This window comes from Onychomys torridus, chromosome 18 (genome assembly GCF_903995425.1).
Source record: "Onychomys torridus chromosome 18, mOncTor1.1, whole genome shotgun sequence".
In the NCBI taxonomy this organism is placed as follows: Eukaryota; Metazoa; Chordata; class Mammalia; order Rodentia; family Cricetidae; genus Onychomys; species Onychomys torridus.
Genome location: NC_050460.1, coordinates 2,995,450 through 3,067,538, shown reverse-complemented (window position 1 = coordinate 3,067,538; position 72,089 = coordinate 2,995,450). Strand labels below are relative to the sequence as shown.

Here is a 72,089-nt window from a genome sequence, read left to right as displayed (position 1 = left end):
CAATTTTGAAAAGGAGTGGTCATCTTGAAAAACATGGCAGGCAGAGCTATAACTTATATATGCATGGAACAAAGTATTACTGTACAAATATACACTAGACAGGCCTAAGTTCTCAGAAGTTTAAGCTGAGAATTTCTTTCAAGAGTACAGAGGAGAATTTACAAGACAATGTGCATACCCATACAAAGATATATGAACAGAAAAAAACTTTAGATAACTCTATGATTTCACCTTGAAATTATCTTTAACTCTATCCTTAATCTAGTAAGCCCTACATGATTTCCTCCACCCAGAGGCAATCTGTAAACAATACAAGAAATATATTCCTTTTTTTTGCATTTATTTCACTTTTTGCATTCAAGGTAAATACTCCATCAAAATACTAACTGAACATAAGCTAAGAGAATTTACTGACCATATATATGAAATGCAGTCTTTGAAATAAATGATTTGAGAAAAACCACTAAGGAAAAGAGGCAAATCTTGAAAAGGATACTATGAGGCCAGTCTTGGTTGTTCACACATTTAATCCCAGCACTGAGATAGCAGAGGCAGGCAGATCTCTGAGTTCGAGGCCAGCTGGTCTACATAATAAGTTCCAGGATAGCTATTACCACTTATGAAAAGAAACAAGAAAATATAGTCGACTGAAATAAATAAAATGCACTGAGAGGAATATCCCTGAGGAAGTCTAGACAATTAACTCATGGTTAAAAGAAAAAAAAAAAAAAAAAACAAGCTATATTAACAAGTCTAAGCAACAGGAAGAAGATTAATAAGTGAACACAAATTTCAGGGGCTGTTGGACATAATATGTAAGAGAACAAAAATAAAAGAACAAAAAAAAATTTTGATGAAATGAAAACAGTCTTCTGATGGAGGACTGGAATCTACAAATCAGGAAACTCCAAGTCAGATAAAGTCACAGACTCACAAAAAAAGCATGTAACCAAATGTACTGTAGCTCAAAGATTTAAAAAAAAAAAAAAAAAAATCTAGAATCAAGTGTCCTTAGTAAGATTATCCACAATCTGCCACCAGAAAGCATGGAACCAGGAAACAGTGGGGTTATGTATTTAAATACAGTAGGGAAATCAAAGAAAAAAAATAACAACAACAACTCATTACAGATAATTTTATCTGTCAATTTAACTAGGCTATAGGCTGACAAAACATATCAAAAAAAGAACAGAACAAATGGGCTAATAGGAAACTGCTACTGACTGACACCTGTAGATCAGGATGTCAGTCTTTTCCTACTTGCATAATAAAACTAAAAACACTGGGTCTTGTGTCTCAAGCTGACCATCTTACAAACTAGAACACAGAACATCACATTTCCTGTTTTTTAAGTTTTCATACCAAAACTATACCTTCAACTCTTTTGGGTCCCCAACTTGGCTAATATGCAAATCTTGGGACTTTCTGATGTCCATAATTACAAGAGTTAATTGCTCATAATAAATCCACGAGTCTGAGGGTATAGTTCAGTGTAATGCAACTTAGTACATACACAAGATCTTGTTACACACACATACACAGACACACACACACACACACAAAGACAGACACACAGACACACATACAAACACCCCTTTGCTGTCCTTACCAGGGCATCCTCCAACAAGACAACAATGTGAGTGAGTTGGTAAAGGACCCAGAGACAAACCACTTCAGAGACAGTTTCAGGGAACAGCATCTGTTTTATTGCACACGAGTAACCACTTATGTAGTAGAAACTTATCGATTGTGATTGGTTAGAACATTACTTCAGATTAGATAGTGAATGCTCATACCACCGAGGATCTCTATGGGGAAGAAGCACATTAAAGGAGATGTGGAGAGTGCAGGCCAGCTACTGACTACTCATGCTACTTCAGAATTCAGTGTTCTCCTACCCCCCTCTGTATTTAATTCATATGTATTTTAAAAGAGATGTTGTTCTCATACTCCTACATGTATTTCTTGATAACCACATGCTATGTGTCTTTTCCAGAAGAAATATAATAACTATTCATCATAGATAAGAGAAGGCACCAAGAAACCAAAGAGTGGATTGTATCCAACTCCAACTTAGTGAAATTAATGAATTTTCTGGAGTTGCTTACAGGTTCATAAGTAATTTAAAGGCAATCCATCTACCAGGAAGTCTCTAGAGCAAATGACAGGCAACTACACCTCTTAAGAGTCCCACCCCAGCTGGGCAGTGGTGGCACACGCCTTTAATCCCAGTACTCAGGAGGCAGAGACAGGTGGATCTCTGTGAGTTGGAAGCCAGCATAGTCTACAGAGTGAGTTCCAGGACAGGATCCAAAGCTACAGAGAAACCCTGTCTCGAGGAGAAAAAAAAAAAAAAAAAAAAAAAAAAAATTCCCACCAAATTCAATTGCTTTACTTTTTATGAAACCTCAAGGGCAGGAGGGCCTCAAGAGGATTTCATGAACCTTGTGAACCTCTTCTCCCTCCCTATGAGGTCATGTCAACTGTTGAGGACACAGAGGTCCTTGTACTCATAGAGAAGCACTAAGAGAACCAAGAATGTTAATCACACAGGAGTGTCTTCTCAATGGAAGAGATAAAAATCAAATACCTGCATTCCATCCAGAAAGCTGAGAGTTGCTTTTTTAAGCAATCCTAGTGACTTTTTTGTTATCTGTGGAGGAAGACCTGACCTACCTTTTGTGAAAGAGGCAGATCTCACCAAAATTCCCCAGAATAATTATTCCAGACTCTTCCCTCCCTAGACCCTTACCCATCTCCAGAGGAGATGTCACATATACTTTATGTATGGCTTTCTGACATCTGTGTTATCAGTCAGAGACCACACTAGGCCTTTTGATATAGAACTTACCTTTATGGTCACAAGTACTTTGTAAAAGAATTTATATATAGCCACAACTTAAGCTTTATTGTGCACTTAGAATTGGACTGACTGTTCCCTGGAAACCTTTTTCCAGATTGTACTGTGTTTTAAATATGCTGACAATGAACCCCTTGGCAATAGACTCCCCAAAGTCTGATCCAGGTTGATGAAGTTAATCTGCATCTGGTTTTCATTCTTGTCTCTTTGAGAGGTTGGCTTCCCTTATTGGCCATCTGCAGTGACCACCACCACCACCACCACCACCACCACCACCACCACCCCAAGCCCAACACAGAACTTCATGCACTACCTCACAATGGTAATGATCATATCCAACTAGAAACAGTTACTTTGCACCCTAACATAACTACTAATGTTTTTAAAATCAAGTTAAATTTAAATGTCTAAAAACAAAAAAGAATTTAATATATAGAAAAACTGTGCTTCAAAAATAAGGGAAAAATAAATTACAAATAAAACATAAATTAGCAGAACTACTCCCACAACATTTGTTCTACAGTAAGGCTAAATAAAGGCTTAAGTATAAATGGAAAAGCATAAAAAAGTAACTTTACTATAAGCCTTACAAAGAAATTATTCCCTCCTCTGAAAATATATATATATATATGACATCAAAATCTATGTGACACAATGAAAGCAGTCATACATAATAGCACTATGTGCCTACATCAAAATGCTCAAGAGATCTCAAATTAATAACCTAACAATGCAGCTAAAGGTCCTAGGAGGAACAAAACACCCTTAAAAGTAGGTAGGAAGAAATACTCAAAATCAAGGCTGAAATTCATGAAATAGAAGCAACAACCAAAAATCATATTTAAAAAAAAAATCAATGAAACAAAGAATTGGTTATTTTAAAAAATTAACAAAATTGGCTGGGAGGTAGTGGCACATGCCTTTAATCCCAGCACTCGGGAGGCAGAGCCAGGTGGATCTCTGTGAGTTCACGGCCAGCCTGGGCTACAGAGCAAGATCCAGGACAGGCACCAAAAATACATGGAAAAACCCTGTCTCGAAAAACCAAAAGAAAAAAAGAAAGAAAGAAAAAAATTAACAAAACATTAGACAAACTAACAAAGAGAAACAACCCAAATTAATAAAACAGATGAAAAAGGAGACATTACAATTGACAGTGAGAAAATTCAGAGAATCCTAAGAACATATTTTAACAGTCTGTACCAAATTGGAAATTCTGAAGAAGAAAAAAAAGTGAATTTCTATATATATATAACCTACCAAAGTTAAATAAAGATAAAATAAATAATATAAATTGACCCATAAAAGCCAGTGAAATATATAAGAAGTAATTAAAACTCTCCCAACTCAAAAATGTCCAGTACAGAATTCTATCAGACTTTCAAAGAACTAATACTAATACTTCTGAAACTATTCCAAAAAAGAAAGGAACATCCGCAAATTCGTTTTGCCCAGTTACCAAACCCAGGCAAAGATACCTGAATCCAAAAAGATGAAAGGTTAGTATCTCTGATGAACACACAAAATTCTCAATAAAATACTATGCAGAGGTCCAGGGATGTTCACTATATCTAAATCAATAAATGTAATCTAACATATAAATAGACTAAGGTGCTTAAACCACATGATCATCTCATTAGATGCAGAAAAGGCCTTTGATAAAACCCAACAATTATTCATAATAAGAGCCTGGAGAGAATATGGATACAGGGATATAAATAAAAGCAACAGACAAGAATTTCACAGCCAACATCATCCTAAACGAAGAAAATTTCAAAACATTTCCACTAAAATCAGCAACAGGATAAGTATGTCCATTCTTCCCATTCCTGTTCAACACAGTACTGGAGATCTTAGCTAGACCATTAAGACAAATGAATAAGATAAGGAATAAAAGTAGGAAAGAAAGAAGTCAAAGTATCCTTATTTGCAGATCCCTAAAGAATACATCAGAAAACTTCAATATCTGTATTCTGCAAAGTACTAGGACACAAAATTAGCAAACAAAAGTCAGGAGCCCTCCTATATATAAATGACAAACACACGAAGAAAAAAAAAATCAAGGAAACAACACCATTCATGATTGAAAGAAGGAAGGAAGAGAGGGAGGGAGGGATGGAGAGAAGAAGAGAGGGAGGAGTGAGTGATTTTTGGAGTAAATCTAACAAAAGTAGTGAAAGACTTGTACATTGAAAACTTTAAGGAACTGAAAAAATCTATAAAAAAAATAAAAAATAAAAAAGGCAGAAAGACTTCCTATATTCATGGATTGGCAGAATTAATAGTATGAAAATGACCATCCCACCAAAAGCAATATATAGCTTGAACATTGTTCCAATCAAAATTCCAATGCAGCTGGGCAGCGGTGGTGCGCGCCTTTAATCCCAGCACTTGGAAGGCAGAGCCAGGTGGATCTCTGTGAGTTCGAGGCCAGCCTGGTCTACAGACCAAGATCCAGGACAGGAACCAAAACAACACAGAGAAACCCTGTCTCTTTTTGTTGTTGTTGTTTGGTTGGTTGGATTTTGTTTGTTTTTTGTTTTGTTTTGTTTTGTTTTTGTTTTTGCGAGACAGGGTTTCTGTGTAGCTTTGCGCCTTTCCTGGATCTCACTCTGTAGACCAGGCTGGCCTCGAACTCACAGAAATCCACCTACCTCTTGCCTCCCTAGTGCTGGGATTAAAGGCGTGTGCCACCACTACCCCGCTGAAACCCTATTTCAAAAAAAAAAAAGAAAAAGAAAAAGAAAGAAAAGAAAAAGGAAAAAATTCCAATGCAATTCTTCAGAGAAATTTAAAACACAATCTTAATTTCATATGGAAAAACAAAAGACCCAGTATGGTGGTTTGAATAATGGCCTCCCCATAGGTTCTCCAGCACCATCTCTGCCTGCATGCCACCATGCTTCCCACCATGACAATAAGGAACTAAACCTCTGAAACAGTAAGCCAGCCCCCAAGTAAATGCTTTCTTTTATAAAAGTTGCCATAATCAGTGTCTCTTCACATGATGAAATCAAGCTGATCCAGACCTACTGGCTAGTTTTCACAGTGCTATAAAGTACTATGCAAACTACTGGGGATGGGGAATGGGGGGTGATCTCAGCTGTAAACTCTGTGAGCTACAGCAATTTCTGATTGAATTTAAGTCCTGCTCCACAAAATTAAAACTATACCTGGCACCTTACTGGCCCTAGGGGAGGACCTACTAGTATTACTCTGATAAATGGACATAGTATTAAACCAACTCCTAATGACCTATAGATCATGCATCTCTCAACTCTCATCTGAGAAGCTTCTATTGGCAGTAGACAGCAATTTACAGAGATCCACAACTAGCCAAGGTGCAAAGAATAAGGAACAACATGATGAAAATCTATAAACTACATCACCCACTTTCTAAAGCTACAGAATAAATTTGGAAGAAGAAAATGAAACAATGTAAGAGCCAGGAAGGTGGATGACTACAAGGCAACATCTTCTAAACATATCAGGGCAGCTGTACATATGAACTCCCAGGGAACATGACAACATGTAGAAAACCTGTGGCTGCCCAAGCTAGACCAAATCAGACATACAATTAATTACACCCTAAGCTGTGAAGCCATCAGCAATTGTTAGCTAGAGAAATGAAGAGTCGGTTTTCTCTCAGAATTTAGCCCTAAAAAGTCCACCACAATCCAGTGGAATTTTACATATCCAAAAATATTTGGGGCTGCACAAATTAGTCTTGAAGGGTTTTTTTTTTAAAGGACACAAAGTTGGGTGGAAAGGGATGGGAAGAGTGGATATAGAAAGAGATGCAGGGGTTGAGTATGACCAAAATATGCAGCTTGTCTTGGTTAATGTCCAATTGCTGTGAAAAGACACCATGACTACAGTCACTCTTATAAAGGAAAGCATTTAACTGAGGCTGCCTTAAATTTCAGAGGTTTAGTCCATTATCATCATGGCTGAAACATGGTGGCAAACAGGTAGACATGATGCTGGAGAAGGAGCCCAAGTTTCCGCATCTGGATTTGTAGGCAGCAGGAAGAGAGTGAGTCACTGAGCCTGGCTTGAGCTTCTGAAAACCCAAAGCCCACCCCCAGTGACACACTTCCTTCCACAAGACCACTACTCCAACAAAGCCACACCTCCTAGTGCATTAAAATATGAGTCTATGGGGACCATTCTTTATTCAAACCACCACAAAATTATCAGCTAATTTTTAAAAAGGTATACTTTATGGCAACATCAAAGTAAAAAGAAGAACAGAGCATAGATTGTTCATCATGTCAGTTACATCTGCATCAGTTTCAACAAGAATGTTCAGTAATTTAGTATGTTAATAGTAAACGTTAGTTCATGTTAAGCATAAAGAAGACAATTTAAAAAATACAAAAAGGAAATGAATGGCTATCAAAATAATTTACTACAAAAACTAGTCAGAAATAAAAGATATAGAAGAAACTAAGAAGGTTTAACAAAATATACTATATGTGAATTACAGGATCATAATTAATCCAAGCACTGTGATACATGCCTGTAGTCCTAGCTAACTAGAAGGCTACAGTGGGAGGATCACTTAAGTTCAAGATTAGATTAGGAAATATATCAATAATCAGCCTCAAAATACACATATATAAATAATAACACTAATGAAATTCTACAATAAATTGGTGATCTCAATATTCCATACTTTCAATAATGGACAGAACATCTAGAAAGAAGATCAGGAGGAAAACAAACAAAGGATAACATAATTCACCAAGAACTCACCTATATATGTACACATGTGTGTATACAGAGTGAAAGACAGGAGAGAAAACATGAAATATAACACAAAACTATACATTCACCTCCGGCATGCATAGAAAATTCTCCAAGAAAGACTATTCTAAGAAAGACCATATGTTTACTACAAATTATGTCTCAATAACTTAGAAAGGCTGAACTCACACGTAGTTATTATCTATCTGTTGTGGCTACAAAGAAATAAGCTACCTTCAATAACAGAAGGAAAATTAGAAATAAGATAAATGTGTGGAAATGAAACAAGTCATCCAGTTGGTCAAAGAAGAAATCACAGAGGAAATGAGAAATTAGAGATGAACAGAAATGAGAACACAACATACTGAAGTCATGATATGCAGTTAAGACATTGTTCACTTAAAATGAACAAAATTTCAAATCAATAACTTAGTTTTAAGGACTAAAAGAAGAGCTGGTTTAAGTTAATTCCAAAGGTATCAGAGGAAAGAAAAGGTAAAATTTAAGAAATTAAAGAAGATCAAAAGGAAGAATCAACAAAATCCAAAGCTGGGTCTTCAAAAGGATGAATAAAACTGGCAATCCCTAAGACTGTTTGACAGAAGGGGAGGTGAGGGCAAGGAACTAGAATCACCAGTGAAAATGAAAGCATTACTATCAATCTTACAAAAAATAAGATGGATTGCAAGAGAAAACTATGAATAACTGGTAACAAGCTAGATAACAAATATAAATCAACAAATCCTTAGAAACACACAACTTTTACCTAAACTAACTCATATAGAAGAAAAAAATTCATTAACCCTGTTACAACCAAATTGAATCTATAATTTAACATCTCCAAAAAAGTAAAATCTGGTACAAGTGACATCATTGTTGATTTCTATTAAACTTAGCTCACAGAATCCTGACTAATTTTTTCTGATTTTTTTTCCCAAAATTTAAAAGGATGGAAACATTTCCATAGCTCATTCTATAAAGCCAGCATTGTGGCTGGGAATGAAGCTCAGATAATTATGGTACTTGCCTAGCTTGTGAAAAGCACTGTTTGATTACGAGCACTATATAAATTAGGCTTCATAGCATATATCATAATCCCAGCACTGGGAAGCAGAGGCAGAAAGATCAGAAGTTAAGGCCATCCTCAGGTACATAAACCTCAGGCCTACCTGGGTCTCATGAGACCCTTTCTCAAAAACCTTCAACAAAGGTCTAACTAACTGATAGTATACTAAAAAGATTATATACCATGACCAAGTGGGATTTATCAAAAAGAACACAAAGATATTCAATATAATACATGTTACTAGAAAAAATAACAAACATAACATTATCAACTAATATAGAATACGCATCTGACAATACCCAAATACAGAAGAAAAAAAAAAAAGGTAAGGGGAGTGGAAAACACACACACACACACACACACACACACACACACACACACACACACACACACACTCAGGAAACTAGCAAAAGGAACCATACCATGATAGCTTTCCTTCAAATATCAGAAGAAAAAAAAAAGACAAAGGTGCCCATTTTTACCTGTAGCAGGCTTTCTTTGAAGCCATCAACCAGCTCCCAAATCATGACACAGACACTTATTATTAATTATGAATGCTCGGCCTTAATTTAGGCTTGAAACACTAGCTCTATTAACTTAATTTAACCTGTTTCTATTAATCTACATTTTGCCTTGGGGCTTTTTACCGTTCTTTCATTCTGTATGTCCTACTCCATGTCTGGCTGGCTGGAGGCTGCCTACCTGGCTGGGCCTGGACATCTCACTGTTTTTCTCCCTCATTCCCTTTCTCTCTCCTTCTCCTCTCTTGAGCCTATATTCCTCCTCCAACTTATTCTCTCTGCCCACCAGCCCTGCCTATCCCTCTGCTGTCTAGCTATTAACCGTTCAACTTTTTATTAGACCAATCAGGTGCCTTAGGTAGGCAAAGCAACACGTTTACATCTTTAAACAAATGCAGCATAAACAAATGTAACACACCTTTACATGGTTAAAGTAATATTCCACAACATTTACCACTGTTGTTGGACAAGATACTAGAGTTCAATCACAATCACACACACACACACACACACACACAAATATCATCCAAATTGAAATGGGAGAAGTAAAACTATTTATTGATGAAATGAACTTATACATAGAAATTCACAAATAATTCATAATAAATGAACTACAGCCAAAAATTTCAGCAAAATACAGCAAATGTTAGAAATACAGAAAAATTACCTGTAGTCCCATCGGGAATAAATGACCCCAAATGGAAATCAAGGCACCCATTCTACTTGCAACAGAAACTAAAGAATAACATACCAAGAAATAAATCTAAATGAGGTACAAGAATTGAACACTGAAAAATTAAACTCTTGTTGAAAGAAATGAAAGACCTACGTAAAGACATTGTGGGTGCCTTTCTTTTTTTTTTTTTTTTTTTTTTTTTTTTTTTTTTTAAGACAGGGTTTCACTATGAAGCTGACTGTCCTAGAACTCTCTATGTAGAACAGGCTGGCATCAAACTCATGGAGATCCACATGCCTTTGCCTCCCAAGTACTGGGATTAAAGGCATGTACCCCTATGTCCAGCTTATTGTGAGTGATTTTAATAAACATTACTTGTCCTCTGTGTCTGACCTAACATCCTTATTGCTAACAGGTAAACTCCTTTTGGAAAGTATTCACTTAAGAGTCCACTAACTTCCACTAACCAAACAGCTACGAGAGTTTTCAGACAGCACCTAATGCTCACAGCAGAGATCTCTCCACTTTGCCTTAACCCACCTACCTTATGTTCCCAGCATCAATGAATTTGGAAAGCACCTTAGGTTTATGAGTTTCCTTTGTTCTGTTGTTATAAAAATGTCTTTACATTGTTACCATATTAGAATATGGAATTTGAGATAACTTAAATCTGTGTTCCCCAGCCAGTCACTCATATTTGGCTCCAGAATAACACTACTTATTCCTCTTTGAGATCAGGATTTTGTGTCAACATTAGGAGGAGTTAAGATGTTGGTATTGCCAGGTGGTGGTGGCACATGCCTTTAATCCCAGCACTCGGGAGGCAGAGGCAGGCGGATCTCTGTGAGTTTGAGGCAGCCTGGTCTACAGAGCAAGATTCAGGAAAGGCACAAAGCTACACAGAGAAACCCTGTCTTGAAAAATAAAAAAATAAAAAAAATAAAAAGATGTTGGTATCACCCAAAGTGATGTACAGATTCAATGAAATCACATCAAATTCTAATGACTTTTTGCATAAACTCAAAAAGGGGCTACAATGGTTAAAGGAATGGTAAAATTATTTTAAAACTACATTAACAGTTACACAAAGCCATGAACATCTGGAAACCACTGCATTCTATACTTTCCAATTGAATGGATATTTGTTATGTGAAGCATATTTCAAATTGATAAAAATATATAGTTACTCAGTTGTATATTATTCTTTCTTTTATGAATCAATTAATCTACATATGCCTCCCTTATCTTTGGCACCAGTCTTGACTATTCTTCTGACCTGTAGGCCTGAATTTCTCCTCTTCAACAATATGTATGACAGAAAGAAACCCATCGTTCCAAGATCAAATTCATCTTCCTCCTCCAGAACACCTGGTCTCAGCTAATAGGTGTTGTATTTCCTCTAGTCATCCATGCTAATAAGTCTGGGCTCCTTATCTTGTAACTACCCATTCCACCCTAAAATTAAATAGCCAATTTTTGTCAGCTTTATTTTAACTTGTATTCCTTCCACATAAAAGAACAATACTTTAAAATACCATAAATTTCTCTTACTTGATTCTACTTCTAAAGTGGCCTTTTGTTTCCAAATAGAGATCAAGAAACTCAAACTCTAAATTAAGCCATACTTTCTCATTTTCCAAGCGAAATAAATTCAAACTACCTCTTCTTACATCATTCTTGGGTCCTGTCAGTCACCAAATGAATTCAGCATTCTTGTAGCACATTACAGAGGTCATGTCTGGATGCTTTGTCTTAAAGTTTTTACTATTCAGCCAAATGTCTCATCCGCTAAGACCTAAAGGCTTTTTTATTGTCAAAATATATCTTTCCTCATTTTCAAGATGCCACCAGACTGCAAGATGTTTACCAATTTCAGAAATAGTAAAATGATGGAAATATATATATATATATATATGTATAATATAATTTATTTACTTAAAGTCCCAATTCAGTGTTGATATTTCGTATTTCTTTTTAAGGCCTTTTGTATTGTAACTGTACTTACTGTCAACCTCCTTTAGATTATAAACACTTTAAGGATCAAAATTCTCCCATCTATGATTCTGTAAAAATTCTACTAGACTGCAGGCAAAGTACCAATAAATCTCTTAATCACGAAAGCCTGACAAGCTGAGTCCAATCCTTGGAACCCATATAAAGAGGAAACTACAAAGCTGTCCTCTAACATCCACATCCTATAACACATGGGTACCCAACACACACACACACACACACACACACACACACACACACACACACTCTCTCTCTCTCTCTCTCTCTCTCTCTCTCACTCACACACACACACACACACACACACACACACACACACCAATAGTGATTTTATAAAAGCAGATGCACATATAGAGTCACAGAGACTGTGACAACACAAGACCTGTACAAGCACAAGCCCGACAAAAATCACAGCATGGAGGGAGGGAAGGAGGCATGAACCTCCACACCTAGCCAAAGAGCAACTGATAGCAGCTGGAAGAAGGAAGGTTGGTTTTCTTTAACAGGATGACACTGAGTATATCAACAACACTCCAGGGGAGGTCCTGTGCTCACGAGCAGTTGGTCAATACATACTGGATTCCCTGGTTTGGGTTTGGGATTTTTTTTTTTATCTTTATTTTTAAGAGAGACAACATAAAGCATAAAGTTGGGTAAGTGGAGAGATAGGTTCTGGGGGAGTGTGAATATAATAAAAAGATTTATGAAATTCTCAAAGAATAAATAAAAATATTATTATCATTAGAAAACAGTAACAATCATAATAGTAGTGGTAGTGGTGGTGGTGGCCCTAGGCCAACTCTATCTTAGTAACTAATAAATAATAATAATAGTAATATATTAAATTCCTCTAAGGTTGATGTAACAGAATCTACATTTGAATATATGAAAGACAGAATGGGAAGAGATCAGATAGACTAATGACACCTATCTCACATATCAGAATAAATTAGAAATATACATTAAAACCAATTTGTGAAATGGATCTCATTCAAGTGTAAGATTTTGTATTTTAAAAGATATATTTACTAAACTTAAATGTCACACTGCAAATCTGTCACTCTTCAGTATCAGAAGCTACACTACAAAATTTTTTACATTAGGAAAATTTCTGCATTAGATTTCTATGTTTCTCAAACTCCCATGAAATTACTGCATCCAATCATACTTCAGTAACACTGTTACTTTGCTCCTAAAAAATCAAACTCTTCCAAAACTCGGCCAAGGACACTAAATCACAATTGGTGCTTCCCATTCCTGCTTTAAAAAAGCAGAACTCTGCCTGTTTCTAGGCATGTCATAGTGATTTTCTCTAAGAATATCAGATTAACCAAGAAGGCATGCACAACTTGAAAACAAAATAGCATTTGCCCTGTTCTTTACTTTAAAGTCACATTATTTAATCATTCTAGATTTCCAAATAACATAGGAGAAGGTAGTAAAAATTAGGGCATAGACTGAAAAGCCTGACATTAGGAGGCACTTAAATTAAATGAGTAACTTAAGGCATAAAAAGAAGAAATCATTGAGAGTTTATGCCCATCACTCTTCCAGTGCCTGGGCTATTATATAAGTGTTTTCTAACCTGTAATTCAGTACTCCTAACCTCACTTTTCATACCAATTCAAACAGCTCTCAGTCAGCTTGAGACCAGAAATGATCTGGACTCATCCTTGCTCTCCATTCCCATCCTGCATGCTACAATCCAGATGCTCTAGCCAAGTGACCTGATTCAAGTTTTATATACCTGCTTTAAATCTGTTTAGGCTTGTGTGTCTTTGCTAATGACTGCCTTGTTCCAGCAAAGTCCTTCTGCCCATTTGCCAGCTCTTCAGCTATCCTTCAAAGCATGGCTCAAGTTTCCTGCCCAACTGAAGGAGGCTCACAAACTCCAAAACTGGATTACTCTTTCCTCCCTTGAATTGTAACAAAACCACATACACATTTCCTATCACATACTATTTAAAAAGAAAATAACCTCTTTTAAAAATGATAACTTCCTACAACTTTGAGTATCACCAAACCAAGAGCCAATTTTCATTTTTATAGTTTATCTAACTATAAGTGCCAGTCAGTAAATATATGAAATGCAAATAAGTGCTAATATTCATACCTAGTTTTATATAATTATTTCTTCCCACTGCTTATAATTATAAAGTAAACCAGACTTATGCCTACAACTATACCCACCCCCTCTCTACTCTAGACTGACACCAACAGCTCCTGCTCCTCCGTGTTACTTCCCCTATACACATTAAGGTAGGGAATCCCAACTTGTACCACCAATCCCATGTGCCTTAATGGAGAGCCCTTGCTTGCCCTGACCCTAGATGGGAAACTCACACTCTTCTCCAATTGCAGTCCACCCACCAGAATGAGCTCCCCCCAATCCGAATCCAGACCCAGCCTGGTGAAACAACCAGAGCCATCCCTCTATAAAGCCTCCTCAATTTCCAGGATAGCCAGGGTCCCACATCCAGTGCCCAGGCCTAGTTTGGTAAGCCACACCCACACTACCCCAACCTCCAGACTTATACCAAGAGGCAAACACACAGCACTACAGGCCCCTGTGTCTATTAGACTTCACACCATCTACATCATATCCAATTTTCAGGTCCAACCTGACCCACATAACCTGTGCTCTATCCCATTCTAAGTGTCCATACCAGACACACAACCAACAAAAATAGTCCACATGTCCAGGTCTCATTAGAAAAACATAAATAATATGAAAGAACAAGTCACTACCTACCCACCACCACCACCACCCCCCAAAAAATCCACAAATCCTATGTGGCGATATATCATGAAACCTAATAAACTTGCCTGAGGATCAGAGGACAGAGTCAGCCACTAGATTAGACATAGAAGTCAGGAGTGGTGGCATACTGGGTTACATGAGATTGATCCAGTATAGGAGAGAAACAGAGCCAGGCAGTGGTGGTACACCTTTAATCCCAGGATCTGAGATCTCTGCCTTTGCTTGGGGAGCACATATGCCTTTAATCCCAAGAAGTAATATGGCAGGGCAGCAAAAGGATTATAAGGTGTGAGGATACAGGAATTCTCTCTTTAGGCTGAGGATTTCATAGAGGTAAGAACTTGGCTGGCTGTTCTGCTTCCCTGATCTTTCAGCTTTAACCCTGATATCTGGCTCTGGGCTTTTTAGTAAAAGACCATCTAAGATTTGAACAACAATCCTATAAAAATGTTCTCCAGTGATAATTATCTAGATGAACCCAGGACAAAGAATTTAAAAGAACATTCATAAACTTAATGAAAGAGTCTGAAGGACACAAAGAACCAATGAAATAAAAAGAAAATGAAACTTAAGAGAATAAATGCCTGAGTAATAACCATGAAAACACAAACATAACAATGAATGATATGATGAAGACAATCCAGGATTTGAAAACCAAATTCAATAAAGAATATTGAAGAGAACTCATGATGAAATTAAAGTAGAACAACTCAACACTCCAGTTAGAAAACCCAAGTGGAAGTCTTACAAGTAGAATGGATCAAGTAAACAACAGAACATTAGAACTTGAAGACAAAGTAGAGGAATTAGAATATATATCTATATATCTATATCTATATCTATATCTATATATATATATATATATATATATATATATATAGAGAGAGAGAGAGAGAGAGAGAGAGAGAGAGAGGAGAGAGAGAGTTTAATTAACACAGGAAAGGAACAAGTAAGAACGATAAAACACAATTTAAAAAAAGATCAAATCTCCATATAAGCATAGATGAGGGAGAACCCAACATCAATGGCACAGACCAGATCTTCAAAAAGACAATAAAAGAAAACTTCCCCAAATTACAGATAAGACATACACTTACAGATACAAAAAGCACACACTATACACCAAATAGACAATACCAGAAAATAAACTCCACATAGCATATGGTAACTAAAATACTAAATATATAGAACAAAGAAAAAGTTTTGAAAGTTGCAAAAGAAAATACGAGTCAAATATAATGGAAAATCCGCTACAATAATCACTGATTTCCCAATTTCAAACTTTGATAGTCAGAAGAGTATGAAGTCAAGTTCTAAAAGACCATGACTGCCAACCTTGACTACCCAGCAAAACTATCTGACATAGTTAAAGGAGAAAGAAAAAGCTTCCATAATCCAAAGAGGCTAAAAGAATTCATATCCAGCAGTCCAACCCTAAAGAGAATATAGGAAGTAATACTTTGGATGGAAGAGAGGAATAAGCAGAGGCAAAAGACTATATATAAAAATATATATGAAAAACACAAATGAAACTATAATTACCAAAACACAAAGTATGACTGAGAACACAAAAACCAATAGCAAAATGATGATAATCAATACACCTTTCCATAACTAAATCATCCAATCAAAAGACATAGGCTGGCTGGATGAAGTGAGAAACAAAATCCATCTATTTATTCTCTACAAGAAACTCAGATTTAAAGTTAGTAACCATCTTAAAATGAAAGTATAGAAAAAGTACTCCAATCAAATAAGAACAGGAAGCAGGTAGGAACTACTATCCTACTATCTGACAAAATAAGACTTCAACCTAAAACTAATCAGAAACAATGAAGGACATTTTATTCTAATTAAAGGAACAATTAAACAAGAAGACATTACAATACTAAACATATATACACCAAATTCTCGTGCACCCAATTTTATAAAAATCTTACTACTGCAATTAAAGACACAGATGAACATCTACCTTTAATAGTAGGTGGCTTCAATACCCCATTTTCTCCAATAGATAGGTCATTTGAACAAAAAATACACAGAGAAACCTCAGATATACATCAAGTGGACCTAATGTATATCTATAGAATATTCCACCCAAACACCAGAGAATACATATTCTACTCGAGAGCCCATGGAAGTTTCATTAAAAAAGAACACATCCTGGGACATAAAACAAATCTTAAGAAACTTTTAAAAAAGAACAGAAATAATTATATGCATCAAATCTGGCCATTAGGCAAATAAAACTGAACATAGCAAACAAATTTCTATTAAGTAGAAAAATTCATGGAGATTAAACAATCAATGAATGATGAATGGGACAAAGATGAAATTAAGAAAGAAAAGAAAAAGTATTGGAATGAAGTGAAAATTATAAAACAGCAAAACCCAACCTCTGAGCCACATTAAAAGCAGTTGTACCAGAGAAATTTATATCTTTAAGTGGCTACAATTAAATAATAATAATAATAATAACACAAATAATTGGTTAAATGATGCAACTCACAAATTTGGAAAAACTAAACCCCAATCAAGTAGATGGCAAGTAATAACAGAAATAAGAACAGAGATTAATGAAACAGAAACAAAGAAAAAAAGCACAGAATCAATAGATCTAAAAACAGGTTCACTGAGAAGATAAACAGTATTAACAGACCCCTTCACCCAATTAACCAAAAGAAAGAGGACACAAAGTAACAGAACCAAAAATTCATAGGGAAACATTAAAGCAGATGCCAAAGAAATTTAGAATATTCTAAGAGAATACTTTTAAAAAAAATACATACACCATTAAACAGTAATAGAAAAACAGGAAGCCTTCTGACAAAAAGCAAAAACAAAAAACAAAAAACAAACAAACAAAAAAAAAAAAAACCCTGAGGCTTAGACAGATTCAAAACATGATTCTACCAGATTTTCAAGGAAAATCTACAGCCAAACAGAAGGAGCACTTTGAAAGTGATGAAGCCAGTAGACATTATAACAAAAGAAGTCAAACTATTCTTATTTGCAGATGATATGGTATTATACATAAGACATCCTTAGAAATGTTTAACAATTTCAGCAAAGTTGCAGATACAAAAATCAACTTACAAAAGTCCAGAGACCTTTCTATATACCAATAGTAAACATGATGAGAAAGACAGACACATTCCTATTCACAGTAACCTCAAAGACAAGAAAATATCTAGGAATAAATCTAGCCAAGAAGGTGAAAAACTCTACAACTAAAACTTCAAATCTCTAAAGAAAAAAATTAATCAGGTCACTACAAAACACAGTATACTCACTGGTAAAAATTAATATTTTGAAAATTACCATTCTACCAAAAGACATTTACAAATTCAAATCAATCCAAATGAAAATCCCTATCTCATTGTTATAGAAATAGGAAAAAAAAAAAAAAGCCTAAAATACATATGAAATCAGAAAAGACCCCAGGTAGTCAAATCAATCCTGAGCAAAATGAACTCTGCCTTTCCAGATTTGAAGATGTATTACAGAGCCATAGTAATAAAAGCATTATAGTTAACTAGCACAAAAACAAACCGATGGAACAAAATAGAGGATCTAAACCTGGCTACACATAACTACAGTCATCTAATAGTTGACAAAAATTCCAAAAACAAACAATGGAGAAAAGACAGCATCTTCAACAAGCACTTGGAAAATCAGATATGCATATGTAGAAGGATGAAATTAGACCCATACCTATCACCTTGCACTAAAACTAACTCTAAATGGATTAAAGACCTAAATGTAAAGCCTGAAACACTAACTGCTAGAAGAAAATATAGACAGCACGCTCTACATGTGTAGGGAAGGGATCAGCTGATGGTGTGTTGCTCAGCCCAACTCTTGTATCTAGGGCTCAAGGAACATTTCAGAAAAGGAGACAGAAATACTGCAGAGCCAGAAGACCAGGAAATTTGCTGAGAAATAAGAAATAACAGGAAAGCTTCACCCATGACACCTCAACAATATGGCTGCCTAAACAAGACTTGAACAAGCACATCACCAGTAAATACATTGTTCATGGTGGTTTTTTACTACTTTTTTTTTTTTTTTTGGGGGGGGGGAGTCCCATCACCCAGTTCCCAAATAAATTCACACATGGAGGCTTATTATTACTTATGAATGGCCAGTCTTAGCTTGTTTTAGTTTCTAGCCAGCTTTACTTAATTTATCCCTCTGGGCTTTTCCAGTTCTCTTACTTCCATAAATCTTAACTCTTACTCCATGGCTTGCTGGTTGAGTAGCTGGGTGGCTAGGCCCTAATGTCCTCCCCTTCTCTGGCTCCTTCTCCATCTCCCTTTCCAGATTTCTCCCTCTATGTATTCTCTCTGCCTGCCAGCCCCACCTATCCTTTCTCCTGCCTTGCTATTGGCCAGTTCTTTATTAGACTATAGGGTGTTTTAGACAGGCACAGTAGCACAACTTCAGAGTTAAGCAAATGCAACATAAACAAAAGTATCCTACTACATACATTATCATTGAAGAGGGAAATCCCACAGAGCCTCAACCCTAAACAAGGAACAAGAAGCAACTAAGGGATATTGAGAGTGGGAGAAACAATCTTCAACCAGGAATGAGGACCCCAATTACTTTATCCAGTATCAATCAAAATCATACATACAAGTAACACTAGAGGGTGAACAGGGTGTGTGTGTGTGTGTGTGTGTGTGTGTGTAAAATAGTAACAGTTAAGAAAAAGAAGCCATGAACTTGAAAGGGGGAAAGAGGAAAGGGGAAGGCTATGAGCAAGGTTGGAAGGAGGAAAGGAAGGGGGAAGAAGGATGTAATTATATTTCAATTTCAAAATCCATAAAAAATATGTGCACCCTAAATTCTTGTTAGCAATTAGTGTTACATGTACATATAGATATACTGATGAAAATTTACACCAACAACAAGATTGCTGAGCTTTCAAACCCATTCCGAAGATGTACCTTGTGCTGCTCAGTATCATAGGCAATTGCATTTCTCTGGCACCTTTGGCCGTGGGCAAAGGTGTGGCCAATGAAGAGGCAACACTACTAGGTAACTAGAAGCCATTAGTTCTCCTCATCGTTCCCAGTTTCCTGTGGCATCCCTGGCTGGCACTGTCTCTTCCATAATTCCAGTTCCATTCAGACTATTCAGCCCTCTGACACACTAACTTCCGCCATACAACTCTACTATGATGGTTAGTTTTAAATGCCAACATACCACAGCCTAGAATCACCAAGGAAGGTAAAATGAAGACTTCTCTACATCAAGTAGACCTGTGGGCAATCCTATGGGGTATGGTCTTGTTAATAGACATAGGAAGACCCAGTCCACTGTGGGAGGTACATGCCATCCACTGCATCCTGAGTAAAGAAATGTAGCTGAGTATCAACATAAGAAAGCAGGCAGAGTAAATGCATTCAGTGCTCTCTGCCCTTGAATGTGGGTGTGACGGAACTACTACTTGACTTCCTGGACAAATTTAAGCCAAATAAAGCTGATGTTTTCTCACAGTAGCAGAAATGAAACTAGAACACCCAACATACTTTGTTTCCTTGCAGAGCCATGGCGTCTGTATTTGGATAATACTGCCATTCTCATCTCCACTCCAGACCTGGTGGGAGTGTGGGCACTTCTTTCTATAGCAAGTATCTCAGCTGTTTGGTTACTGACCAATTCCATTACCAGTGAAATTAGTCCTTGGATTAAGTTTCCTCTGATGAATAATCTCCTAAGGTTACTATTTTCTTGGGGAAAAAAAAAAAAATGAATTCTCAACTGGGCATGGTGCCCTGAGCCTGTAATCTCAGCATTTGGAAGGTTGAGAAGGGAAGAGTGCCGCAAGTGTGAGGCCAGCCTGGGTTACATAGTGAGTACCAGGCAAACGAAAGCTGCAGAGCAAAATCCTTTCTCTGGAAAACAAATCAACAAACAGAAAGAATGTACTGAATATATTTCAGCATAGTAAAGTATTAAAAACTTTCAAGTGAAGACAGCTTATTATACAACAACATTATTCTGAACACAGATACAGAGAAAATCAGCCCTTTAAATTCTTAAAAGTAAAAATAAAGAATCTAACATTTTATTCATAGCAAAGTATTTCTCACTAGGATGAAGTCTTTACTCAGCTGCAATATTTGCCTGAATTAAATCAATCACATACAATAAAAATGTCACTTTTTTGAGACTTAGTTAGTAGAGGGGAAAATTGGAAAGATTATGGGATTTGGAGTCACTGCAGGCCAAGACATCTGTTCAGAGGGAAAAAATGTTAAGGACCTCCTGTCACTGACTTATCATTCAAATCCATAAAACTCAGGACTTTTTTTAAACTCAGAACTTTTAAAAGATAAATTGAACTAGACTATTCAGTTAAAACTATATGTTTATCCAAACATACTTCAACACATTTGCTTAAGATTGTAAAATAGCAAAGTAAAAAAGAATCACCTTAAACATATGGAATATAAGCATAATCTGTAAGTAGTTCAATGCTAACAACAGATTATCACATAAAAGACTTCTCCATTCTTTTTTTAGTAATTATTACAAAAAGTCCTAGTAGAACAAGAGTGATAAAAATAATTCACTCTCCACATTTAATCCCAGCACTTGGGAGGCAGAGGCAGGCTAATTTCTGAGGACAGCCAGAGCTACACCGAGAAACCCTGTCTCAAAAAACAAAGAAACAAACAAAAAAGCCCACTCTCTGTCCATATTGTATTTAGGAAACAGGGCAGTTCCACAACAGAAAGAATGTGTATTATTTTTCTTCTGAGTAAACAGCATTTCTTAATCTCTGAATGCATGGTCTTGATATCTACAAAGCAATATTTTTAAATCCCATAAATGTCCAAATTAAGATCAAAAATCAATTTAAGATTACAGACACTGAAAGAATGAGAAATGTAAAAAAACAAAGATATAACAGTATTAATAAGGGTCTGCTGGATATAAAATCTAGACATTTATATAAACCACTTATCTCATTTAAAACTTTATGAGATAACTTTATAGAAAGGTTACACATATTTTCCAAGCTACCTCACTGCCAAACAACAGAAGCAGAATTTCACTTCAGTAGTGTATGGGTCTAGATTATAATCCTATTAACAATTCTTCTTTCTTTTCTCTAGAATAAGGTGCCTTGTAGAAGTAAAAATAAAATAAAACTTTTTTTTTTACAAAAACAACTTGATTCCTAGTTAATCTTGCATGAATCTTTAATAGCAAGCTTTCAAATAATATCACAAAAATAATTTTAGTTTAAATCACAGCTTTAATGAGTCTATATTCAGGTTCTAGAAGTAAAGAGACTATAAGGATCTATCACATGAAGTTCCTAAGTGACTCCCAATTAATATATACTTCTTACTGACAAAGACTCAAAAAATGAGATCAACATCTCCAAGCCATCATCCTACCTACTTCTCTTGTGGGTTATTCACTATATGCTCACAGACTAGACTTGCTGGCTCTTCCTACTCAACCGTTCTAACTAGTTGGCTAGTAGTATATGGAAACAGGGTGAAATACTAAGTAATTGTCTACAATCCTTGTCAAAATTTTGATATCTTCTCTCTAGTAGATACATGGGCAGCAATATTTGACATACCACTCCTTTTCAAACAAAAACAAAAAGTAGTCCCACTTTAAGGAATAAATGGTATTTTACAACCATGTGCATATTACATGACTAAAACAAAAATTTCACAATAACCACATTTATATTTACTGTACCTAACATTTTACATTTTCTAATTTTTTAAAGAATTAAAATAGCAGCCCACTAAGCTGATCACACAATCATTAGCCTATAGTTAGAAGAAGGTTGCTCTAGTTCTAACCCTATTAAGGAAATGCTGACGTAATGAGTGCTTTACCTTCTTCCTCTGCATAGAGGAAATAAAAGACAAAGAGGGAAAGATAGGAAAAACTCTTCTCTAGCACATCCGAAGAGTTAGTTTATCAGCCCTTCCAACACAAAAGATCTATAGCTAATCACTTTTAACCATTTTAATTGTAGGCAACTCAGTACGTTCATAACGTCTGACCAATTTCGCCACCATTTTCGGACTTTCATCTCAAACAAACTGTAACGATCAAATATCTGCCAATGTCTACTTTAGGCAACTCTTCACTGATATTTATAAGGCTATTCTAAATTCATATACAAATAAAGTGAAAACAGAATAAAAGACTCATATAGATACATGATCAAGACTCAACCAATTGTGAAATTCTACAATGTCTAATCACAAAACCTCCTGTTATTTCACCCATAAAGACTTAAACATGAAAACTACAGATTCTTTCCATCTAATCACAAAGGTGTTGATTAAAATAGTATTTACAATAATTTCCTGACATCTTCAGATGCTGACTTTTATTTATTTTTTGTTTATTTGTTTGTTTTAAGGCAGGGCTTCACTATGTAGACCAGGCTGGCCTCTATCACATACAGACTACTTTGTCTCTACCTCCCAAGTGCTGTGGTTAAAGGTGACCACAATCATGCCTGGCAAGGTGCTGCAATTTTAGAAATACAATCAGTTTAACTATGGAAAAGATGTGCTATCATGAAGTTATTCAGTGATTAAATACTGCAGTGACTTCTAAATAATTTCTTGATTAAACTGATTTTATAATGAATTATTAGCCAGTACAAAAGAACTACAATGTTTCAAATGAAAATTTTACACAGATTTCTCCTGTTTCACCAGTATTGTAAAGCCATTGGACAGAAACTACTGTTTTTCCACTAAAGCTCCAGTATATTAGTATGTCAAAAATAGGATGTTTTCTTAGCAGAACACTATAAAAATAATCCAGCAATACTTCTGAGTATCATTATTCTACATAACAAGCCATGACTAATTAGAAAGGTCTATTTCTGAAGTATAATTTTAATAGATTTGTTTGACCTAAATATGTCAGAATTACAGAATGTGAAGATATAACTTCACACCCCCCTCCAAAAAAAAGAATAATATTGGGTTTACAAAAGAGATAAAGTAAAACAAAAAAGATACATGAAAACTCATACAAGCAATAATAATAACTACTCAAGTTTCAGTCCACACAGCATATAACATATTATCATTCCAGTGGTCTATCCATATTCAAAGAACTACTCTAGATAGACACAAAAGCAGATTGATAGAGGATGACACAAGGAGAGTTGAGGGAAGGGAATATATTAATCTGTAATAAAACATACACTATTCAACTTAAAATATAATCCTCTATCCACCGTTGGCCTTCCTACTTTTTCAGTATTCAAGTATCTTTTTTTTTTCTTTTGTGTGTTTTCAAGTATCTTAATGATCAATGGTTTGTGGTGATACTTTATTGGTGATGAAATGTGGTGATATTTTATTTGTGCTTTAATAAATAAAGCTTGTCTGGAGATCAGAGGAAAAGGCCAGCCATTAGAAGTAAACACAAAAGTCAGGCAATGGTAGCACACACCTTTAATCCTATTATTTGGCAGTCAGGGATCTGTCTGGATCTCTGTGAGTTCAAGGCCACACTGGGAACAGAACCAGGCATGGTTCCAACACTAGTTAACCATGGAGGTCTGGAGGTCTGTACAGACAGACAGGAAGTGACAGACCTGGGCAGGAAGAGGAAGTGATGTAGCTGAACAGAGAGAGCAACTCAGATGGCAGAACAGCAAGGCATAAAAGCGTGGATAGACAGGAAGTAACTTGCTTTTGGAAGCTGTGGAGTTGGTGAAGTGAGGTTAGCTGTGGCTTTCCCTATTTCCCTGATCTCTCAGGTTTTCACCCCAGATCTGGCTCCATGTTTTTTATTTAATAAGACCATTTAGAAATTCATCCACAATGGTTAGTTTTTATTGCCCTTAACAACCAAATGGAAAGTCAGTAATTTGATTAAATTCTAAATCTAAACATTAAGAAAACAAATAGAAAGTGACAAATAGAAAGAAATTTAATTAACATCCCAAAGCTAAGTACTGGGATAAAAGTATAGGGAAAAAAGCCTAATGTATGAAATATGTGTGAGGGGTGAAGGGAAAGCAGACATAGGTAGAACATGAAGGGCTGAAAAATTTCCCAAGTCAAAGCAAAGATGACACATTTTACATTTAGCAGTGACAGAAGAAACTTAAGAGATCGGGACAGCAAATATATACAAACAAGTGCAAGAATAAACAACTTTACAAGTACATCTTATTCATCTTACTCAGAAAGGAGCATAAGCACTGAGGCTTTTCAATTTTGCATTGAGGCTTTTCATTTTAGATGAAAACAGAGGAAATAAAAAGCTACAATTTTTACTTTTAAAATGAAAATAAATCTCCTAATCAGAAATACAAATAAAACTCATCAATTTACTTTCTAAATAATAATAATAATAATGCAGTTCTACAAGTTAATTAAGATTTACAAGGATTCCAAAGTTAGCCAGTGAGAATCCCAGCTTAGTATTAGGTATGTAAATCAGGAATGTGATTTACCCTTCCAGTTTCTATTTCCCTAGAAGTTGTGAAGATAAAGTGAATTAAGATATGTAATGTGTTTAGAGTATAAAGAAACAAGGTAAAGTAATAACTAAAATTAAGACTATAAAAGTTACGAGACTGAAAGTAGTTTCTATTAGACTTTCATAAAGTTCTTTAAAACTTAACTACTTAGCTTGTACAAGGGTTCTACGTTCAATTACTTGTACCATAAAAATAATAGTGCAACTATTTTTATGTATGTAAAGCATAAGAAGTTATATGGAACAGTTTAAACTCTTTCATTTACATTACAAAAGTTACAAGAAGAAAAGAAGGGCTGAATCCAGTTAGGCCACCCTTTGTGTGGCTCTCAACCGTTTAAAATACAAGCCTCAAATCTCAAGAACACACTACCCAATTGAGGCAACACTTGATATTAGATACAGTGCTTTTGTCAATAAACTTTCACCCAGCATTACATTTGGACTCAAGATTCCTAGTCTATGTCTAACTAAAACTCAACAAATTGGTGAGCAAGTTTTTCAAGAAGTACACCAACTATTATAACAAAAGACAAAAGACCCAAAACAAAAATGTGATGTAGGCACCACACAACATACAGATCATGGGATTTGGACTTGTTTTCCTTCCCCTGAAAATCCAGAGCTGGCTCACTCTAAGCCCACTAGCAAGCTTCTTTACTTCACCCTGCCACTGAACCTTCCTCTACCAGGCCATCTCTACATAAGGCGTTATCTACATCTCTGGAACAGAACAGCATCTTTCTTGCCCAGCACCACATGAGAAATGAATACCAAGTTGTATCAGTATCACATCTATTTAATTAGCATCACATTTTAACTAGAGCCCAAGTGAGTCAGGTTTAACCAATACTCTCTATCTCACTGCTGCATTCCTTTACATTCAAACTAATAGATACGGTTATGGACACCAAGACCTGGAACTGGACAAAACCAAAAGACAAATAACATAAAAATGAATTTCTTTGCCACTGTACTCAAAGGTTTCTTTTTCTACAGTGCCCACACTCGATGCCTCCTGCGCCACAGCACAACACTAACAGTTGGTTTTATGCATATTTTGATGTACTACGCGTTACAAATGCGCTAACATTTCAGCACAGTGCAGCCCCATCAGTTTAACATGTAACCTGTATGTTAAAGTTTCCAGATTCAGTTCTATTCACAGATGAGAAATGAGACTCTGCAGAAAGTGACAGTGGTAGGGGGTGTATGAAAAATCTAAACTAAGCTGCTGACATTCTCGAAAGCTGAATTAGTTAATAACTTAAAACACTGAAACTCAAAGTATTCATAGCTAGTATTGTCGCTTTTGCACAGAATGTTTTGGAAGGTTAGTACAGTTCCAGGAGACAAAAAAAAAAAAAAAAACGAGGGGGGAGGGCAACTTTCACTCCAGTTTTTCCTGGCAGGCCTCGAGCTTTCCCGCTGGTGTGAATAACTTAAGGAGCGCTACAACTAGTGAAGGCACAAAGGTTTCTCTTCAGCGGCTGTGCGTCCCGGGGCTCCAGCACCTTGACTTCCGGCCTGTGAAGGAAACGTGCTGCCCAGGGCTGAAATAAACCGGGGAACCGACCAAGGCGGAAGTCGGGCTGGCTGAGGCACCCGGCTCTGGCCGGCGGCTCCGTGGCCTCCACCCGGGCCTCCAGCGGAGCCGGGTGAGCAGACCGAGCCCCGCCCGCCTCCGCCGCAGCCCGCGCGGCCGCCTCAGGCCTTCCCGGGCGACGGCGTGTGCGGCTGGCCGGGGAGGGAGGCGCTTTTTCACGGTTAGCGTCGTTCTGTTTTTACCTGTGCGCAGCACGGCTCCCCAGCGCCTAGTCCCTGAATCCTCCTCCCTCCTCTCTCCCTCTCTCTCTCTCTCCCCCTCAGTCTGCCGGGCTCTCGGGGAACCTGCCGCCCGGCCAGCGAGAGACGGGCGGGAGGTGGCGGCGGTGACCGGCGGGCACGTGACCACGCTCCCGCCGCAACGGCGTCCGCCCCCCGCCGCGCGCCCGCCCGCCCGCCCGCCACCCCGGCGCTCCACCTTAGTGACCTCGCGAGTCCGGGGCCGGTGCGCAGGCGCGGCCGGGGCTGGGGCGTGCCGGCGGGGGACCGGCTCGGCGGGGGCCGGGTGTCGACGGGGTGGGTAGGGGACCCGGAGCTAAGGGCGGACGTCCGGGGCCCTCGGCGCTGCCCGGGCCGCGGCGGTGCGCATGCGCGCGGGGCCTCGGCCGCGGTGGCGCCGGCGTCCGCAGAGCCCAGCTGGAGCCTGGGAGCCGGCCCGGCCGCAGCCTCGGGTCCCCACGCGCCACCAGCCTCCCAGAGAGGGGCTGGCGAGGAGAGGAGTGGACCCTGGGAACGTCCTTGTCCCCTGTCCCGCCACGACCCGGTTCCCAGGGACCCCTAGCACTTTGTACGAAGCCGGAGAGAGAGGTGATGTTTCTAGCCAGCCCACGCCGGTAAAACCACCGAGGTCTCATCTTCTCATACCTTGAGTCTAGTCTCCCTAACAGGCTGATGACTGACCGTCTTGGCAGATGACCACCCCCTGGTCTGGTGGCCCTGCGTCCCCTCATGATACAGAGTTACCTTGAACCTCCAGCACTGGAATACTGCTGTTTGCTTCTCCAACAGGAACGCATTTGAGTAATAATGATAGTTACAGTGACAAATACCTCATACAGTTCTTTTCAATCTATTTCTTTACCAAAAAAAAAAAAAAAAAAAAAAAAAACTCAAAAGGAAATTGGTTGTTATGTTCAGAATAAGGAAACAGAGGCAGAGAAAGGTCAGAAGTTAGCTAGCTTCCAAGGAAGGTATACCACATGTCACACAGGGATTCCCTCCCCCTTTTTTTTTTTCTAATGCCCCCCTTGCTGTAGCAGAAGCTGAACACGTTGAATGGGCTAAGTTAGTGCTTCTGGCTAGATGTAATCACTGGTGATAAATCAAATGTAAAAAATGCCCTCACTGAAAGTTCTGGCTACATTCATAATGACATTAGACTGATGGATTCTGAGAGAAGCATGACTGGCAACAGAATCCTAAGAAACATGAGGATGCATTGCACAAAGAAACAGAACGGAAGCTGTTCTGTACATACTGATATTAGAGTTTAAAAGAAAAACTCCAAAGAAGACAAGCTGTAAAGCTCAGCTGCTTGGGGGGTGGGGGCGGATTGAGGAGCTAAGGGAAACAGCCATGCAATCTGCAGATCTGCAGTGGTTTCAATAAGAATGGCCCCCATAGGCTCATATACTTGAATGGTTAGTCATCAAGGAGTGGAACTGATTGGATTAGAAGGATTAGGGGGTGTGGCCTTGTTGAAGGGACTGTGTTACTGAGGGTGAGTTTTGAGGTTTCAAAAGCTCATGGCATGGTCAATCCAATCAAGCTTGCTCGCTCGCGCGCGCTCTCTCTCTGTCTCTCTCTCTCTGTCTCTCTCTCTCTGTCTCTCTCTCTCTCTCTCTCTCTCTCTCTCTCTCTCTCTCTCCTCCCCCCTCCCCCCAACCCCCTTCTCTCTCCTACTTAGCTCTCAACTACTTCTCTAGCACCATGTCTGCTTGTGCATTCACGCTCCTCGCCATGATAATGGACTAAACTGACACTGTAAGCAAGCCATCAATTAAATGCTTTCTTTTATAAGAATCGCCCTGGTCACAGTGTCTCCGACGCAGCAGAACAGTGACTAAGGCACCATTGAAGCTGGCACAGAGGGCAGACACATGGCCAACAAGCAGCTGCTTCATGAGGAGGGGGCTTTACAGAAATAAAGCACAAGATGTTGGGGGAAAAGCCCAGGGTGTTAAGGAAAGCATGCTTAGGAAGAGATAGAAACAAGAAACGGAAAAGTAGTACTTTTCTGAAAAGCAGGCTGACTTGCTAGCCACCCAGCTGCAGCTCTGCACAGGGGATGAGGATTCTAGAGGGAAAGAGATCTCACTGAAGAACTAGTTACCCCATATGTCTATCTAATTTAACCTAAGGTGAGTCCAGCTTTCTAGGGTAGCCCCTTACCCAAGTGAAGAGCCCAGTCCAACTGGAACGTTAGGTCTCCAGGCATAAAAGTATATTGTCTTGATGGGAAGTTTTTTACTCTAACACTAGCAATAGGCACCCAGCTTACCTACTGAAATATGAGACAAAAAAGCAAGAAGATATGAGGAACAGCCAATCATCCCCCATGACCTGTGTCCTGGTTGTTCTGAGACTGGCAGGCCCATTTGACCTCACAAAATGCAACTCCATTATCCTTTAGATCACAACAGTAACTAAGGAGCCAGCTTCTCTCTGGCTTGTTCCTTATCCCCTCAGAAATAGTCTAGCTGTAAGATCCCAGTCTACAGAGCACCACAACAAGGCAGAGTAGCCCCTTTGGTTCAGGCTTGGGTGCTTTAAAGAAAAAAAAAAGTAACCTTAGAAAAACAAACTAAACTAATGAATAATAAGTCCATAAAATATGAACATGGTATAAAATTTACTTGAAGTTATGCTACTTGTAATACAATTCATGTGCTTAAGGTGGGAGAGCTACACTTTAAAGCAACATCTCAGCACTGTTGAAGCATTATCTGTAGGAACTCTTTGTCTTGGGTAAACAGCCTGAAGCACAAAGAAATGCAAATCATGTTTAGGAACTGTGGAAGCTGCAGGGACAGCCCTTGACTATAACTAACTGACTTCTAAGCCTTTGTGAACACTCAACTTTATCCATTCAAGTCAGGCTAACATGTTAATAAAATGTATGTCCTGCATTGAGAGGATTGTGGCTTTCTCTTTTTTAATTTTTTATCACTTATTGCTGTTTTCACAATACAACTTTGGTGCACTCAGTCCCATTTTGGTTTTCTTGCTTCTCTGAGGGCCTGAAATGAAACACTCCCTCCTTTCATCCTCGCCCCATCTTCACACCACGGCTACAGGACACAGGGCTGGCTTAACTGTGAGACAGCTCAACTCTCATTCCAGTCATAAAAAATAAAATTGACGGTATTTTTTAGAATGCCTACCAAAAAAATGAAAATAAAAAGCTGAAACCAAAAGTCGATTTGTATGTAGTGTCTGCATACCTATGTGTGATAGACTTCTGGCTCCTCCTCCCTTCCAAATCTATTTTTCTCTTCTTCCATTGGAATTGAGTTTCAGCTGGGAACACAGCCATCCATCTGGAGGCTACATTTTCTATTCCCCCTTGTGGCTGGGTGTGGCCATGTGACTCTGTTTTCATCCATAGAATGCTTGAGGAAGCAATGTATTCATTTTCTATATTACTTACTTTACCAAAAAAATTTGCTCACCCTACTACGTTTCTTTCTATATATTCATGCTGTACATTGTACAGAAATACAGACATAGTGACCTATCTCCCAGATACACAGCCTGGCAGAACAATCAGACAAAGCTGATAGGTCTCTGGATTTCTGCATGAAAAACTATCTCAACTTTTATTAGAGAGATAAATGCAGAACGTATTTAAGCACTGAATTTTTAAGTTTTCATTAAAACCATATATATAAATCACAACAGTAACTAAGCAGCCAGCTTCTCTCTGGCTTGTTCTTTATTATATATTTTTATATATTATTATTTATTATATATATACATACACATAACACAACATATTAGGTATTGTATTCTGCTAAATAAGTTGCTATGTGTAAAATCTTATGTAAAACTGTCTAGATCATCTTTTAAAGCATAAAATTATAATTGCGTTTTCTCCCAGAAGAAGTGATGTTGCATTTATAGATACCTGAGATTAAATGCCTTAATACCCTAAAGTCCATTTTACATTATTATAAGCAACACAGCTCATATTGTCAGATCCTGTCTTCATTAAAATGTTTGCCCCATTCTGTTTTGAGTGGCTGCTTAAAACCTTTCTACAGGATATGAGCTCAAAGTCAAGCAATGTGTCTTATTCACCTCCAGACTTGTAGCACTTTAAAAAATGTCTTGTATTTGATGGAACTATTTGGTTGGTTAGTTTTTTATATGCTCAAAGGCATCCAGGTGGTTAAGATCATGAATGGGTGAAACAAATAAAAGTAAATATATTTCACATTATAGAAATCATCAGCTTCCTACATGACTAAACAGAGTATTATTATGTGATGAAAAGTATCAGAGTAACACAGATGTAATCGGTTAAAACAGCATACATGTTTAAATTTCCAGCTTCTGTGGGGCACAAGTACAAGGTTTAACTAGGTTTCTTGCTGCCAGGTGTCTCTCATGTTTGTAAACAAGTTGTTAGCTAAGGCGTCAGTCTGTCTGTGTTGCAGGCTCCTGGGGTTGGCAGCAAACGTGAGTTACTTGACAGTTTTAGAATTGAGAGGTTCAATCTCTAGTTGACTGTGAACTAGAGGCTACTCACAGGTCTTGCCATATGAACGTTACCACACAGAAGCTTGTTTCATCAAAACAGGGCCGAAAATGACAAATAATATAATCGTGGCCCTGACATTCCGCTCACCCTTCTAACATGTTCTCTGTTAAAAAGCATGGCTCAAGAAGAAGGTATTGCACAGGCATGCGCTGTCAAGAGGCAAGAAAAATGGAAGCTGCCCTCATGTGTGCCTGCCAAATAAGGTGTGAGCATGTAGATTATTCACACAATGACCCTTGGCCAGTGACAAAAGCAGACATAAATAAGGTGTGAGCATGTAGAGTATTCACACAATTACTCTTGGCTAGATCATGAGAATGGCCACATGCTTGTTTGAAAGTGTGAAATTCTTTTAAATATGATATAAAGGGAAGAGAGTCTTTTGCCAGAGTTCTTTCCATTTGGAATAGATAAGTTGCAACACATTAACACACATAGTTGAGCTTCATAATCATCAGCAGTTTATTAAGCTAATGCCTAGGAAGAAATTATTTTTAAAAGCTGACTGAAATATGAATATTGGAGGCATGTAATGTATTTTTGTATCCTGGAAAATGTATTGCAAAAATGTCTTATTTGGTCTTTGGCACATTCAGTTGGTCCCATCCATTTGAATGACCAGTTAAAAATATTCAGTGGATACAAAGGAAGACAGATGCTTAGGAAACAGATATTGATTAGCTATGTCACAACAATGATGATAACAAACAACCCCAATATTTCAATGACTTGAAAAACAAGCACTTATTAACTCCAGAGTTACAGGTTGGCAGTAGGTTACCTGATCCCAATTGGATTGGCTGGGCCAAAATGTGCTTTGTCGGACTCTAGACTTTTGGTTGACCTCAGGTCTGTTCTACATGTATGTGTTCCTCTGTTGTCCATGTATATTCTGAGAGAAGAAGCTTGTTACATGTGTTCCTTATATAGCTGGAAGTTGCCACATGTTCTGTGGCTTTACCTGTGTCCCATTACATGTTGCTCCTTGGGTGGCTTGCTGGAATCTCCCCCACCCCACCAACACCCCACCCCACTCCACTCCCACCCCCTGCCTTCTTCCTGTCTCTCTCTTTTAATTTCCCATCTGCCTTTAAGCTGCCTTGCCATAGGCCAAACGGCTTTATTCATCAAACAATCAGAGCAACACATATTCACAGTATACAGAAAGACATTCCCCCATTATCCTTACATGTATGTTCTAGGAGAAGAAGCTTATTTTAGTCACTTTTCTATTTCTGTGATAAAACACCATGAGCAAGGCAACTGTCTTAGGTTTTTATTACTGTGAAGAGACACCATGATAGCTAGGCAGCAGTGGTGGTACATACCTTTAATCCCAGCACTCAGGAGGCAGAAACAGGTGAATCTCTGTGAGTTCAAGGCCAGCCTGGTCTACAGAGGGAGTTCCAGGACAGCCAAGGCTACATAGTGAGACCCTGTCTCAAAAAAAAGCCAAAAAGAAAAAAAAAAAAAAAGATACTATATGTAGTGGATAGCCATCCCAGCATTGGCCTGGAAGTTCCAACCCCCATTGAGGCTTCAGTAATGATCACACCCACAAGGCGGGGCAGAGGAGGGAGCGGAAGACCAAGGATCAAGAGGAGGTCGCTCTCTTGGTTCCGGACGCCAGACGCTGGAGGTGGACCGAGCAGAGTTCTCCAGAGAACACCGCCGGACTACCCTATACCTTTGCCAGACCCTGCAACCTACCCCTTCATTTGTAAGTTACCCCACAAAATAAACCTCCCTTTTAACTACGTGGAGTGGCCTTAATAATTTCACCAATAACTATAACTAACTAATCGGCAGACATCAGGAAGAGACAGTGAGCCACTAGGCCTGGCTTGAACTTCTGAGACCTCAAAGCCCACCTCCAGTGACACACTTCTTCCAACAAGGCCACACCTCCTAGTAATGCCACTTCCTATGGGCTATGGGGCCATTTTCATTCAAACACCACAGCAACTTAAAAAAGGAAGTTTATTTGGGCTTCTAGTTCCAGTGGGTCAGAGTTCATGATGGCAGAGTTAGGCATTATGGCAAGAGCGACTTACATCCTCACTGCAAGCAGGAAGCAGATAAAGCATACTGGCGACTGATGGAGGCTTTTGAAACCTCAAGTCCACTCCCAATGACATACCTCCTACAAAAAGGCTACACTTGGTAATCCTTCCCAAATAACCACCAAAGTGGGGAGCAAGTATTCAAATGCCCCCAACTTATGGGGCACATCTCATTCAAACCTCCCACAGCTACAAGCAGCATATTTGTGTTCTACTCATGGCAGATGAGAAAAGGACAGAGGACAAAAGGTCATTCTGTGTTTCTTAAGGCTTAATTCATACTATCATTTCCACTGTCATTCTGCTGGCTTAAGGAAGGCATTCCACAAAAGCCACGATAATCTGGTGCTGGAATCTATTCTGCTTAGTCTAGTTGGGGGTGATATGAAGTTCCATGGCTGAAGATGTGATGAACCATTCCAATACACGGGGAACTGAAGAATATAAAGGTATAAGGCAATTGAGCACAGGTAACCAACAGCAGAGGCTGGTCAGAGTGCTTATACCCCATGAAGAGCTTTGAAAGAATAAGGCATAATATCATGAAACTATCTCCACAGGCCTTGCACTCATGCAGCATTGTGCTACTTTCATATGTAATTCTCTATAAAATACAAAACCTACTTTATAGTACCATAATAAAGGTAAAGATTTTACAAGCACAGGGGTCTTAAAAATTACGGTTCCCATGACAAATATAACATAGCTTTTTGTGCCCGTATACCATAAAGACAGAAGTCCTAACTACAATCAGAAAGGAGAAATCATGCATATTCAGGCATAAGGTTGCAGAAAGAGTTGTGGGCTCAGTTAGGAAATTACTTGGGGAATTTTATCTAATGGACAAAGCCTCAAGTAATATACAACATCATATATAGCATGTTTTAGTAGGTAACTTTATAAAGTCATTTTCTTTCCTCTAAAAAGGCTACAATGTCATAATCCAAATAAAATGAAATGTGTTTTCTTATTTTCTGTTTTTGTTCCAAATTTCAACATTTCACTTGATGGCTCTTTGTTGGGCTCTATTTTCTCATGAGAAAGTTGACTTCGTGAACCTGGAAAACTGTTACTATTTTCTTTTTCTTTTTAACACACAAAATCCTGTGATCATCTGTTTTTAGCTTAGTAAATATTTTCTGAATAGTTAAGGTGGGTTAATATATAATCCACAGCTTGCCATTAATCTGGCTATTTGAAGGGCACTAGATACTATGCTATAGTAATTAAGTTTTAATTTTAATTCAGTTTGCACACTTAAATACCAGAAGTTGTAACACTGTTCTATCAAAAATACTTAAAGAACATAATGCTATTCCTTCCAAATTCTGTAGCGTCATAATGTGTCACATGTGTAGCCAACTCCCTCTGATATCAAATTATCAATTCATTTATGTATGCCTTAAGACATGAACAGATGCATTCTTGAAAAACTGGAGTAGAGCTAAATTTCATATATCAGAATATTCTCTCATTTAACTTTCATATCTTATGTTAAAACATTTGAAGGTATAGTCCTACAGCAAAAGCCTTTAGGGGCATGTCTACTATTGAGATTCACAAAGGGACTGTCTAGACATATCTTATAGGCAATCTTACGATTTCCTGCTAAAATGCTCACAAATATACAGAAGAGAAGAAAACCTGGCATATGGCACTGTAGAAGACAAGTTGTGAAGGAGTCTGTGGAATTTCAACTGACTGCCTCTTTGATAATGATGGACTGAAACCCTATTGAGCCACTGCCCGTGAGTTCCTCACTCTGAGAGGAACATAATAATACATGATGGAAAGACAAGAACAAATAAAACAACACATCAAGACAAGGGAAGTTCTTGGCATGTCCTCAGAGACTGCCTTTAACTCAGAGTACAGACGCTTTGCTGGTAACAAATAAATGTGAGTGGAGCCAATAAGAGCTCAACTTCTGTCTTTGTTGAACTTAATTTGATTAACATTTACCTCTCCAGGAATTCAGAAGCAATCCCTAGCATGTACCACATAAAAAAGAGGGGTGAGTGAACAGAAAGGGGCTAAACCTTGGGATTTTTATTTACTCGATGATAAGAGCTAAAAACAGTCATGAATAACTGTATTTACATACAACACTTTTCATAGAAAAATCGCAGTTATCAGAGTGTGGGTAAGAGGAGAAAATTGAAATATATATATATATATCCAAATATCCATATATAGGTATAGAAACATGGACATTTAGTGACTGCTTTATTTGTTTGTGTACTTAGGATTGTACACAAGGCCTCATTTATACTAAACACCTGCCTACCACTACACTCAGCCCCTGGTAGACATATTCTAACATGTTAGGCCAACAGTTCTCAGGTAGAGCTCCAGTGCTTTTGGAAGGAACAAAGTTTTCTTTCTTGTATGTGACATTTGACTTCATGGGCGCTTGTTTCAGTGTGTTCCAAGTATTAATGTGGGTAGCAAAGACTCACGGCAGAGAGCAATAATCATCTTATTATGCTTAAAGATTCCACAGGTCAGGAATTAGATAGTCATATTTAAGATAGCTTGGCACTTCTTATCTAGGCTTCAGTTGGGGAAAGGTTAAGATGGGTGGATGGCCACTAGGGGCTGGAATCATCTAAATGTATCTCTAGCCACATAATGTGGCATAGAGGTAAGATGGATTGAAAGTCTGACTGCCCATCCCTGCCTTCCCTTGGAGTCTCTCTTCATGGCTTCATTCTACTCTGCAAGGTACCCCCCAGGACCCTCAGATTTGCATGCATTCAGGGCTCTGCATTGAAGTGTTTCAGGAACAAAGTCAGAGCTTCATGGCCAGGAGCATCTCTTCTGCCTAATAGGTTAAGAGTAAACTTACCATGACCACATTTGAAGTCAGGGACAGTGTGTTTTTCAATGGGAAGAATAGCCAGGGCAATATTGGATCAACTTTAGAAAATAAAATCTGCCACAACCTGTCACTGAGATAATGCCACAATTTAATCCAAAAACAGAAAAACACAAGTTATGGGGTTGGGGATTTAGCTCAGTGGTAGAGCGCTTGCCTAGCAACACAAGGCCCTGGGTTCGATCCTCAACTCAAAAAGGGGGGGGGGGGCGGTTGGAGAGATGGCTCAGTGGTTAAGAACACTGACTGCTCTTCCGGAGGTCTTGAGTTCAATTCCCAGTACTCACATGGTGGCTCTCAGCCATCTATAATGAGATCTGGTGCTTTCTTCCAGCGTGTAGGCATACATGCAGTATTATGTACACTGTGTACATAATAAATTGTTTTAAAAAAAAAAACCATAATAGTACATTTAAAAAAAAAACCCACATTATTATCTTCTTTGTAATAAAGGCCAAAGGTTTTGATACAGAGTTTACTAGACTAAAATCAAAGTGTGCCCCTTTTTTTGGAGGGGGGTACTGTTAGTGGAATTCAGTTCAAGGTTTTAGAATCAGGTCTTCATTTTCTTGATAGATGACAGGTAAGGGATATCCCTGGCTTTTAGAATTCATTCACATTCCTTGTTTGTGGCCATTTTCTTCCTTCAAAACCAACCATACCACCAAGTCTCATTTTCCTGTATCATCCCTCTGATCTTTATTAGATGATCATACCTCTCTTAGACCCAAACACAGAAATGTGGAAAAGTCCAGATAGTTTCTTCATAAAGCCTTTAACAGCTTAAAGTTTCTTTTGTTGTTTAAAGTAACATAAAAAAGTTTCAAGGATTAGTATAGAACCATCTCTGTATGAATAAAAGAGCCGAGGCTCTGCCTGCCTATCACATACTCTATGATATCTACTGATGTTCTGAAATTTTCTTTTTGATAATGGCCGATTCCTGGCTAGATATAATTGAGATTTTGCATATCAAGTTGCCCTTCAGATTTAGATCTGAGACTACTGACAGACCACTCAAGCCAATCTGTCTACTGGAAAACACTGGGCACAAACAATAATGTGCTGTGGGATGTTCTGTATGTCAAATGTGTTGCTCTGATTGGTTAATAAATAAAACAGTGATTGGCCAGTAGCCAGGCAAGAAGTATAGGCAGGACAAGCAAAGAAGAGAATTCTGGGAAGTAGAAGGCTGAAGCAGAGAGACACTGCCAGCTGCCACCATGACAAGCGAAATGTAAGGTACCAGTAAGCCATGAGCCACATAGCAAAATATAGATTAATAGAAATGGGTTAATTTAAGGTAGAAGAAGTAGATAGCAAGAAGCCTGAGCCATTAGGCCAAACAGTTTAAATAATATAAGCGTCTGTGTGCTTATTTTATAAGTGGCCTGTCAGACTGCCAGGGCTTGGTGGGACTCGGAGAGAAAACTCTCTAGCTACAATAATGCTCTATGAATTCCAAAAATTGGAGGCAGAAAAGAATTCATTTATGGTTGTTAGGTGGCCTAGCAGATAAGAATGCCTGCTGATCTTTCAGAAGACCAAAGTTCAGTTCCTAGTACCTTCATCAGACAGCTCACAAAGACAACTCCAAAGGATACAATATTCTCTTCAGGCCTTTATAAGTACCTGAATATAAATGCATAGACACATGTAGAAATATGTGTATATATAATAAAATAATTTTTAATTTTCACTTAAGTGGAAATGGCACATATTTATAATCTCAGCACATGGTAGAGGAAGACAGAAAAATTATGAGTATGGGGACAGTATCATAAGGCCCTATCTTTGAAATTTTATTTTAAAAATCCTTTTAGGGAATGGTTAAACTTTATTGTCAACTTGTCAGGATCTGAAATCAAGTTAAGTCTTGACAAAGGCATGGCAGCATTTCTGGAAAGGATAACTAAAGTGAGAAGTTTTTCCCTCACAGTAGGTGGCACCAGCCCAGATTAAAGGAAGTCTGAGGAAAGCTCAGCATCCCTGCCAGCCTTCTCTCTCTTTACTCACTTTGTAGACCGCCTGGCCTCTCTTAGCTGGTGGCATTAGAGGCAACTATGACATTTTTAGTCTTCAAACATTTTATAGTAAATGTATTATTTTTGTTATTGGAAATTTGGGTGTTTTTTTTTTTTTTTGGTTTGTTTGTTTTTTGTTTTTTGTTTTTTAAACAGTCCTTGAATTCTACCATTCTGTCCTGTAGTGATAGCTCACATCTGAGGTTTGAACTTCTCATTCTTGCTAAAGAATAGCTGAAAGTTCTCTCTCTCATTTTAGGAGAACTGAGAGCCCCAAGTTGTTTCTCCATTCTTCCTCCTGGGATGAACATCTTTCATAAGCTTGTATTGATTCCTTTTTTAAAAAATCAACTTGACACAAACTAGAGTCACAATTCCTTTCCTCTGGTAAGGAATTGACTCTGTTAGATCGGCCTGTGGGCATGTCTTGGGGGACATTTTCTTGATTTATTGACAACTGTGGGTTGTACCACCCATTGGCAGGTGGGTCTGGGGTTGTATAAGAAATTAAGCTGAGCAAGCTATGGGTGTAAACCGGTAAGTAGTGTTCCTCCATGGTCTCTGCTTCAGTTTCTGCCTCCAGGTTCATATCTTGCATTTCTGCTTTGATTTCTGTTCATGATAGACTGTAAGTGTAAGATAAAATGCACTTTCCTCTGCAAATTGCTTGTGGTGTCATATTGTTTATAACAGCAACAGAAAAAGCTAGCTAGGGCAAAGCTTTAGAGATATTCTCTCTCTTTCTCTCCCCGCCCCCCCGTGTGTGTGTGTGTGTGTGTGTGTGTGTGTGTGTGTGTGTGTGTGTGTGTGTGTGTGTGTGTGTATGTGTGTGTGTGACTACAGATTAAACCTAAGGTCTTACACATTCTAAGCAACTACTCTACAACTGAGCTATATCCCTAAACTTAAAAAAATAAAATAAAATAAACTTTAGACAGGTTCTTCCTAAGTTATTCGGGCTGGTCTTGCATTCTCTCTCTCTCTCACTAGCACAGGCTGGTCTTGAATTGGCAACTGACTCCTAACTCAGCTTCTCAAGTAGATGGATCACAGGCCTGCACTAACAAGCTGAACTCACAATAGCTAAAAGATTGAAGTAATGCAAATGTCCCCCCACAGATGACTAAATTTAAAAAAAAATGCAGCGGATACACACAAGGGAAGACTAGAAATCTTAAGGAGGAAAGAAATTTTGACACAGAACTAAACATGGATGAGCCTGGAGGACATTATGCAAAATGAAATAGAACACAAATGCACTTATATACACACATACATACAATTTCACATTCCTAGAGACATGCTAAGTAAAAAAGGACACACTCACACACCACAGGCACACACCACACACACACACCACACACAGACACCACATCTCACACACACACACACACACACACACACACACACGCACACACACGCACACCTTCACATTCCTAGAAACACAAGCAGAATAGTAGTAGACAGAAAATGTAGGGAAAGGAAAATACAGAGTTCTTTTAATGAGTACAATTTTGGTTTTAAAGAAGAAAGTGTTATAGAGATTGCACATTAATTCACTTAACAGCTGTACACTTTTTTTAAAATTAAGATGCCTCTGGGTGGTGACACACGCCTTTAACCCCAGTACTTGGGAGGCAGAGGCAGGTTGATCTGTGTGACTTCGAGGCCAGCCTGGTCTACATAGGGAGTTCCAGGAAAACTAGGGCTGTTACGTGAGCAAATCTTGTCTTGAGAAAACAAACAAAATAAAACAAACAAACAAAAAGATGCCAGCCTTTATATCAGGTGTGCTTTGCCACAACTTTTCCAAGAAAAGTTTTAAATAGAGACAAAGAATACTGAAAAGAAAAGCAGAAAGTGCTGTGTAAGACAGGCAAGGCACTATGTGTCACACCACCAGCAGGACCTGAGCACTGGGCCAACGGGACTGTCCTTTTGATTACTGCAAGTCTTCATTTACTAAATTTGTTCCCTGCTTTATTAATTCTGTGAGATGAAGACTATGCATATCTACTTGTCACCGATTAATGGATACCTAAATAACATGTAGCACACTTACAGGGCAATAAGCTTTCCTGAAGCCACAATCTTTGGGAGACTCAATCCAGAGATCAGCACTGTGAGGAAGTGGACATGAATGACATTGGAGGATTCTTTATTTTCCAAAAAAAAAAAAAAAACCAAAAAACTCTGTGCTTAGTTGAATATATGTTCTTTTATAGGAAGAAGGGTGTTTTTTTTTTTTTTTTTGTTGTTGTTGTTGGATTTTTTTGCCATTGGCAGATTATCAAGGGTCCCCAAGGTTGAGAAATATTGTTACCAAACCAGGCACTTTGGCACACACTTGCAATTGCAGCACTTGAAGGTAGAAGGATAAAGAGTTCAAGGCCAACAACAGCTGCATACCAAGTTAGAGGCTAGCCTAGGCTACATGAGATAATTTAAAACCCACAAAACAGTATAAAACATGGCATAAGGAAGCACTCTTTCCATGGTACAATCTATTAAATGTCCCTGGTGTCTGTACATTTCAGTGATCTCTCCAGTAGTAATTTGGATAGACCATTTCTGTACCAAGGATGAGCATGACTACTCTTTGTAGCTAGAAGCTCATAACATACATTTTCTTCTGTAGAACAAACTTGAATGGATTCATTTTTAGTCAAATCTGTGACAAATTCTTCAGTTATCTGTCTGTTTAAGATCTGTTATAAATTCAGTGTCTTTGACAGTGACACACCTGTGTCCATAGCAGCTCTTCCCTGTTGGGTTGAAGTTTTCTGGAAACAACCTCACAGACACAGCCAGAGATATGTTTCTATGGCAAATAGAAATTTCATCAATTTGATAATAAAAATTAACCATCACATTCCCCATCCTTTGCCCTTCCATATCACCAAACATTTTGATTTAGATTGGTTTGGGGAAAGGCTTGATCATCGAGATTTTGTAAAGATACTCTAGAAATTCTAACCTTCAACTGGTATGGAAAGTCTAAATTTATTTAAATGATTGTGCAATCTTCTCTTAGATCTCATCCCTCAATTTGAAAAGCAGTGTTTGAAATAGCCTCTTTGGTGCTGTAGCAATGTTCAAGTGTTCTCGTTAGTATTTATTTATTAATTTATCTACCTATTTATTTATTTATTGTAATACTGTCTTTCGTGTGCTTAACTGTATCTCAGGAAAACTGAGGCTTATACTTGCTTATCTACTGTGGGACTCAGATAAATGCACCTGAAGCATGTAGAAAAGACAGAGATTCTCAAACTTTCCTCTCAGACTTCAGTGTGGTACAGAATTACTTGGCATCCTCAGTGTGAAAAAAATTCTGACTCAGTATGTCTAGGTTAGGGCTTGAGATCAGTGTTTCTAATGAGTTCCCAGGAAAAGTTCACATTACAAGTCCATCCAGGAACCTCACTTGATCAGCATGGTAAAGATAATTTGGCGTTCCTTTTAATTATTTCTTTCTCCTTTCTCTGGCTAGATACCTCTGCATTCTTTCTCTTCATTTTGTATAATCTCTTACAAGGCAAAGAGTTTTGTTTCCTTCCTATTGAAAGACAGATTACCTCATATTTGGGGCCCAAGATTTCAAAGAATCCACTTCTCAACCTCAAATGGGCAGATAGGTGAAAATGGGCAGATAGGTATCAAAGGAGTCAGTACCCACTTGCTGCTGTTAGTGTGTCCTGCTGCTATAGTACACTGTGGCAGCAACACCCATATGTATGAAGGTATACATGTGTATCTACTTGTAATGCAATGAATGTTCTAGATTTATGTTATCCAATTATACAAGAATGCTTTAGCATTCTTATTAAACACTGAAATGGAATGGTATTTGCATAGCCTGATATTTTTGCTTATATTTAGCACTGTTTTATGCTGACATCACATATTGACAAATTCGTGTCTTTACTAGTATATCAGCACTTTGAAGGCAATGACTATTATGCCTTGCTCATCTTTGCATCACCCCAGAGCCTACTAGGTACTCAGTAAATGTTTCTTCAACAGTGACTGTATGAATTGTTAATCACATGAAAATGTTCAGTGATGCCACCTCAAATCTCAGCAGCTTAAAATGATTAGCGTTTATTTTCTTAGCACACTAGTCTCTAGATGAATGATTTGTTTCTGTTTGGGAAGTGTAGTTTCTCTGATGAGACTGGATTCATTGACAAGTGATCAGGCATGTGTTCCTTAATCATCAATGACCCAACCTATTCCTTCTTTTGAAGTGAAGGCAATAGCACAAGTATGCAAGTGGATATTAATAAGTTCTTTGCAAACTTCTGCATATGTCATATTTGATAATGTCTTGTTGATCCCAGCAAGTTACCCAGCCAAGCCTGAGTTAGGACAACAGTGATCAAATGGGAGAGGCAAAGAATTGAAATCGCCTTTTGTAGTCACTCTGTCAAAGTATTCTTTCTGCTATCATGCCCCAAGTCTAAGATTACCACAATGTGTGAAAAAGTATGGTGTACTGGAGTCCTTTTTTATTTTAATTTTTGAAAACCACTAGTTAGTTCTATCATAATAGAGGCTTGATCTGAAGTGATTTAGTCAAAGGCATGAAGATCCTGATTTTTACTGGAGTACAGCCTAGACTTCATTACAGTCCATTCTCATGTCAGGTGTATCAGCCACAATCCCATCCACCTGCTGGTGCGTGATCCTTCCAGGCACCGGGCCAACGTGCAGGGGAGCAGGCACCATGTGTTTAATCAGCATCTGCATCTTGATTTGAGGGGGGAGTTTCTCTTTGAGCCATGTTAAACAAAAACATAAAAATTACCTTAAAAGCACCTTGATGAAAAGACTCTGTTATCAACTTTCTCATCAGATGGGAGGAAAATTCTGAACAGGGAGATAAGAGGCCAACAGCACTGACTTTCCTGAAAAAGAAGAAAAAGAAAAGCATAATAAGTGCCTAGTTTAACAAAATGATCATAAAGAAACCATTGATTGTAATAACAAGAAAAACTAAATAACCAATGTCATTTTCAGTGTCCCCTTATTCTTCTACCACAAGGAGATATATTACACAAAACATATGTACATAATTGAGAGGAAAATAAAACTGCTTAAAAAGAGATACTCAACCGACAGCAATAAAATTTAGACCAAATATCAGAAAACTATTAAGCCTAGCTATAATATTGGTTAGAGTTCCATTTTCTGATTTGGTCGGTCCTAGGAGGTCCATTGAGCTGCTATTTTGTTTAAGCTCATGGAAAGGTAAACTAATCTCACATAATGGGCAGAAGATATGGCAGCCTGCTTTCTCTTCTCAGTGCAAGGGGTGCTGGAGGAACAATGAATGCTTCAGTAGAATTATTGTATTCAATGTATTACTTCCTGGAAAGGCAGAGACTTGTGGGGGAGATACACCTTAGGCTGGTGAAAGGTTTTTTGTTTTCTTTTCTCCTGTTCTAAACTCATGTAAAATTGTGAAATGGATTAGTTTGATAGTCAGTTCGCATCTTTAACCTTTTTGTCTGGATGGTACTCTGTCGAAAATCACCATTTGGGATCCAGATAGAAAATTCTGGTTACTTTTACCTACCCAAAAGACCTAAAACCCACTTGCATGTCAAGGTTAATTATAGCTAACAAGCAGAAGCATTCCCCATACCTAATGAGAATCAAGTTCTCCAATGAAGGTTTCACTGGTGAAGGTGACTACACCATTTCCATACTTGAATGAACATCCAGTTAGCTGTCCTTTTGAAAGACAGAATTCTGAAAGTTCTAAAACTATAAAAACTATCTAAAACTATATAAACACGTCAGGTATAAAATAGAAGTTAAGAGGCTTCTGTCCAAATACACCAGGTTGAAGACCTCTAATTTTTCCTCTACCAACAGCTCACCAAAAATTCAGAAAAGAATGAACACAGATGGTCAAAGCAATACTAATGGAGACAATAGAAGGTGGGCTGTTAAACTTAATTTAGAAGACAAACAGAAGGGTACACGATAACTGATGTGCTTCATTTTTCTCTACCTTGTTTCTGGAAGATGTTTATGGAGTGAGTGGTAGTTTCACAGGTGAATGTTTGAGGAGTTGAGTGGACAGCTCTATCAAGATCTGTGAAGGAGGAAGGCATAGTTGGTGTGCATGCCAGTTACCCCAGTACCTGAGACATTGAAGCCTTGTCTCAAAATAGTTAGAGAACAAAGAAAGAGTAGCTACTGAGGGAGAGGGGGGGGGAGAGAGGTTCATTCTGAGATTTACTCTATCTGCATACAAACAGCTTAGCCTGCCATGTGGATGTTGACAAGGCATGAGATTCTTGTCTCAGAAGCAAAGCATTCTATTACTCATTACAGCAGCTTTATGGTCATATTGGCTCCCCTTGCCTCCCAAGTCCCCCAAGAATGAAGCTAAACAGCTAAAGCTGATGCATAGACAGTAGTTAGGATCATAGCTAATGAACGAGAGTTCTGGAAAATCTAGGCTTACTCCCTGATGCCTTTTGTAAGTAAACCTGCACAGATTTTGCCTTTGAAGGAAACATTATCTTTATTATGTCGGACAACAAAAACTGCAATCTATTCTATCTAGCTCTCCCTTCCAAGACTTTTGGTTATATAAAAATGCTGGGGGAGGAGGCAGGGAGAGAGACAGAGATAAAGAGAGAAAAAGAGAGAGAGACAGACAGACAGACACAGAGACACAGAGAGAGACAGAGACAGACAGAGAGAAGCTATCAATATCCTTGATAATAAGAAATGCAGAAATAGAGCCACCGAGAGGACTCAGTAGGTAAAGCACTTGCTGCTAAGGCTGAAGTTTGATCTTCAGGTCCTACATGGTGGAAAGAGAGAAGTTACAAGTTGTCCTCTAACCTCTGTCTGTAAGCACACTGTGTCGCATGCATGTCTACATCACACCTTCCATCCAATCAAATAAGGATGGCTGCCCTCCCTGCTGCTTCAGAGATGGTGGCTTGTATGCACTGAGGTGTTTCTTCCTAGATCTCACAGGACCTAGGTTCTGACAACAACTCTTCATATTTGTCTTCTGGACCCTAGGATTGGTAACATTTCATGGCATTTTCAATATCCATGTACTTTAGCATTCAACTTTGGACCTTCCTGTGCTTATTTAGCAATTCTCTGTATAAAATATTCTTGATTTGGAGATGTTTGTGTTGGTGTCTCTTGCTGCCCTATTCACAGTAGTCAGGAAAGGGAACTTGCCGAGATATCGACTGGTGGATAGAAAAAGAAAATGTGGTGCATATACACAACTGAATTTTATGCAATTTTAAAGAAAAGTGAAATCATTCCATGTGTCAGAAGATGGATGCAATTGGAGATCCTATTAAGCAAAGTAACCCCATCTCAGAAAGACAAGTGCCACATTTTCCTCTCATATGCAGAAGAATCAAGATTTAAAAGTGATATATACATACATACAAACATATATATGTATATAGCTAGATAGGTGCACACACCACATATATTGGCATATATATAAAATCTTAGTTACTTTTCTATTACTGTGATAAAATACCATGACAAGGGCAATTTATATTAAAACAAACAAGCAATCTTTTAATTTGGGCTCATGGCTGCAGAGGGCCCCAACTGGGAACAGGGTGGCAGCAGGCAGGCGCTGGAGCAGTAGCTGAGAGCTTACATCTTCAAACACAAGCATGAGGCAGAGAGACAGTGCTAACTTAGAATAGCTTGGCTTTTGAAGCATCTAAGCCAGCCCCCCCCCCCCCCAGTGACACACTTTCTCCAGTAAGGCCACACCTCCTAATCATTGCATTCAAATATATGATCCTATGGGAGCCATTATCATTAAAACCTAGTGTGTGTGTGTGTGTGTGTGTGTGTGTGTGTGTGTGTGTAGGTTGTGAAACTAGAAAGAGGATTGTGAAAAACCCTGAAGGTGAGGAAATAGAGAGGGTGATGGAAAACAGAAGAGGAAACTAACTAGGGGTGTGGGGAGGTCATTGTAGAGGGAGGAGCCCAGGAAGGGGAGGAGGACAGACAGGAACAAGGGTAATAGCATGTATGTATAAGGATGCTCTGATGAAATCAATTTGTAAATAAGTTGTAGATAAGTACTCTGTCTGAAATACTTAGTGTGGGCTCTATTCTCTCATTTGGGAGCATTTACATTTACGCTGGGAATGAGTGGTTTTCTATAAGGTGTCAGAAGATATCAGAAATCTGGGCTAAAGAGGTGACATGGTGGAATAGGCTCACAAGAGCTGGTGGTGCACATCTCATCCCAGCTCTGTGTTTAATGACATCATGATGGTAACACGGAGCTAAACGGTAACACACCTGAAGTTAGAATTGTTCTAATGTGTCCACATTTTTAGTTTTACTTTCTTTCTCTTTTATTTATTCTTTCCTCTTCTTCTTTTCCTTCCCCTTCCTCTTCTTTCTTTTTTTTTAAAATTAAAAACATGATTTTTTTTCTTACAATATATTCTGATTACACTTTCCCCTCCCCCAACTCCTCCCAGATTCTTCCCTCTTCCCCAACACCCAAATCCACACCCTTTCTTTTTCTTTCTCATTAGGATACAAACAGGCATCTAATAATAATAAAATAAAATAAGATAAAACAAAAACAATCCAGAATAAGATATATCAAACAGAAGGAAAAGAGCCAAAAGAAAAGGTCAAGAAATACATATAGATGCAGCAGTACTTCAGACTGAGCTCATTACCTGTTCATATTAAGTAAGCTATATGCCTAGCTCCTTGTTTTCTCTTCTATTTTATTTTTATTAAAGTGTAGTTCAAAATATCAAAAAGCACAGCAAACCATTGAACAGATATGCTAGCCAAGCTTTAATAATTAGCTTTTTTTTAGAGACAGAAAAAAATGCCTTTATTGTATTGTATGCTGGTTTGAATGTTGTAAATACTCCATTCATGGACAACTTCATGTCATCCTCAAGATATCACTAAACTCAGAGTTGGGATGAGATGTGCATCACCGCTCTTGTGAACTAGCGTGAGGAGCTCTAGAACATTTCTGTCTCTCCGTAATTCTCCTCACCTTCACATCAACCACTTCTCCTGTTTTAACATAGGTTTCTGGTACCCCATACTTGTACCTGAAGACAATTTATGGAAATAATGCTCATTCCCAGGGCAGAACATCATTTAGTGCAGAGCATCATTCAGTGCAGGACATCAGCAGCATCTATCCACTCACCTCACTCTCTGCTTACTCTTCAATTAGTTAATTTCTACTTATGCATGCTTCAGTTTTAATGGCATTTCTAGAGTGAAGCCTTCCTGGACCATCTCAATTTAAATTAGGTCTCACCTGCTGGTCATTCTCATGGCACTTTATCCTTTAACTTCATGGCATACATCCCAGTTTGTAATTATGTAATTATATTTATGTTCATTTATTTATTGTGTGGCCTCTTCCACTACTTTATAAACTCCAAAAGGTCAAACTCATCATATATTTTGTCCCCCTCTGTATTATTGAATAACACCTGAAAAGCACTTTGAACAGTAGCTGGCATGGTATGGATGCTCAATAAATATTTATAGAATGAAGGAATGAATGGATGGATAATTAAAGCAATGAATATCTAATATGTGCTAGATACTCTCTGGAATTCTTTCATGCATGCTGTTTTATTTTTTATAACACCCTTAGCTGATAGTCATTACTGTCCTCATGCAGAGGAGGACATTGTCTCAAACAGGCTAACTAATAGGCTTCAAAGTCACATAAGCAGCATTATTAAAAATCAGGTCATTTAATTAAAACTCTTGTGTTTTTGTCTAACATCCAGATCTGTGATTTTTTTGTTTGTTTTCTCTTTTTGAACCAGGATCTCACTATGTAGTCCACACTGACCTCTATCTCACCATGTATACTCGGCGGATCTGGAACTCCCAGCAATCTGCCGACTCTGCCCATCAAGTGCTGGGATTGCAGGCAGTGCCGCAGCCCGGCTTTCTCGCTTCTCATAGGGTCTTTAATTGAAACTCATTCCAAGTTTGCACATTCTGTGGCTGACAGTCTTTCCTGATGTAATAAAGTATCAGATATGCCTCTAATTATGTCTTTGAGAAGCAGCGGCATGGAGCTGCAAGTGGGCCCTTCGCAGCCAAATAATAAAAGAACCTGAGATACTTGAAGATAAAGTATATTCAATATCCAGACCAGGAGATCAACAAAGCAAGAATTGCACAGTTTTGAGGATGAGTTAGCATGTCTCATTTGTTACAGTATTTTTGAGGATCCTTGAGTCCTGCCATGCTCTCATACATTTTGTAGAATTTGTTCTTCAGATCTGGTAACTTTTATATATGGAGACCTTTGTGAATTCCACTCAAATGTCCTAATTGCAGAAGTATTATTGAAATTGCTTCAACTAGTATAGAATCCTTACCTGTCAATTTTGCATTAAGAGCAACTATTGAAAAGTACCGGCAAGAAGACCATCCAGATGCTGTCACCATAGAGGCAGCCATTAAATGTTTATTTTTCTACTAGATAAAAAATTAGTTTGTGGCCATTGTCTTACTATCAGCCAACATCATGGGCATCCTATAGATGACCTTCAAAGTGTCTATCTGAAAGGAAAGGAGTTATTTAAACAGTTAACCGACACACACTGGACAGATATCACTCGTCTTATTGAAAAGCTTAAAGAACAGAAATGTCATTCTGAGAAAATGGCTCAAGGTGCTAAGGAAGTTGTTCTCCAGTATATTAAGGAGCTTACTGATACATTGGAACAGAAAAAAGAATTTTTTTTTTTTAGGCAGTTCTCTGTGATGTTGGCAAGATGATTAATCAAGAACATACTAAAAGCTCCACTACTTTTCTGGAGGGGGGTTCATTTTACAAATTTGAAGAAAAAAAGAACACTTAGCATTAAATGACTACAATCACAATTCCTTCATATAAGAATAAAATTACAGACAGCAATGGAGTTGACTAGGATTTCTTCCTATCGGCAAGATCAAAGTACACTTCCTATAATGTAGAATTTTTGTGTGAGGAGGGCCTCTCCAAAGGTGGGCATTGTCACACAACTTATCACTCACTGTGCATGCTATCTTGTTTGGCATTCACTGCTAATCTCAGTGTGTCTTCCTGTGCTATGGGGGATGGAAATCTAGAAACTGCTATTTGACTTCAGGATACAAATTGGACCCCATTGGTTAGATGTGCACATTACAACACCTGGTGGCAGAAATGAAGGGAAGACAGTGTTTTTGAGTTGGGAAATGGGACTGTTGATAGCTTGTTTGTATTAAGAACCAAGTGGGTCTGTGGTGATGGCTTTGTTCATAACGTGCCTGACAGGCAAGCATGAGGACCTGAGTTTTGATGTCCACACCCTCCCAAAAGCCAGGAACCCCAGTGCTGCGTGAGGTGATGTGGTGGACATATACAAGAGGATCTCTGGAGTTCATTGGCCAGTCATTTTAGCCACATGGATGAGCTCCATGTTCAGTGACAGAGAAATCCTCTATCAAAAATTAGGTAAAAGGGCTGAAGAGAGTCCAGTGCATGCTTACTACTCTTGTAGAGGACCTACACTCAGGCACCAGAAATCACTGGTGGCTGGTAACACCCATAACCCCAGTTCCATCCAGTTCCAGGGGCATTGAGTGTTCTTTTCTGGTCTCCTCAGTCACCTGCACTCAGAGTAATTGAAGAAGACACCAAGTATCGGCCTCTGGCCTCTACAACACACACACACACACACACACACACACACACACACACACACACACACACACACACTCACACACGTAGCATGAATCTTAACAGGTCTTATTAATAAGATCAAACCTGAGGCCAGTTATTGGGGTGAATGCTGGAAGATCAGAGAAGCAGAACTAGCCACAGCTCCCTCACCTCACAAGTTCCTCAGCTGGTCTTGTTTCCTCAGACTGCAAGCTTCTGAGTCCTCATCCAAATCACTCTCAGCTGAACTGTGCTGCTCAAACCTAAAAGCTTAACCAGCCAAAAGCTTCTAGTTTCTGGTCTTCACGCCTTATATAATCTTTCTCTTTCTGCCTCCACTCCCTGGGACTAAAGGTTGGGTTTCTGGGTTTCTCTAGGCTGTGTCACCGTGCCTAGCTGTTTCTAAAGTGGCCTTGAACTCAGAGATCCAGCTAGCTCTGCCTCCCAAGTGCTGGGATTAAAGGTGTGCACCACCACCGCCCAACTTCTGCTATGGCTTACTCTTCCCATTTTCTAGCCACCATTTCTGGCTCTGTTTTAGTGGCTGTCTGTTCTCTGACCCCAGATAAATTTATTAGGGTGCACAATATTGTGGGGAACACAATACCACCACACACACACACACACACACACATACACACACACACACACACACACACACACACACACACACTTACATATTCACATAAAGGTACACACACAATACACACTCAAGAACCACCTAAGAGATTAGTGGGGCACACCCCTGCGTGTGTTGGTGAAGGCATTTACAGAGATGGTTGTCTGAAGCAGAAAGTTCTGCTTGGAAAGTGGTTGTGGTTGGTATCATCCCAGGAGTTAAGAGCCTGGAAAGGATGAAAAAGGAAAAAAGGAGAATGTTGTTCTTTGTTTTTGCTCTTTTTAGGAGGCCTGCCACCCAGCTCCCAGATAAATCACACACAGGGGCTTATTCTTAATTATGATTGCCCAGCCTTTGGTTGGCTTAGTTCCTAGCCAGCTTTTCTTAACTTATCCCATCTACCTTTTGCCTCGGTGCTTTTCCTGTTCTCTTACTTCTGTATCTTACTTTTATTCCATGGCTTGCTGTGTAGCTGGGTGTCTGGCTCCTAGAGTACTCCTCCTTCTCTGACTACTTCCATTTTTTTTTCCAGATTTCTTCTTTTGTATATTCTCTCTGCCTGTCAGCCCTGCCTATCCTCTCTCCTGCCTAGCTATTGACTGTTCAGTTCTTTATTAGACCATCAGGTGTTTTAGACAGGCACAGTAACACAGCTTCACAGAGTTAAACAAATGCAACATAAGCAAAAGTAACACACCTTAAAATAATATTCTACTACAGGAGAAGCCACCTGAGCTTCTCCAACCCCTTGGCCACTATGATGTGGATTGCTCTGCCCTGCTGTGACTGACTAAACCCTCTGAAACCAGGAGCCAAATCAACCCTTCCTCTTCCTCAGCTGTCCCATAGCTAATCCAGGGAGCAGAGCCATAGACACATACTTCCTTAGTTGTTCTAGAGCTAATCCAGAGAATGGAGGTGCAGAATCCTCCAGGTGATTCTGAATAAGAACGATAAAGTTTAAGAACTGCTAGTAATCTGTATATATGTACAAGGTTCTTCGTGGGCAGTGATAACTGAGTTTCTCCATGGGTATGAAAATCCATCTGTGCTACTCTAGGTGGGACTCATGACTGAGCTATGGAGAAGCGTTCTTTGCAAGTGATCATTTATTTTCTGGGGTTAAATGATGTACTTAAGAGCAATGACAGCCCACAAAGAAGAGCTTTGTTGTACTTACCAAGATGAGAACAGTACTACTGCTTCACACAGGGAAATTCAGTATTCTAAACAATTAGAGCCATGTAGCGAGTTAATGGTAGTGTATGCCTGTAATCTCAGCTCTGAGCAGGCAGAGACAGAAGGATTACCACAAACTCAAGGTCATCTGGTCTACACAGTGAGTTCCAGGCCAAGAAGGGGGCCACATAGCAAGGAATTTGTATGTATTTGAACTTATAAAATTATATACGAGTTAGTCTAATTGCTTAATAAATGAACCAATCTGAAAACAGTTTTTGAGACCTGTTCAATAATCTTCTTTTCTTGTCACTGTTTATGTTTTGCTTTGTTTCATGATAAGAGTGACCCTGTGGTGTGGCTCATGCTAGCCAAATACTATGGCTCTGAGATGCATTCCCAGCCTCATGCTAGATCATAAAAATATTGAGACTTAGTATACAGCTCTCAGAGACCAAATAAAATGTACTGCTTGTGTTTTTTAGATGAAGGAGTATTCAAAATAGTTTTTACTGGGAAATAATTCTTGGTAGTAATTGGATGGTGCTTAAATTTCAGTTTCAATATATTATTTCAATATATATAAATTTCAATATATTATTATTTAGTCTAAAACATGTACAAAATCAATCTACTACCAGGAAAATGTTTCATAAGCAGATGCTGCATCACCTTTTCCTTTAAATAAGAATATGGGCTAATGCTGATTAATTTTAATTCATGTTTTCAATGACATGTATACATAAAGAAGTGTATCAATTACAAATTATAAAACTACTAAATATTTTTAAAGATCAAATTCTTTAAATATTTCAAAAGTGTATAGCTATTTTAAAATTACCAAATACTCTTTTCAGTGTATTTCACTATCATCAAAACTAAGAATGAAATAGTTGGGGACCAACTAATCATAGTCAGTCCTTTTGCATGATGTTCTGAGAGTCTACCTTTCTGAAGTAAATCCTAGCTCTATGCATAATTGTTCCATAACCCAACTTTTTCCTTTGGTTACAAATTCAGGTATTATTGCATAATCTTGTTGAGAAAAATAGAATGCCAAGTAACTTTTATTCATTCTCAATAATAATGCAAAACCTGGACTGCAGATTGATGTATGCATGTGACAGTATTTGAAGTAAAAAATGAAGAATCATTTTCTTTTCTAGGGTTCAGTTCTTTAAGGAACTGGAGCAGCAACCTTTTTGTTAAGTTTTGACCATTTTTCCTCTTTTATAAAATTTCCATTGGGCTATGTCTGCCTAAACAAGGCTCATACTAATCATGATGTTACCCTGAAGGACTATATAAAGGACAAGAAATAAACACATTCAATTAAATAACAGATCTATAAAGCGCCTATGCAAACATTTCTGCCCCACCCTTTTTTTGAGATTTGTAGTAGATCATCTTGGTTGTAACTTCCCACTTCTATGCACTCTTAGTCTCTATCTGACCTTTACTTCTGTTAACATGAGATCCACATTTCTATGCTCTAAACTAAAGCTTTGCCTGTCAAGCTACTGTCTCCATCTTCACTACTAAGTCATGAGCAAGCCTTCCAGAGCCCTAGCATTCATTCTCTCAACTCTGCTCACTTGTCTCTTCAGTGTGGTAATCTCCACTTCGTACAGAGAAGAAAGGAAAATGTTATTAGAGAGAATCCAGGCATCATCAACTGTCTAGATAGGGTTCTGCATATTTAAGTGATATCGTGTATATAAGATAATTTACAATATTTTGACAAGTAGGTTTCATCATCATCATCATCCCACTGAAACTGTGGTCCATGATTGTGTAGTTGCCAAGACCAAGACGGAGGACTTCCCTCCTGCAACTTCTTACATACTTCTTCTGCTAGTGATCACTTTCTCTATTTGAAAATTGTTTTCTGCCTATAAAATATTATGATCTTGTTATAAAATTGAGAACAATGCAATAATAAATAAAAAGTCAACCCCCGCCAACCATCTGTCTGTCTGTCTATCTATCTATCTATCTATCTATCTATCTATCTATCTATCTATCTATCTATTTTGGTTTTTTAATACATGTTTCTCTGAGCTGCCATGGCTATACTGGAACTCATTTTGTAGACCAGGCTGGCCTCAAACATGGAGATCTACCTGCCCCTGTCTCCTAACTGCTGGGAATAAAGGCATGCACCACCACCACCCAGCCCATCATTTATTCTTGTTCTGTAAATTTATTTATTTAGCTTCACTTCTTTCTGTCTCTGTCTCTGTCTCTGTCTCTGTCTCTCTCTCTCTCTCTCTGTATATGCTCACACACATATTCACTTCTATACTCTAGTGCACTTGCAGAAGTTGGAGAACAACCTGTGGGTGTTGGTTCTTTCCTACCACCATGTGACTTCTGGAGATCAAACTCAGGCTGTCAGGCTTGGTGACAAGTGCCTTTCCCTGATGAGCCAGCCACCTTACTGGTCCCCATCTCCACCATTTAGCATCACCTTACTGTGAAGCACTGTGAACACTCCTCTTACACTGCAGGGTTTGAATGTGCATGCATATTTCTACTTAGTAGAATGCTAATTTTATTCAGGACTTTCTTACTATTAAATTAAAGACATTTCTCTGAATCATTTCCTTATTCTTCAAAACTCAACTTTGAGTAGCTGCATAATCCTGGCTTTATTTTCACTGTGAATGTAGCTTTATTTTCACTGTCCTTGTTCAGTAGAACAGTGCTTGGCTGAGCTGTGGGATGACATCCACTCAATGCACACAGTGTTCCAAGCAGTGCTCAAAGCACCTGGCATCTGCATCTTCTTTCGCTTTGTGACATCAGTACTATTTCTGACCACGATTAGACTGATGACAGAGGAGCAAGGATACGGAGCATCTTCTTCTTCCTAGTGCTGTCTTCATCCCTTGCCCTGTTCGTCCTGTCCTTACTGTGCTCTGACTTCTCAGTCCCAGGAGTTACTACAACTCCAGCTGAATTTGCACATCCTGGGCTTTGCTTTATTCTGCAGCCTTTCTGATTGACCTTGGAAGTGCTTGTGTTAATGAGATGAGACTGGATGCCTCTTGGTATTCTTCTACTTGAGGGTTTTTCTAAAATAGATCAAGCCTGAGATAGCCCAAGCATCACCCCAAGACTACCTCACTTTTTTTCCTTCCTCAGTTTGGTAAGTGACCTCTAGGTCTGGGCACATAACTTAAGTGACCTCTAGGTCTGGGCATATAACTTAAGTGACCTCTAGGTCTGGGCATATAACTTAAGTGACCTCTAGGTCTGGGCATATAACTTAAGTGGCCTCTAGGTCTGGGCATATAATTAGGCACCATATCCTTAATATTTTCCACACTCTTATTTGCCTAGTTCCTTACTGACTTCTCAAGTCATGGCTTCTTGTACAGATTCATTGAGTGGAATTTTCAGGGCTGTCCTGAGAGCTACATTTTCTGGAGTCAGCCTCCCAGTGTTGTATTAATCTGGCTCAGTTCTGTTTAAACCTTTACACTGGTGTTCTATTGCAGCAGAGAAGGTGTAAGTCCCTGAGCCTGATGTTTAAGAGCTTATATCTTATGGTAAAAAAAAAATTCTAATAAAATCTTAGTTCAAAGACACCTGTGTTTTTGCACCTGTTTGCTCTGGAGTGCTTCACCCGCTGTCTCTGTTCTCCACCCTCCTCCTCATCTTCATCTTCAAGATTTAAGTATGCCAATCTGTCACTCTCCTTTCCAGGTATCTGATAATTACTCCTCAGGAACGCTGCCTCATATGTTCCATTCAGCTTTCAATAACTATGCACAAAAGTATGTTTTGATTCATGGTTTCATGCATGTCAGTCCAGGGTCCATTGGCCCTGTTGCATTTAGGCCTAAGGGTTGTGAAGCAATTCACTGTGGTGAAAGTATATGGGAGAAGAAGCCTCATAGTGGTCAGGAAGCAAAGAGAATGGAAGGAACATGCAAAAGGGTCCCAGTATCCCCGTTAAGGGTATGCTATCAATGATCTAACTCTCTTCTACTAAGCCCTGCCTCTTAAAATTTCCAACATCTCCTAATGGTGCTACAGATTGGCAACCGAGGCAGTAATACAGGGACTTTGGAACTTATTCAAACTGTAGAACCAACTCACTACAACCTTGTAGAAATGTAGTGAAATGACTTTTTTGCTGTAAGCTGCAGGAAAACATAATGGAATCCAGCTACTATCACAAAAGCTACTACTTGGAAAAGTCAAGGACTTCTCCAAAGGTCAAGCCATGGCTTAAGAAGTCTTGGTGATATTTTAGCTTTTGTATATATATTAGCTGATTCCTACAGTGATTTTCTTGTAATGCTATGTGTGCTTCCAAGAACTCCTAACAAGGTATTTATCTAAAATACCTATCAAGCATCCAAGTCCAAATCAAACAACACCTGCCTCCTAGGTCAGATGGATAGCTTTATTTCTTGTGCAATTTAGGGTGAGACCCTCCTTCCTTACAGTCTTACTAATAGACTTCTAATTTCTTACCTAACCACTTCTAGGAATGTAGATTGAGCACACAAATTCCCTTCTTGTCTAACCTATCATTAGCACTCATTTGGGTGGTAAAAGAAATCCTGGTGGTCACTGCCTGAGGAAAATTCTGACCTGCCTTTATGACCCTGTAAGAATTCAAGCCTGGTGACTCTGCTCAGCCAGAGGATCGATATGGCTTGGGTTTATAACTGAACACCTCAGAGATAGAGGGGACTGAGGTGTAAGGAAAATGAAGAGAGTATATTGAAGATTTTGGCTGGAGAGGATTTTTGACTGGAGAACTGGGGGTCAGGATGGAAGATGAGGAAGAGCCAGATGGAAAAGTACTGGATGGGTAAGAGTGAGATGAGAAGGGTCTAGATGAGGCAGAACTAAGATGAGAGATTTAAGATAGAACTTAGAGAGGACAGCACATAAATAGAGAGAGAAATCAGGCAAGAAAGGAGCTAGGCATGAGATCAGAACTGAAGTTGTGTAGATAGGATTTTATCCCAGAGAAATAAAGTAGATGGACAAAGAGCTTGGTGTACTTAGATTCATTTCCCAAAAATAATTTTAGCCATCATAGTTTCTCTTCTGAGCCCCTGGGAAGTATACTATTAAGGCTGGTTCTTTTAATAATATACAAGACTTTTTGTGTGTGTCTTCTATCAAAAAATAAACTCATTGAAGATAAAAATCTCTTGGTGTGTTTTTCTGTGCCTTTCCTGCACCTGATAGAGTACCTGAGACATCAGACATACTTAGTAAATGTTTGGCAAATATGGCAATGAATAACTTTGCTGACAAGCATAATATATTTACATCTGTCTGTTTCTGTCTTTTACTTTGATGTTTATTATTTAGCCCTGAGTTTTCACACTGTTGCTTCATGTTCATGCCTCATAAATAACTTGTGGGGACTGGGAAGATGGTTCAATGTTTAAAATTTTTTTTCTGCTCTTCAGCAGGCCTGAATTCAGTTCTGATTGCCTGGTGGCTCAGACCTGTAATAACACACACAGACACTGACACAGACACAGACACACAGACACAGATCTATACACACACACACACACACACACACACACACACATACACTCAGGATGAAGAAACAAATTCAGTATACTAACAGGTTATAAAAATCAACATACAAAATTATTCTTGAAGCTTACAAATGAAGTTTCTAAAAAATTGAGAAAACAATACCATTTATGATAACACCATCCCCTAAATACAAGTTTTAAGCATAAAGCCAAAGATACAAAAGAGATAGTTCTACACCAAAAACTAAAAACAGGAAAGAAATAGAAGAAAACACAAAATAAAAACTATCTTATGTTGTAGTGGTTTGAATGAAAATAATAGAATAATATATTTGTAGGTTTAGTTCCTAGTTGTGAACTGATTGAAAAGGATTAGAAGGATTAAGAGGTGTGACCTTGTTGGAGTAGATATGGCCTTGTTGGAGAAAGTGTTTCACTGGAGTGGGCTTTGAGGTTTCAAAAGTCTATGTTAGGCCTTGTATCATTTTTTTTTCTCCTTGCTGCCTTTGAATAAGGATGTAAAGCTCTCAGCTGTAACAGTGCCATGCCTGCCTGCTTCTCACCATGATGATATAGACTAGCCCCTCTAAACTCTAAGCAAGCTTCAGTTAAGTATTTTCTTTTGTAAGAGTTGCCTTAGTCACAGTGTCTTTTCATAACAATACAACAGTAACTGTGGTGGTTTGAAAGAAAATGGCCCCCATAGGCACATGGAGAGTGGCACTATTAGGAGGTGTGGTTTTGTTGGAGTAGGAGTGGCCTTTTTGGAGGAGGTCTGTCACTAGGAGGTGGGGTCTGTCACTAGGAGGTGGGTTTTGAGGTCTCAGATGCTCAAGCCATGCTCAGTGTGCATTCACTTCCTGCTGCCTACCAATCCAGATGTAGAACTCTCAGCTACCTCTCCAGCACCATGTCTGCCTGCACACTACCATGCCTCCTGCCATGATAAAAATGGATTAAACCTCTGAAACTATAAGCCGTTCCCAATTAAATGTTTTCCTTTATAAGAGTTGCCATGGTCATGGTGTCTCTTCACAGCAATAGAAACCCTAACCAAGGTAGTAACTAACACATTTTTTGTTTCAAAAGAGTTAACATTATTGAAACAAATATGTCACCCAAAGTAATCCATATATCCAATGCAATACCCATTAAGGATCCAGTATAAATCTTCATAGAACTATAAAGTTCAGCCTTAAACTTAAATAGAACCACTCAAGATCATAAATGACCAAAGAATAAAGCTGGGGGAAATCATACAACCTCATTTCCAAGTAGACTATAAAGCTAAAATAGTTTTTTTTTTTTTTTTTTTTTTTTTTTTTTTTAAAGCAGCCTGATGCTAGTATATAACCAGGTACTTAGACCAAAAGAATAGTCTGAAAATCCCCAAAACAAACCCATGCATTTACATTTAAATTAGCATTTAATAAAGGAGTCAAGAACATCCAATAGCAAAAGGACATTGTTTTCAATAAATGATGTTGGGAGAAGTGGATATTTACATGTAGAAATTAATGTTGGGCCCTTATCTCACATGAAGAGCAAAATTCAACTTGAATTGAATTAAAGATTTGACCACAAAACCTAGGTAGAAGAATACACAGGAGAAGGAGGAGGAAGAAACAGAGGAGGAAGAGGAAGAGGAAGGAGGAACCAACCCAGGCCCTCACCCATGCTGAGAAAGCACTCTACCATTGAACTACATTCTTGGACCTAAAGTCTGATTTTGGCTCAAGCTGGTTTAAGCTGAGTTTCTGTCACTTGTACCCATCCTCACTGACACAATCTGTTTCTCTGCTGGAAAACTGGATTACTGGAAAAGAGGAGGTACAGGTAACTAACCATCAATCTACTGTTTGATTTATTTCTGAATATGAGATCTGAGAAGGTAGATTGGTGCAGGTTATTTTTTTGGCATTACAATTTGTGTGTGTGTGTGTGTGATTCTTATAATAGAAGGTTATATCATTTATATACTATTTACTTCTTTCTTTTCTATTTGTGAGCCTTTTGTTTAATTTTCTTCTTTAATGCTCTGGCTAGCATTCCTTGTTGTATATTTTGATGTTTTAAAAGTATATCCCCTAGCCGGGCGGTGGTGGCACACATCTTTAATCCCAGTACTTGGGAGGCAGAGCCAGGCAGATCTCTGTGAGTTCGAGGCCAGCCTGGGCTACCAAGTGAGTTCCAGGAAAGGCTCAAAGCTACACAGAGAGACCCTGTCTCGAAAAACAAAAAACAAAAAACAAACAAACAAAAAAAGTATATCCCCCAGGGTGACATTATTTTCAGATAGGAGTTGTATAGGTCAGTAAGAAATTTGTCCTCATGAAAGAATTAGTGTTACCATGAAAAGGCTTTGCAGAAGACCCTCATCCTTTTTGTCCTACCTGCCTGAGGACTGTCCTTCCTTCTGGCCGGAAGAAACAGACACTAGAGGACAGTGTATTTATTTTAGAATTCCCAGACTCAATAAATAGTTCTTTTTTAATTAGCTTGTCTTCAGTACTCTGATGTAGCAAGCCAGAGGGTCCAATCTACAGCAGTCTTGGAGCCTGGACCTATAGTAGCTGGCCTAGTGCTGGGGTTTGCAACAAAATCTGGCATTCTCTTCACTGTAGTCTTGGGGAAAAGGTATCATGGGTAATGATAGACTGTCCCTCCCTTTTATCTCTTTCCATTTTCGTGTGTGTGTGTGTGTGTGTGTGTGTGTGTGTGTGTGTGTGTGTGCAGTGCATGTATGTATATACTACATGTATGTATGTATGCATGCATGCATGTATGCAGTGTATGTGTGTGTGAGAACACATGTATGGGTACACATGTATGTGGAGGCTAGAGGTTGTACCTAGAACCCTCTTCCATGGCTCTTTCACCTTATTCACTGAGGAAGGTTTCTCACTCATACCCAGAACTCACTGATATGGCTAGTCTTGAGCTATCTTTGGGTATCCTGTGCTTCTGCCTTCTCGGGACTATAATTACTGGTGGTCTGCCAATGCCTACCTAACATCTGAATAATTTTTAACATGGATTCTGGGGATTCAAACTCTGGTCTCCAGGTTTTTAGGCAAGGACTTTAACCATGAAGTCATTTTCTCATCTCCTGCCTGCCTTCTTCCATTCATCTTTCTCCATTTTTGTGCTCTCTCTGGTCTCATGGCGGCACACTGGGATTGATTCCTCAGGTCGTGTGTGTTTTGCGTGTGGACAGCGTGTCAGGCTGACATTCTGTGATGAGGCTGCCCCAGAAACGACTGTTCTCACTTCACCACTGTCCCTCTCTCCTTTCACTAAAAAGTTTTTATTTAGGATTTGAATTTCTTTCCTCTGAAGTTTCTAAATCTAAACCAAACTTACCAGGTTCAAGATTTATACTTGCTTATAACATATTTCACATGTTGTTTCTTATTACCCTTGTTTTGGATAAATTGCTGTTACATCAAACTTCCTCACTTCCTTTTATTAAGGCAGTTATCCATTTACCACTTTTATCTGAATTATCATAGAAAAATTTATTTTCCTAATAAAAATAATTGGCTTTCTTAACTGCAGTTTTATTCAGTATTGCCTAACTTCATAAGGGATTTTACTGCAAGAAATTTAGCTTCTTTTTATTTAAGATCTTTGGGGTTTTGCAATTTTCTTTACTTTTGGTATTTCCAAATACTAAGTAAATGACCAGCCCTCCCTCTGTAGCTAAACACTTCAAAAGACTCTCAAAAGCTAAGATGTGATGCAATATTATGCTAAATTAAAATTTATATATTCTTTGATTTCTTTTAAATGGCTATTAGAAAACTTTTATCTTTGAGTAATGGATTATTGAATATCCAACATGATTTATTTTTATCTTTCTCTGTTCGTATTATCCGTATTAATCCGCTTTTACAAGATCAGATAAAAGGAAGTTTTGCATCTGAATTTCTAATGGGCTCCTAAAAACACTTTTTTGCATGTTCAAATATCTACTCAGTATCAAGTAAGACTGGTTATTCAAAATGCTGTTACCTGTGTTCCATGTTCCAAAAATTTACTGGAATCTATTGTTAGTATCTAAATAATCTGTATTATAATGTCCTGGTTCCTATATAGAAAATGAGAAAGCCAGAATTTATAGAGCTTTCCTTTAAAACAATTCTGAACAGTAACAAATTAAATTGATTTTTTTCTTCAGAGATCACATTACCTTCTGTGTTTATTTTCTTTTTAAAAATGAATCTCCATTCTAATAAATCTTCATCTAATAGGACTGCCTTAAAGAGATGCTTAATTACATCAGATGAGAAAGGAAATCTGCCTTTCGAGAAACAGAACCTGTATGTTCTTTAATACATTTTCTTCTAGTCATCAGTCAGTAAAGCCTGCTTCTGCACACGGTGTGGTCTTCTGGGTGTCCTGTGATCTAATGTCACACATTAGCAGTTTCCATCTGTATTTGGTCTCTGACAGGTTAGTAATCATTCTGTCTCTACCTCATGGAACTTTAAATTTCCTGACATCTGACAGGGAAAGTTTGTAGAAGACAATAAATGAGGTAGTTGATTTTCATGGATTTTAAAAAGTATGGTTTGAGGGCTGGTGAGATGCCCAGTGGGGAGCCACTTGTATCTGCCACCAAGTCTATTGACTTGAGTTTGGTCCTCAGGATTTATGAGGTGGAAGGAGAGAACTGACTCTTGCACTTTGTCCTCTGACCTTTACATGTGCTTTGGCACGTACACATATGCTTGCATATGCACCCACACATGCACAATACATAAAAAGTAAAAAACAAATTAATTAGTCTTAATGTGGTGGCACATGCCTTTAATCCTGGCATTTGGGAGGCAGAGGCAGGTTAGATTTCTGTAGCCTGGTCTACATACTGAGTTCCAAGCCAGCCAAAGGCTGTATACTGAGATCTTGCCTAAAAATAAAATTAATTGAGTAAAAAAATATTATTTGAGGTAAACAAAACCTTCCACTTTAACTGATTTTACATTGTTGTGTAGCAATACTGATGTTTACAGTGCTGTCTTACCACAGACAGGGATACTGTTCATTTCCACTTTTTTCACTAGCTCAAAAAGAAACCCAATAAAAAGTGACTTTCCACGCCAACATTTTCTCCAGCATTCTTGCTTGTTCCTACAAACTGACCAAGCGTCGAAGTGGCATGAAAATAGAGTCACACGGCCCCTGACCTGGCTTGTTTCACTTAGCATAATGTTATCAGCGTTCATTCATGTTGCAGCATATATCAAAATTTATTCCTTATTGTAAATAATAGCATTATTTGTACAGACAAACTGGTTTTTGTTTATCCAGTCATCTGACAATGGACTCTTGGGTTGTTTACGTTTTGAGTTATTGTGAAAATGATGCTGTGAAAAATTTTACATGTATTTCAGTTTTGATCTCTATTTTCAGTTCTTTAGGGTTCTCTCTCTCTCTCTCTCTCTCTCTCTCTCTCTCTCTCTCTCTCTCCCCCCCCAGGTCATATGGTGATCATTCTTAGCCTTTTAAAATTAGTGCATTTTAATTTATTTCTCTTGTGTGTGGGTGCATGTGCGCCATGGCACCTATGTGGAGGTCAGAGGACAAATGTGAGGAGTCAGTTCTCACTTTCCACTGTGTGGGTCTGGGGATAGAACTCAGTTCTTTAGGGTTGACAGTGAGCAACCTTACCCAAAAGCCATCCTGCAGGCGCTGTCCAGCCTTTGAGGGCCTTTAATTCCTTCTCTGTGGTGTCTGTATCACATTCGCACATTAATGTCCAAGGGCCTGGTTCCTCTGCATGCACAGTAGCTTGCTTTCTTTAGTCCGTTTATTGTCATATTAATCAGTGATATTACATAGATGTAGTAAGTGGCATTTTATTGTCATTTTGATTTGCCTTTCATGGAAGAATGGTGATCTTGAGAAACCTTTAATGTGCACTTGACCATTTCTAAATCTCCTTTGAAGAAACACCTATTCAAATTGTTTGCTAACTTTCTTCTTCTTTTTTTTTTTTTTTTGAGCTGAGGATCGAACCCAGGGCCTTGTGCTTTCTAGGCAAGCACTCTATCACTCTATCATTGAGCTAAATCCCCAACCCCATTTGTTAACTTTCTAACTAGGTTGCTTATCTTCTTATTATTGAGCTGTAGGAGTTCTGTACATATTCCGGATTTTTAGCACCTGCCAGATTTACAAAGCCCTCATTCTGGGGAGTGACTTTTTACTCTCTAGAGAACATCTTTCAAAGCTTAAAAGTTTAACTTTAATGAAGTCTAGTTTACCTATTTTTTAGAATTTTGCTACATGCATGTTGGTGTCATATTTAAGAAATCATTAATAATCAAGATAATTATTTGCCTCCATTTTTTCCTTCTAAGAGATTTATAATTTTAGCTACTAAATTTTATAATAAATCAATTATTAGTTTACTTTTATATAAATATTAGAGGTTTAATTTTAAAAGCAGCAATTTGATTTTAAAATGTTTAAACGTTTCTAAAACCAGATGCATATCTCCAAAAAATTTAACTTTTAAAAAGAATTCACCATTCTTATCATTAAAATACAACTTTTGTAAAGATTTTACTTCTGGTTATGTGTGTGTACATGTATGCCTGCATGCATGCGTGTGTGTGTGTGTGTGTGTGTGTGTGTGTGTGTGTGTGTGTGTGTGGTGTGCACCTGAGTACAAGTGCCTGTTGAAGCCAGAGAAGAGCATCAGATTCCCTGGAGCTGTAGTTACATAGCTGAGCATCATCTGATTAGTGTGCTGGGAACATAGGTCCTCTGCAAGAGCAGTACATGTACTTAACCAATAAGACAACTCTTTAGCCCTAAAAGATATAACTTCTAAGATTGAATACAATATAATTAAAATAAAAATTTTATGCTCAATATCTTAAATATATCCAATATTTTAAATACAAACTAATTGAGACATTTGTTTCTTTTCTTTTCCTTCGTTCCTTCCTTTTTTTTGAGACAAGTTTTCTCTGTGTAGCTTTGCGCCTTTCCTGGAACTCACTCTGTAGACGAGGCTGGCCTTGAACTCACAGAGAGTTCTGCCTGTCTCTGCCTCCCAAGTGCTGGGATTAAAGGCGCGTGCGCCACCACCCAGGGAGCCATTTGTTTCTAAACTTTCTGCTTTTTTCACGTCCATGGTCTCTTTAATACATGGTCTCTTTTTTTCAATGAATGTTTCCAAGGCAAACAAGAAAACTTTCCAAAGTATTTCCTTGTCAGCTTTTACTGATGCTCTGCAGCACAGATTCTAAAGAGCAGGTACAGCTCCTCCAGTATGTCTTACTCTCTCTGCAGGAACTGAACCACTGTGATCTGTAAAAGGAGAATCATTCTCATGTATGAGGACTTCACAAAGACGCTCTTACTTCTGAGGAAACATGCAGGAGAACAGGGTTGGTCTCTAATGACTACACCAGCAGCCGCTCGCATAGTTTGAGGAGATTCCTGCTCCCATGACCTAAATACTGTCTTCTGATGATCAGGATACCAAAATACTAGGCATGCTGTTTTCATTACTATACTAACAAATTTTGGTAGAAATAAATTTTACAAATATGTTAACATAGGGATCTCCACTGGGTGGTGGTGGTACACGCCTTTAATCCCAGCACTCGGGAGGCAGAGCCAGGCCGATCTCTGTGAGTTAGAGGCCAGCCTGGTCTACAGAGCGAGATCCAGCACAGGCACCAAAAACTACACAGAGAAACCCTGTCTCGAAAAAAACAAAACAAAACATAGGGATCTCAAGACAAATTAAGTTATTTCTGGAAGTCAATCACTGAGAAAATTTCTGTGTCCTACTTACAAAATCAATTCAAAAAGTAGCAATGAACATAAATGTTAATATATCAAGGGAAGACTGAATTTTGTATGCTCAAACCATTAGCCATACCAACACCATTTAACCTCTTCTCTGTATACCCATTTATCTTGGCTTTGTATATTTGCTTTATATCACATAAATTTTACTAGGAACTTTTCAGCCTTCTAAAAAACGTTGGATTTAAGAGTTTCACAGAAAGTTTTTGTTTTTGTTTTTTTTTGAGACAGGGTTTCTCTGTGTAGCTTTGCGCCTTTCCTGGAACTCATTTGGTAGCCCAGGCTGGCCTCAAACTCACAGAGATCTGCCTGGCTCTGCCTCCCAAGTGCTGGGATTAAAGGCATGCGCCACCACCGCCTGGCCAGAAAATTTATTAAAAGTGTAACATCTGAACTAGGCAGGCAAATAAAAATATGCACATGTATGTATATGCATAATTGTTGGTAAATATATGTATACATACATATGCAGTCACTGTGTGGGTATATGCTGATTAAATACACATACCATGTATTTACTTATATATACTGATTGTATATGTAAACATAATAATCATCAGTGGTAAATAGGAAAGTGCATCTACACTGATTATATTTATTGATTATATATAGATGTATACATGCATATCAACATATGGAGAGAAACCAATAGATGATAGGTCTAGGTAGGCAGAGAGATAGAGAACATATGCTTGAGATTCTGATTAAATTCATTCTGTCAGGCTCGGGGGAAAAGGATGTTTTAAAAACTTTGCAGACCTGGGTGGTGGTGGCTCATATCTTTAATCCCAGCACTCAGGATGCAGAGGCAGACAGATCTCTGAGTTTCAGGCCAGCCGGGTCTACAGAGCTAGTTCCATGACAGCCAGGACTACACAGAGAAACCCTGTCTCGAAAAAACAAAACAAAATAAACAAACAAAATAAAAAAGTTTGCAGGTGATTATAAATTATAGCCAGATGTTAGTGTTAGATAAACATAAGAAATGGAGAGCAAATAATAAAAGTAAATACTGAAAATATTGTTGTGGTTTGAACGTATCCCTGAAATGTCATGCATTGGAAACATAACCCCCTAAATCATACACTTATGGTAACCATCTTGATATCACTGCTTGCATGGATAGCAAGTGAACTAATCAATCTTCTCATGGATTAATGGATTGTTATGGGAGTGACTTTGATTCAAAAGTGAACTCTGACTATCTTGCACAGTCTCATCATAGACTGTTCAGCAGAGACCCCAGCAGCAAGACGGCATTCACCAGATAGGTACTTCCACCAGGAACTGTGTGAGTAACTCTGAAACTGTATGATATACATTTCTTTTTTCTATGAATTGCCTGATCTATGGCCTCAGCTCTAAGACTGACCTATGTTTTGACATTTGCATGTCCACTCTTTGGATTCGAGAATCCTCTAGAACTTCTCCAGGAGGCAGCCACCTTCACTGTAAACCACCCAGAAATCCATGCCTAAAAACCTCTTAGAGGTCTAGTGGCAGGGGAGCTAGATTCACCCCAAATTTCCCTTTCCTGTCTGAGAGTTTGCATTTTCCCACATTGTTGGCATTGGAACATTCATTTTATTCAGAAGAGAGAGAACCGAAGCCTACATCATCAGAATAATAATTAACAGTAGCTTTTACCTTCCTTTCCCAGGACTGCTTAGTAGTGAGTGCTAAAGGCCCTCAGCTAACAAAATAAACCCAGGATAGCTGTCTGTCTGATTCTCTTTTTCTTTTGTTCTTGGAAACCCATAATCCTCTATGGTCAGGGTTATTAACATTAACCTTTCTATCCAGAATTGTATCTTGACCTACAAATCTAGACTTCCTGAATGTCCCCATCAGTCCAGGCCTGGCTTTTTACATCCTGGAATTCAACTTTGGGGTGCTCTCTTCACAACACCATTGCTAGGAGTTAGAGCTTTAATCCTCACAGCCCTGGACTAAGGCATTCATGACTAGATGGCCTTCCTCTCCATCCTCCACTGCTTCTATAAGGTATAAGTCCCAGGATGTTACCTCACTGAGCCAGCCCAGACTTTCTTGCTTTCCATACCTTGTTCCTAATCACCATTACACTTAGGAAGATACTTATGCTGGTTGATGTTTGTCAATTTGACACAAACTTAAACTGTTCTTGGAAGAAAGAATCTCAACTGAGGAAATGCACCCATCAGAATGGCCTGTGGGTGAGTCTGTGGGGTACTTTCTAGAGTAGTGATTGATGTGGAAGGGCTTAGCCCACTGTGGATGGTACCAGGTTAGAGTGTTAAAATGCAGGTCAAGCAAGCCGTGTAAAAGCAAACCAGTAAGCAGTGTTCCTCCATGGCCTCTGCTTTAGTTTCTGCCCCCAGGTTCCTACTCTGAGTTCCTGCCCTGAATTCCCTAGATACTTCCTGAAATTCAAGTATAAACCAGAATTTAGTGTAGCTCTCTCCTGTTTCATATTGAAGATGAAGAACCTAGGATGAAGATGGGTTCCTTGGGGAATCTTGTTTGCATTGAGACACAAGCCTGACTGGGAAGAAAAAGTTGATTACACTTCCTGTGTTTTTGGCAAGACTTGCTGTGAGGCATTGGTCAAGGTCTTCTGCAAGTATTTTTGTCTGCATGACTCACAGGAAAAAAATCAAGCAAATATCATATATATTATGTCATTACATAAGGACTACATCTACAGATGAACAGTAAATTGGCACCTGTTTCCCAACCATGGCTGTGACTATTTAAAAGGTCATTTCACTTAGATGTTCTTCCTTTTCAAAATGAAACATTCTGAAGAAAGGTAGTGAAAAGCTCACACATTAAAAACTACATATTTCATCACATAAAGCCTTTAAAATTATTCTGGCAGAATCCATAGGAGAAACAGTTTCTGGAGATGATGTACTGAGGAGGTCACTCTTATTGCTCTGAGAGAACAGGGAGTTACGACTTCCACTCTGGAGTTCACCTCCAGTTGGTCGCAGGTCACAGACCAGCTTTCAGGAAGCAAAAGTAGGATATAAATAAAAAGGACAATCTGGTTTGTCCAGCCTTGGTGCTGTGGTGACCTGGGGGCACGGTGGTGATCTAGGGCTTGAAGATCTCACTGGGCTAAGACCCACAGAAGCTGATGGAGAGCAATACTGAGATCTGGAGGAGCTATGGTTTGAGGGCCGACCCTGGCAGATCAATGGCAATGTACATGACCCATAATGCCCGCCATTTCACACTTCTGTCTTTCTAGTACTTTATAAAGTGTCTCTTGGGGCCAAAGCTGGAATTACAGAGGGAAGAGAGTGCTGAGAAAAGTAGTTTCAGTTACACTGAGTCAACAATGTGTCAAGATACTACAGTGCAGTCTCCTGCAGACTTCAGAAAATGTGTCACCATTCTCTTGCTCAACCCCATAGCCGAGTCCATTCTGCTAAACTTTCTTTTACAGTTGCTTTCTCCTCTCCCTCCTTTGGCCCAATGACTGTAGCTGGAAGTTTATCCAGTCCTGCCTCTCCCAGCAGTCCGGATGAAACTCTCCCACCCATGGTTCCACAGCTGCTTATAAAATAATTACTCAGAGGCTTATATTAATTACAAATTATATAGCCTATGGCTTTAGCTTCTTGCTAGTTAGCTATTTCATCTTAAATTAATCCATTCCTATTAATCTATATGTTGCCACATGGCCAAGGCATTACTGGTTTGCTGGTATCTTGTTGATCCTTTGGTGGTGGGCTGGCATCTCTTTTGACTCTGCTCTTCTCTCTGTGTCTCTGCTTGGATTTCCAGCCTGGCTGTAAGCTTTCTTGACATAGGCCAAAAAAGCTTTATTTATTATCCAGTGGGAGCCACACATATTCATAGCATACAGAAAGACTTCCCACAGCATTTCCCATTTTCTGTCTAATCAAAAAGGAAGGTTTTAATTCTAAAATAGTAAAATTATAAATAACAAAACAGTTATCAAGCAAGAATTACAGTTACAATATATTGTCTATTTGTATTTGGTAAAATTAAAGAAAATATTCTATCATCTATCCTATTTTTGTGAGTCTAAAGTTTTATATCTAATTTATCTTTTATCATAACTAAGGAAAACTATAATTATAAATTTTAAAGAGTCTTCAACTCTTTAAAATACCCCAGAATGATATACTATTATCTGAGTAAACTAGAAGAGCATTGTAAGCAACTTCCATAATTCTAGAAATGACAAGAGACATCTGGCTGCCTGGACAGTCACTCAAAGTTCCTCTGTAATGTTGGGGCATCCATCTTCAGCCTATAGGTCTAGAGTCTCTGGCACAGCTTTCAGTGAAGCAGGAAATTTTAAGGGGTGTTCTACCCATTCTACCAAAGTTCAACAGTTGCATCTCCCCATGTCCTGTATAATGTTTGGCAGTTTCTTCTGTCAAGCAGTAACTTGAAGGACCACCTCCCTTGTGAAGTTCGGTGGCCACTTTCCTATGGGTCCTGCATGTGCAGTTTATACAGTACCCTGTCATGCAGTTGAGGCAAGGGCACTTTTTTGCCCAGTGGCTGACTTTTGTCACAAAATTCATTTGTCCATAATGAATTTCTTCAATGCCAATCATCCTCTTTGAAGTAATTGGTGCTGCCAGGAGCAGATGTATCTCACTGTCCAGAAAAATCTAAGTTCTTAAAACATTATAAATACCATATTCTGTAGATCTTTGAAGTGTTTGAAGATTACCTACTTAATTGAAATATACTTTTGTATACCTAAAAAACTTAACTAACATGATTATAAGTTTGATTATCATAGATGACTATTAATTTGTATTTCTTAATTATATTTTACAATTTTAAATGAATTGCATAAACAGTACCTTAAACAAGAGTAGAAATATATGTACAGTATAACAAAATTAACTTTAAATTTGTATCAATAAATTAAAATCTATAACAATGTAAATATTTCAAATGAGTTGTTTTTTAAAAGTAGATTCAATAATCTACCCTTTTATCCTATCATATCTGTATCCTACATTTCTATATCACATGACATCATGTCTGGACTACCTCCCTGGTTTGGTTGTATCTTTTATGTCCTGGATAATCATGCAGTCTGGTCCCTGGCTTCAGAGACTGACCAACGTCTTCTTCCTAACTGCCCAAATCCAGGACTTATTAACTTGCTTTACTACTGAAAATTAGTTCCCATGAGGATTTATAATTTGTCTTGAACTTCAATTCTACTGCCGAAGTTATATTTGCTTATGCTCACTCTACTTAACATCTGGAGAAAGTTTTACCTTAACTCAATCTGGCTATTCAAAGCCTCAACTGGCTAGGCAAAAGATGCCATGAGTTATGACCTTAATGTCCTTCTTGGACATCTCAGCTAGGCTGTCTTATACCATAGTTACCCATCTTTTTGGTCTGACTGTCTTAATACCCTCTTCCTGTTTCTTACCATTGGTCTGTGGCCAGTGAGTGTATTAGGCATGTGGAATTCCTGGCTCTTAGATCTTCTCTAAGTAGCCTAAGAAAATGCTCTTCCAAGCTTCTGACACATCTGCCTCTATGATACCATGGCTTTCAACAGAATCAACAGTGGTGAATGAGTACCCCTGGTATACCTCTGATCACAGTGGATTGTTTCATCTCCTATTCAGGTATGTAAACCATGATTTAGAAGCATATTTGATCTGTCTGTTTTTCATCCAATCCATCATCAAGTTCTTCCAATTATAAACACCATATTTGAATTTTCCCATTTCCTCATGCCAATGGTTTAATTGACAAAGAATATATACAATGCCCACATTACATGCTCACTGTAGATCAGCAATGCTTTGCTGCAAATTGCCTGCAATCTGTGATTCTAGTTGAAAGGACATTGCTGATAACATAGTGGAGGTAGCAGAGAACACAGTGAATGAAAAATTCTGTTTAGAAATCTCAGTGTTATCTGAATGTGGTGGTGTGTGCTTATCCTAGTACTCAGGAGGATTGAGTTTGAGGTCAGTTTAGGCTATCTAGTAACACTATGTTTCAAGAAACAAAAATAGGAATACCCTTGTTGAACATGACTCCCATATAGATTTTAGACCAGAAAAATCTCACAAATCCATGCCTGGAGTTAACAAGGCAGATTGTATAGTCTGTCTTGGAGAGGAAATTTAGTTGAGAATGTTAGCCTAAGGCTGCAGACTGTAGTCTGAGGAGCACTCCCTTAGAGACCTCTACTCAGGTTAGGAGGTCAGCTTTTGCAACAAGATTTCAAGACAAGTATAAAGCATGGAATGCTTTATATTTAAGTATGGGAAGGAAGAAATGAGAGAGTGGTGTGTGTGTGTGTGTGTGTGTGTGTGTGTGTGTGTGTGTGAGTGAGAGAGAGAGAGAGAGAGAGAGAGAGAGAGAGAGAGAGAGAGAGCCTCCAGTGTCTTAAACATACAAGTACACATATGTGTGGCTTTTGAGGTTATATTGCTGAAAATGCATCATTTACATCCAGGTTCTCATATTAATATAGTTTACTTATTTTTCTTATCTTAAAGAACTTTCCTTTTATAATAAAGCTATAACCAGTCAGGTGAGGTGGTACAGGCCTTTAATCCCAGCATTTGGGAGGCAGAGGCAGGCAGATCTCTGTGAATTTGAGGCCAGCCTGATCTGCATTGTGAATTCTAGGACAACCAGGGCTGTTACATAGAGAAACCCTATCTTGAAAAACCATAAATAAATAGATAGATAGATAGATAGATAGATAGATAGATAGATAAAGCTATGA

At 38.4% G+C, this 72,089-nt stretch overlaps 1 pseudogene; it reads left to right on the top strand.

The window, feature by feature from the left end:
• Nucleotides 1–27,338: 27,338 nt before the first annotated feature.
• On the top strand, nt 27,339–49,373 carry LOC118569799 (annotated as a pseudogene).
• Nucleotides 49,374–72,089: the final 22,716 nt, after the last annotated feature.